The following is a 58,569-nucleotide window of genomic DNA, read 5'->3' as shown; positions in this document are numbered from 1 at the left end:
GTATCCTCTTAGACTTGTCTTTTTTTCCTCTAAAACTAACAGTTATTACATTTCTTCTATTTTGTTTTCCCCTTTGAACTAGTTTCACGTGTGATTTGGAGCTGAAGATCATGATCAAAAGAATGCAGTGCATTTCTGAGCTCCACCAGGTTTTGCTTGTGAGGTTTACATGCCCCTGCCGCCCTTGCTAATTATGAACTGAGATTCATTTTGTGATGCTTTTTGCTCATAGGTTATATACAGTTATTCTTCAGTTCTGTAATTGTAAAATATGTTGTCTGATTTATTGGTACTAAAGCCAGGGTTATTGCACATCCAAGAAGAGGTTTTTAAATTGGATTATGCATTATGTGTGTGCGTATATGTCTCTGTTTTTTTCCATAGCCAAAATTACAAACCTGCCATGACTTGTCTTGTGTAGGACTCTTCCACACGTGAGAAAACGAGAGTTGTCTATATGTTAAATCTGTAGAGTTAGCAAGTGACCTTTTGTCTTTCATCGAAAGCACTTGACCTGCAGCAGTGCGGCCTCACCAGTGAAGGAGCAAAGGCTTTCCTAAAGGCCCTTGAAACCAACAGAACTCTGCTCGTTCTGGATATAAGAAAAAATCTGCTTGTTGGTCTGTGGTCACTTTTTTTAAATTGATAAACACATAGCAAAACAAAAAGAATTTGTTCAGGTATTGACAGTTTTTTAAAACTTAATGTGTTTAACTTTCCTCATCATATACAGTTGGCCCTTGAACAACGTGGGGTTAGGGGTGTCGACCCCTATGCAGTTGAAGATCTGGGTATAAGTTTATAGTCAGTGGTTCCACATCTGTGGATTCAACCAACCTTGGATCATGTAGGACGATAGTACATATGTATTGAAAACTATGCGTGTGTCACTGGACCCGTGAGGTTCAAACCCATGTTGTTCAAGAGGTGAACCTAGATACTAAGCCTGCTTCCACCCAGAGCATTATTTCTTTCCTGTGCAACCTCTGAATTCTTGCCAGGAGTACTTTATTCATTTGTCAGATTCACAAGTAATTTTGTAATCATCTTCTGTGTGCCAGAGACGGGTTTAGGGACTAGGGATAAAGCAGTGAACCAGACAGACAAAAGTCTTGCCCTCATGGAGCTTACATTCTAGTGAAGGAGATCAGATAGAAATGAGTAAACAGATAAGTCATATAATTTTAGAGAGTAGGAAGTGCAAAACTATCTTAATGTAAAGAGAGTGAGGGAGAGCAGGTAGGACTCCATTGGATAGGTTTGTTAGGGGACAGCTTCACTGGAGAAGTGGCATTTGAACGGAGACCTGAATGAAGAGAGGAGCAAGCCATGGAAGATGTGGAGTAAGCACATTCCAGGACAAGGAGGCAATGAGTATATAGGCATGTAGGTGGGTGGAGTATTTAAGGAAAAGCAAGGAGGCCAATCTGGGCAGAGTACCGGGTGAAGAAGAGTGTGGTAGGACATGAGGTCAAGGAGCTAGGCAGGGGTCTGCTCTTGTAAAGTCTTGAAGGCCAGAGTAAAGATGTGGATTATTCTAAATGAGTAGAGGGGTTTGAACTGGAAAAAGGCATGATCCAAATCGTATCTGAATAAGGTGACCTGGTATAGAGAAGGGACTTGGGAGGATAAAGAAGAGGAACAGGGGGCTTCCCTGGTGGCGCAGCGGTTGAGAATCCGCCTGCCGATGCAGGGGACGCGGGATCGTGCCCCGGTCCGGGAAGATCCCACATGCCGCGGAGCGACTGGGCCCGTGAGCCATGGCCGCTGAGCCTGCGCGTCCGGAGCCTGTGCTCCGCAACGGGAGAGGCCACAACAGTGAGAGGCCCGCGTACCGCAAAAAAAAAAAGAGGAACAGGGAGACCAGTTAGGAGACTATCACAGTGCTCCAAATAAGAGATGTTTATGGCCTAGGTTAGGTTGGAAGTTTGCAGCAAGTGAAAAGTGGTTGAATTCAGGTTGTGTTTTGAGGGTGTAGCTATCAAGACCTGCAGATAGATGTGAGGTATGAAGGAAATAGTACCAAGGAGACAAGTCGTTGATGATTATGTGTGCAACTGGGTAGTATCCCTTAGAAGAAGGGGGCTGATGGGAGGAGCAGCTTTTGAGGGAATATCAGGACTTGGTTTGTTATCTTGGATGCCCTGGTTTGATATCTTAGATGCTCTTTAGGTATCTAAGCGTCTGGACGGTGCTCAGACTGTACTTTGTATCCAAAGGTATCCAAAGCCACTTTAGATGCAAAATGTTTCAAGTTGACCTTTGCTGCTGCCCAAATAGTAGCCACTGTGGGCAGTCTGCAAGATGGCATCTTAGGTTTCTGAGGAAGAAATTAGAATACACAAAGGGGGAAATAAGTGTATAATTATATAATGTAGATTTCATATTTAAATGTATGGGAAAAGCAATAATTAGTTGGCTTTTGGTTTTAAATGGAAATAGCCACTCATTGGAAAATAATTACTCTAATTTCAATTCATTTTACTTTAGATCATTCTGTGATGAAAACAGTTACCAAAAAAGTTCTCCAGATGGAAGGAGTGCCAAGTCAGAGGTATATAACATGTTTCAGTTCTTTCGGAAGAATTTCTCTTTAATGGCTTGGTTTTCTTTCTTTCTTAAAAGAAAATTATCAAGGTACTTTCTGCCATCTTAAAACTAAGATTTGAGTCAAATCAAATGGCTTTTCTGTTTTTGAAAATGTTGTGTGATGCTTTAATTTAGGTTCCCAGATATGCAGATTGAAAACCTTTTAACTTTTTATTTTCTGTAACATCTTATCGTTAGTCACAAATAGTCTTTTTTTTTTGGTGATAAGAATGAATAGCAGGAGCAGCATTTGTGAAACCAAATCTAATATGAAACTGACTCTTTCTTGTGAGTAAATTTGAATTTTGAAACAGCAAAACAATAAGGTTTAATAAAAAGCAAAATAAATTTTTTATGTTTATGATCTGCCAATTTCCCAGAACGAGTTTTGTGGTGACTTTAGTTATATACCAGATACATTAAAATCACCAGTGGACAACACATCTTTTATTCAGGTGCCCTCTGAAAGTTTTAAAACTTTGTTGACTTCATATCACTGAACGGTCCACTTTAAAATGGTTAAAATTATAAATTTTCTGTTTTGTGTCATTTACCACAATTTTTAAAAAATGTGTTGTTTGAAGATTTTTGGGTTTTATAACGGTATTGTATTAGCATAAAAATGAAAAATTTAAAAGACCACCTCTAATCCCATTATCCTATCAAGCAATATTTACATTTTTATTTTCTCTTCCTGCTGTCTATAAACATAATTCCACATAGCTTCAATATAATTTGCCATTCTTATGTTTTCATGCTAAATTTAAATTCTGTGATTCATAGTTATACTTTTTACCATTGCATTCACAAGGTTTCATTGAGTAGGTCAATTTTTTTAATTGGTGAAAAATTGGAAATAACCTCAAATAAACTATTGTAAACATCTTCATAAATACAGCTTCTTTTTTTCTACTTAAAGTTGTATGTTTTTGATTCTCTATTCATCAACTTGCTTGGACAATAGTGTATTAAATAAGTTGTTAAGAGTGTTTATGAAGTCAAAAAAAAGCTTATGATCGTCTGCCCATTGTTATTTCAAGAGAGTGATATTTTAATAATCAAATAGTACATTCAAAGAAGTTAAGATTTGTGATATCACACTAATTAGATATTATTATTAAAAATTTATATCCTATGTAAAGCATTCTTAAAATAGCTACATTGACTTTTGCTATGATATTAGAAATGGAAAGATATATAAATAAAACATGTATATGTAAAACATATTAGGAATTCTGTAAAATTAGTACAGAATAATAGGGCATCATGGAATGAGAACAGTTAAACATTTTTTTTTAGTTAGCATGATTAAACAAAGTGGAAATGTAACTGAAGTATACAAGCTCATTGAGCTCTTTTAAGAGTAATTTTATTTCTTGGGCTTTTTTTTGTATTTGCCTCAGTTATTTGGAGACATAGAGGTAAGCCAAATCAGTATCTGGGTATATACCTAGATCCAGGTGAGTATAGGAGTGAAATAATGGTGTGAATTGTGTCACATTTATATTGTACTTATGTATGCCTAATAAAAGATGGGAACTTTTATTAGAAATGTTTTAATCTCCTAACAAGAAAAGTGTAATTTAAAAAAATTTTAATACAAATGTATTTGCATTAGTTTCTGAAAGTAAAGGAAGCGTATACACATACAAACCATATGCATACAAACATTTTTTTTGATGGCAATGAAGTTAAAAAACACAATAAAATAGCACAAAATGAACTGAGCTCCTATATATTTTTAAGAGGCATGTAAATCACACAGGATCGTGTGGTGATTATCAATAAGCTACACTCTATGAAATATTTGTCCTCTATTACCACATACACTCCATTTTACCCTGCATCCTAATGCTGCTAAAATATAGTAGAAAGCAGCAGCATAGCACAGGGAGATCAGCTTGGTGCTTTGCGATGACCTAGAGGGGTGGGATAGGGAGGGTGGGAGGGAGGCTCAAGAGGGTGGGATATGGGGACATGTATATGCATATGGCTGATTCGCTTTGTTGTGTAACAGAAACTAACACAGAATTGTGAAGCAATTATACTCCAATCAAGATCTATTAAAATAAATAAATAAAATAACATAAAATACAGTAGCTGTGAAGGATAAATATAACCATTTTAACCTATGATGTTTGTTTTCAGTAAATTCAAGTTAAATATTTAAATGTGAATTTTAATATATGGCTTGTTCTAAGTAAAATATTAACACGTAGGTCTAGTTTCTGCAACCAAATGTTTCATATAAAGATACTTGCCTCTTTACTACTGAAATATAGGGTAAGTCTCCACATTTCACTCTTTCATCCAGTGGGTTTCATTTGTTTTTTTTTCTGTTTTCTATATGAAATCAAAGGAGCAGTGAAGGTTGACAGGCTTATAGGAGGGTAAAATTGACTCACCTACCCCCCAGCAACTTGCAGCCTTATAACTTGTATTGTTTTTACATAGAAAAATTCGTCTTAAATTTAACTTTTGGTCTACTTCTGAAGATTCTGTTTGGCAGAAGTCATGGGTATATCTGTGTTTCTGTGTCCTTGAGATTCAGAAATGCCAAAGGTGTTCTACGATTCAGGAAACTTGAGTGTTTCTGCATGATACATAAAATGTATCATACTTTGGGATCTTTTTTTAAACTTTATTTTTGCATTTCTGCACATCTCAATACTTTTGTTTTAGTTAAAATAACTTGTTACTGTAGAGAACTTATATTTTTAAAAAATGCTGGCTTATGTAAAACCTTTGTACAAAACCGATCCTCTTTTTAATGGGCTTGGCATCATTGTCAAGTGCCTTTTTGATTCCTTTCGACGTGTGCACGTGTGACAGTTGCTCTGTAGACCTTTGGTGCATCTTGATTCCTTCTTTTCATGCTTTGTCAAACGTAGTCTTGGCCGCAAAGAAGCCTGTAAGTAATGGAAGGAAACACTCTGCTGGTAAAGAATGCTACCCTCCTGAAGCGCTACCACCTGGAGTGTCTGGTTTCCGGCCATTGTGTCCTGCAGAAAGTGCAAAAAGCAACAGGTAAGCTGTTTGCATTCCCTGTCTTTTTCAGTCATTTAGAGTTCTTTATTTTGGAACTTGTATTATGTGGGTGGTCTCTGGTGCTTTGTGTAGAGGAAAAAAAGTAACTCACACATGGCTTGGCTTCTGCCTAATGAGCCCTCTAAGGAAGAAAAATTAAAAGTAATTGGGAGTTTCAAGTTGTTTCTCAAGTGTCACAACAGAGGTAACTCCATGGGAGTCTTGAGGAGACTAAAATGATCTCACATGATTGTGCATGTGAGAAAAGTTTGATTAAAGGCAGGTGTAGTTGAGCGAAGCCCTACAGCACAGAAGTAGGAATTTGGATACATACGAATGGGAAAAAAGACATTTTAGGCATGGGAAATAGTTTAATGCAGAATGGATGAAAAATATGCATTAGAGCTATTCTAAATGAACTGGCTTATTAACTCAGTAAATCAGATTTAGTGAGTCAAACTAGCATTAGCTGATTTCTTATCCAGGGGATAGCTGTTCATAGTAATTTTTGTCACAGAACAGTAAATAAAATGGTTGAATTATAGCTTTAGGCTTGCTAAGTGAAATAGATGGCTCTAGATGATCTTCAGGTGACTTACTTGGTAGTAATCACGAAATTGGGGATTAACAATTGCTTAAGAAAACAAAGAGAATTGATTTTAAATAGTACTTGAAGTAGTTCCTGTGTAAAATATCTGTTCAGTTGCTCATGTTAAATGGATGTTTCTACTCCCCACTGGACAACCGACTACTTTTTTGCAAATGGTAATGTGAATTGCTGTTGCATAAACTATAGTGCTGAATCCCCAGTGTTTGCACTTGAGTTTCACAGCTCTGTGGTTTCCTGTCTTCTTCCTGAGACACTTAATCGCAGGTCCATCCTCGTCACACAGGGTGGTAAATTAGAGAACGATTAATATCACCATTTAAAGAAGAGAGACAAATCTCAACCATCCTGAACATAGGAGCTGAAGGGGCCTCTCAGCAGTTCAGAGAGTTATTAGCAAGCCAGTAGGCTGAATTCTGTTCTGTTTTCTCCGTAGCAGAGCCCTCCAGGTCCTTGTTTTGAGCTTATTTATTTTTATACACAATTCTGTATGGATACTGTTCATACTACTAAATAGTTGTATTAACTGGGTTTAACTGGTCATGTATTTACATGAAGATCTAACTTTGTTTTGTTGCTATCTTTTTAGGGGCTTTCCATTCATCAAAGCTCGTGATGTATGTAATCAGTTGGTGGTGTGTAGCTATCACATTTATGATATATAGGGCTTGAATTGGGAAAGGTGGATGGTCATTCTTCTTGCTTTTTAAACTGACAGAGCCTTACATGAAGCATTTCCCTCTCTGAAATAAATCCATGTAAAACATGTTTGGTCGCTCTCCCAATGCAACTGTGTAGTTGTGTGGATTTGGCACACAACAGGCAGCCTTGTGGTGACGTCTGTAAACAAGGAAGCCTGTTTTCCAGTCCGCAAATCAGCTGTTACCCAGTGAGACGAACTTGACTGCCATTTCTGACCCCTCACATGGAGCTGTCATACTCAAGAATATTCACATGTTTTCAAGAAACGTTGTTTCTGAGCTATATATACAAATTCCTGATCTGAAAGCCAGTATAAAGCAACATCTCCTGAACCTCTGCTCTCTCACCAAGGCCACACACATTCCCTCGCTTATGGCCTCGTGGCAAGCGAATACTGTCAGTATCAGATTCTCCTTCCCAGTGGTCTTGGGAGACTGCATAGTTGCTCTGTGAAAGGCACCACTGCTGAGGTTGAGAGAAGAGCATCTTGGGTGTCAGTCCTGGCCTTGCGTTCCCGGAGAGAGGGGTGTGCACCTCGTTCTCCTGTTAGGGTTTTCCTAGGCTGCAGGGTTGCTGCTTGTTGTCAAAATGATGTCCTAGTGACTTGTCCTCTGCGTGGTTATATAATCCCAGCACAGTTCTTTATGATGTGTAGACTTTTATGGGGTTGTGGCCAGGTCAGTTTTAAATGTTTGGAAATGTCCTCTTGAACAACACTGCAGTGGCAGTGAAGCTTGCTGGGAGAATCGTTGCCCTGGTTTTGGCTTAAGGGTGGTGAGAAGATGAAGTTTTTGATGGGTCAGTTTTAGCTGTGTGTGTGTATGTGATTTATCTTTTAAAATTCTAATGTCTATTATTCACAGCTTAGATATGTTGACTTCCTGATTATTCATCAGTCCCTTTACTGATGTATTTTCCTCTGAAAAACTACATTTTCTTCCAGACTGTTTTTGTCTGATGGTGAAGAATAAATTTTTCATTTGCAGTATAAAGTTGATCTGAGAAGAAATGTTTACCTTGGATCTTCACTTGGCTTCTGTGAAAGAAACTTAATAAAATAATATGGGCAATTCCCATTACTAATCCTAACCACGTACAACAGAGGTCTGTACAGTAACATAGCAAAAATAAGTTCCTGTACTTTTACTTAGTCATTGCCTGTTTTACACTAAAGAGCAGTGAGAGACATTTATAAATAATGATACCTCAGATCACTTTGTTAAATGTCCTCTAATATTTGGATATTTGGTATCTGGCTTGTGTTGTCTTTTATACAATCTTGTCTTCTTTCTTTGCACTTTAGTGTAACAACTCTGTGGTTTCCTATCTTCTTCTTGTGACACTCAGGTCCATCAGAATTTCCTGTGACTGTGACAGTAGAGAGTCCTTCCTCCTCAGAAATCGAAGAGGTCGATGATTCCTCAGAACGTGTTCAGGAGGAGCCAGAGAAAATCCGTTTGAAACAAGAAGCATTGCAGGTACAAAGTTATCACTTTAAAGCTATAGAGAAGATTATTTTTCAAACGGAAGGCTGATCGCAACACAGCACAGCTTGTGTGAGGGTTCTGTTTTCTCCTCCCACCTGCATTGTATCCCCTTGAATGGTTCCTTAAGCTTAGACCAAGGTGAATGGTGGACATTTGAACTCTAAGAAACTAAAATCAAAACATGTCGTTAGTAATATATTTTCCTTTCCTTAGAACCTTAGTATATTAGATTTAGGGTGAACCTTAGTGATCATAGGATAAGGAAATTGAGTTCTGAATGAATACAGTCAGCTGATTCAGTGCTCTTGTTTTACAGATGAGAAAATTGACAGTTCTAGTTGAACTCTCTTTTTATAAGAGGAAAATATGGCCTCATTTTAAATAAAAATAAAGTTGAAAAAAGTTTTGATGTTGATATTCTCCTTTCCTAAAATCAAAAATATCAAGAAGCTACGTTCTATTACCAAATAAACCTGACCTCTCATGTCATTCCATACTTTTGTTTGTATGGACAGAAAAGAAAAATTGATTTTTATAAGAAATTTTTGCACCTCAAAGTTAATATATTTATTTTATTTCAACTTTAATGCAGAGCTGAACATTTCTAGTAAATAAAGGAACACCATTTGGGGGGACCTTGTCTTTGTGCTACAAAGTCCATGTTTAATTTTTTAAAATTATTTAATATGATTTTCTCTTCATATGAAACATGACACTTGACAGGTTTCAGAACTAATTATCCCATTATTGTAGGACTACGGGAATTACTCTTTGATTTTGAAAAGAGTTAGTTTTTTATTTTTTAATTAAAATTAATGATAATATAGAGAAATTTTAAGAAAAGAACTTAGAAAATTATGAAATGTTAGAGTAGGAGAAATCTATAGTTCATGTAGAGTTACTCCCTTTCGTTTTATAAATGAGCACCTACAATTTGTAGAACGTAAGTGGTTTATTAGTAAATGGCAGAGTATGACAAGACCCTAGAGCATCTAACCCGCATTCCTTGTCCTTTTAGTTGTGGTGTATTCATTTCCTTCACGAATAGACCACGAGATTGTATTTGTAAAAGCAGTAATAGACAGTGGGGAAGTCCAAGAAGTTTAAACACTGGGACCACAGAATAGCAGATTCAGAATGCACTGAGAACCCTTTTAGCTCTTCTCTGTTTTGACAAGACACTACAATGATGGTATCAAAGTGTTTAAGTATATATGCCCACAACAATCAAGAGATTTCAACATAGTTTTGAAAGAGAGAAGACAGGTGGAAGAGTGTGAAACTGAAGCAGTAGAACAGAGGAAAAGCATCACCTAGAATATGCACAGGGACCACATGCAACTGAGGAGGATTCTGACCCCACCTGCAGAAGTAGCTCCGTGCTTTGATGCGCATGTAGGAGAGAGTGTGGAGTTAGTTAAAAGTGTGACTGAAATAGGGGAGCTCATTGAAGGGTTGTGTTTGGAGGAGTGGACTCCCAGCCCCGCCCTCACCCTCCTGAAATGAGATGATTTCATTTTGAAAACAGTGAAACTGGCGAGAACTGGGGCAGCTAGTGTGAGTTTTTTCACGCTAGAAAATTGTGTTTGGGGGAGATCCTATTACAGTTACTGCCCGCTTCTTCCTGCATAAGAAGCCAATCAATCGTTGACTTCAGGGAGCTTTCTGCGCTCATTCTTAAATAGAAAATAACTGTCATTTGCCTGTTAGTTGAGTAAAGCTTACAACATGAGAGGGGGAAAAAGAGTGAAAGCATATCCTAGTAGGACCAGGGACAATTTAGGGAACAGAATAATTTAAGAAAAAACCCTAATTAGTATCCTGAGAGAGGTTTAAAAAGAGCTAGCAACTATAAAATAAGACTAGGGTATTAATGAAAAGGAGAATGGTCAGAAAGCAAAAGAGTTCTCCTGGAAATGAAAATATGGTTGCTGAAATAAATTCAGTAGGAATTTAAAAAATTTCTCAGTATATAAAAAAGAAAGACACAATGGAAAATGTGATAGAAATATGTTAGAGAGGCTGCATCTGGGAGATCCCACATGTTACTATTAGAAACTCCAGACCCAGAAAAAAAATGGAGGGAAGCTGTCAAAGGGCAACAAAATTCCCCACAGCTGAAAGTAGACATCAGGCCTCAGATTGAAAATAGTTATGCAAGATGAGCAAGAATAGACTCATACCTAGGCACCCTTCCTTGTGAAACTTTCAAATACTGAAAAAATAAATTAAAATAGAATAAAATACTGAGAGGATACATCCATTCCAGAGAAAAATACTGGTCACCTAAAAAAAAAGGTTAAAATCTGACTTTATCATACTTGTCATGAGCACCATGGATCCTGGAAGGCATTAGAAAGATACCTCCAAAGTTTTTCAGGCACATAATTTTCACCCTAGGGGTTTGTATCCAGCCAAACTATCAGTCATACGTGGAGGCTGAAGAAGATATTTTGTACCCAAAGAAATTTGAAAAATTGACTTCCTGTGCTATACCTTAAGCTATTTATAGAAATAATCCAGCAAAATGAGTCAATAAACCAAGAAGGAAGGTAATAGGGGATTCAGTGCAGATTGCAGCTAGTCTAGAGTGGAGAGGCTTCTATTGATTGTGTGATTGAGAGCTTCGAAACACCTTGAGGCATATCGTACTTACTAGGTGTTAGGCACTGTTGGAAGGGAGGAAGGAGAGGAAGAGGAGAAGGAACTTGAACTCCAGAGGAGAAAAGGCTCTACGGACATAAACCTGAAGCACACTAGACTATGGTTGATTTTTAACCTACTATTGGTGAGGAAGGGAAGAATCCACTTCAGCTTGACACTATAGATGTCCCCTTTTCAGTGACACACAGGGGTAATGACCACCTATCTAATTTGTTGTCCAAACCGGAACTTGTCCAAACTCCTTACACTTCAACAGTGTAAGGAGGCACTCTAATGCTGTAACATCAGGACAACAGGTATAAACTGGAACAGCCCAAGGCGGCTTGGGGTATGTGGTCACCCTGCACAAGGGCAGTGACACTGGCACAGTATGGAACGAGGTGTAGTCTATACACAGAGACACAGTACATCTGCAGTGGGCAGTATTAATTTCATTGTAATAATGGCAATACTGTCTTGGTTTGCAGCTTTTATTGTCAACGTGCATGTAATCACAAATAACTAAAGTGAACAATACTTAGTATGTATGAGTATTAACTTGGTATGTACTGAAATGTATTGTGTAGTAGTATGTACTTAGTATATATTAGGCTCTAAGTGTTTTTGCATATATTAACTCATTTAATCCTCTGAATAGCCTTATGAGGTTGGTGCTAATATCATTCCTACTTTTGAGAACAGGAAGCTAAGACAGGGAAGGAACTTGCCCAGGCTGTACCTAATTTAAGGTTGGATCGAGGCTTTGAGTTTAGGCTCTCTGCCTGTTCTCTTAAACCTTACTCCGTACTGACTCTCAAATAACAGAAGAATTAACTGCACATAGAATAGAATATAAATTTCAACTTTGACAATGTAAGAGCTAGGTTTGGAAGGTAGACAGGAGGTTGAAAAAAGGGAAGATGGTATGAATGTCCTTATTTTACAAAGCGTGACGTTGAGAGAGTTTCTAGTTGATCAACAATGTAGGTTTTTAAGTATATCACTACATGTCAAAGAGATCATGAGCAGTGGAATAACTCATGATGACATAACTTTACTGAGCAGTGTGGACATAGGAAAGAATGTAGAGGAACTAAACCCTTACTTGTTAGTAATTCAGAAAGTGAACAGATAATGCCTCCAATTTAGTGAGAAAATAGTCATGTGAGAGTATTACTTGGAAATGCAGAAGAATTCAAAATGACAATAGTTGGATCTCCCAGGTGGCGCAGTGGTTAAGAAACTGCCTGCCAAGGCAGGGGACATGGGTTCGAGCCCTGGTCTGGGAAGATCCCACATGCCACGGAGCAGCGAAGCCCGTGCACCAGAACTACGGAGCCTGTGCTCTAGAGCCCGTGAGCCACAACTACTGAGCCCATGTGCCACAACTACTGAAGCCTGCGCACCTAGATCCTGTGCTTCATAACAAGAGAAGCCACCGCAATGAAGAGTAGCCCCCACTCGCCGCAACTAGAGAAAACCTGCACGCAGCAACGAAGACCCAATACAGCCAAAAGTAAATAATAATAATAAAATAATAAAAAATAACAATATTTGACGTAAACCTCATAAAAAAGGAAATCCATACAGCCAGTAAACAGAGAAAAGTGTACAACTTCATTAAGTAATAAGTGAAAAGTGAGTCAAAACCAAGGAAACTACATGTCAATCAGATTGACAAATACATAAATAAAAAGTCTGGTAGTATCAGGTATTGTAGGCCTGAAGTACTATGGGAATCATCTACCCTGTTTATACTGGAGTATAAATCGACACAACTACTTTGGAAAGCATTTAGCCCTCTCCATCAACTGAAGGTATATAAATAGCCTGTGAGCCAGCAGCCCTCACCCCCGCCCTGTGTAAATGCACCAGAATAACGGGCACAGCAGGATTCCTGTCCATGATTTGCATTAGCACAAACTGAAAACAAACCAAATGTCCATTAACAGTCAAAAATAAATGATGTGTATTTGTACAGTGGGAAAACTATCCAGCAATAAAATTGAATGAACTAGAGCTACAGGCAGCAATGTGGATGAATTTTTTAAACCAATGTTGAGAGAAAGAAATAAGTTAGAAAAGACTTCATATCCTATGATCCTGTACATAAAGTTAGATGTTGACACAACTAAACTCTTTTGTTAGGGATGCATGCAGGTTAAAGGAAATGACTGTCAAGAAGTGAGGTTGGTGTTTAACCGGGAAGAGGGAAGGAGCTTGTGATGAGAAAAGGATATGGGGGGTTTTTGCGATGCTGACAAGTCTCAATACTTTCAGATTCGAGTAGTGCTTATGTAAGTATTCTCTTTTTATTTGTCACATTCACAGTTTTGTTCTGTGCACTTCTCAGTATACATATCGTATTTTACAATTAAAAACTGCGTAAAGAATCGGTCGCTTCTTGAGTGCTGGATGTGGGAGTGGGATGAGACCGTTTCATTTTAAGCCCTTCACTACTGTTTGCATTCGCATGTTCATTCATTCAGCATTAATTGCACATATTCTATGTACCAAGCACTCTTCTAATTTTATATGTGTTTTAACTCATGTAATTCTCACAAGAGCTCTGTAATATGGGAGCTTATCTCCATTTTATAGATGAGGAAGTTGAGGCCTAGAGTTATAGAACTTGTCCAAGGTTATGTAGCTAATGGGTAGTGCCAGGCCCATTTGCCTCAGAGAATCTGAATATTTACAATATAATCTAAAAGAGAAATTTAATGACTAATTATAAGCAAAAAAATTGCACACTAAAGAAGATGACAAGTTTTCATCTATCCAGTTAGAGAAAAACACACAGTCTGTCTTTCACACTCGTACATCTTATATGTACGTGTGTGGCAGGGATTTTCCTTATTAAGCAATTATTTATTGACCGTCTACGTTGTGCTAGGCACAGGTGCTGGGGATAAACACTTAATAAAATACACCCCCTATCTTCAAATAACTTGCACTCTAAGTGAGGAAGTAAGCCAACAGTTATAGTAGAGGTTATATACCAAGTGATACATCGCTGATGGCAGTGTAAAATCTCAGAAATCTTTTGGAAAGAAGTCTGGAGGTAGGTACCTCAGAGCCTTAAAAATGTTCATTTGCTTTGATCTCAAACTCATTTTTATGGATTTATTGTAAGAATGTTATTCTCAATATGGAAAAAGGCCTTCATGCATAAAAACGGTTATTTTGTCTGATAATACTGAAAAGTTGGAAAGAATTTAAATGTGTAAAATGGTTAACCAGTAAACCCACTCAGTGGAATATTTTGTAGCCCACACAAAAAAATCAAGGTTATGAATCCCCTGATTATATGAGAAATGCTTGATTTCAATGTTAAATGGAGAAAAGTTGAACATAAAATTTGATATCCAATATGATGGGAGCTTTGTCCCAGAAAAATCACCCTAGCCAGTGTACAGAAGGGTGGAATGGAGAGCAGATGGCAGGAAGGAAAATTATTCCAAAGCCTTATCATTAGTCTTACTTAAGTAATAGAATATCAAGCAATTTTACTTTCTAACTTTTTTGGTTCCATATTTCCATGTAAGGGACATGAATTCTGAATACTTTGTAGGAGGAGGGTACACTTTTTCACAAAAATTGAACACTGTGTTCTAATTCCCTCCATTAGAGGGAGAAACTGTTGCATGTAATTGCACTTTGATGTGCTATTTAGAACCAGTCAGGAATTTTAATCTACCTTCCTCTGACCGTGCTGAGGGTTTTTTGTTTTTTTGTTTATTTGTTTAGAATTTCTTTGAAATCAGTTTTAGAAGATTGATTAAACCATTATATTAAAAGTAGAGGAATTTTGCAATTTTTTTCCCTTTTTCCCCATTGAAAACTTAACTGGCTTTAGTAATGAACCATTAAAGAATTTGAAGTTCTTAGACTCTCAATTTTTTAAACATGTTCTGAATATAAAAATATATGTTCATTGAGCAAATGTTTGAAAACAATGAACTTCTTGAAGGAAATAAAAGCCACCTCTGCATGTACACACACCTAATCTGCTCTTTTGTCTTAAAAAAGTATCCGAAATATTTTGCCATGTCACTAACTACTCTTCTACATCAGAGAATTTGATTAAGCTTATGCATCATCTCCCAGGAAAAACGCACAGATATATTTTGAATGTAGCACTCCTGAAGCCCATTCATGAACTCTGGTTGAGACCTCTTGTCATTCTTAGTGGCTTCATAGCGCATTCCTTCAGACGATGAGCTGTTTTTATTTAAACCAGTCCCAATTCGGAGGCTCTTAGCTTTCTTCTAGGGTTTGGTTATAAACAATCTTATGAAATCATGTTGGTAGATAAATCTTTGCCCACATCTTTGATTTCCTTAGGGTAAACTCCTGATGTAGGATTGTTGTTAGGTACTAAAAGCTACTGTCCAGAAAGTGATACCAGCTCCTCTCCCAATGATGGCAGGTAATAGAGTTCCTCATTCTTTAAGTGATTGTTCAAAGCAGTTAACATGTATAAATATACCTTACTGTTTTCATAAGTATAGGTATTATGATTGTTTATCACTGCATAAGAAACCACCCCAAAACAGTGGCCTAAAACAATGACAATCATTTATTTTGCTCACGAACCTGGAGGTTGAGTAGAATATTAATTCTTTTACTACACTCTTACTGACTGAAAACAATACCTATATGACTAGCTCAGAGTTCTGTAGGTCAGAAGTCCAGGCACAGCATGACTGGGCTTCCTGCTCAGATACACACGGGAACATGTGGGTTCCCTCCTGAGAGTGTTAAAGCACGTGAAATTTAAGTGTAAGATATTGAGCCCCAAACGTTGGATGTTCACCATAGTTTGTGTGGGCCACAGAGCTGAAATCAAGATGTCAGTCTGGCTGTGTTAGCGTCCAGAGGCTCTGGGAAAGAATGCCTACAGGCTTCTTCTGGCTTGTTGGCATAATTCAGATTCTGCAGTTGCAGGACAGAGGTCCCCATTTCCTTGCTGGCTGTCAGTCGGGGGAGAGTTTCAGCTCCTAGAGGCCTCTCGCTTGCCTTCCGTGCCGCAGCATTGGACCTCTTCAGAGCCAGCAATGGAGAGTCTCCCTCTTGTCCCTTTTGTACTTCAATTCAGGAAGAGTTCAGGTCCTTTTCATGGGGTGCCTGAGTAGGCCACATCCACCTAAAATAATCTCCCTATCTTAAAAGATCAACTGATGTTGAACCTTAATTCCATGTGCAAAATCCCTTCACTACAGCACCTACATTTAGAGTTTGATTGGATAAGTGGAAGGTTTGTGTACTTCAGTAAGTGGTTATCTTGGGGGCTCTGTCAGAATTCTGCCTATTGCAAGCAGTGTCCCCACTTCAAGGACCGAAGTGTCTTAGTTCCTAAAACTCCTAAGATAGTTTATCAGTGTTCATTTTATTTCAGTGACCTTGGTGAAGGGAGGACTACCACCTCCGTGAGCAGGAATGGCAGCCAGCTTCCTGAGTCCACAGTGTGGCTCTGCTACTTAGTGGTGTGACCTCGGCTGTGCTGCTCTACTTACTCTACTTCTCTGCCTCTGTTTCCCTCATCTGTAAAATAACATGGAGTTAGTGATCATTCTTTCCTCGTAGGGTTTTTTGTTTTATAAATTTATTTTTGGCTGCATTGGGTCTTTGTTGCTGCTCGCCAGCTTTCTCCAGTTACGTCGAGCGGGGGGCTACTCTTCGTTGCGGTGCGGTGGCTTCTCTTATTGCGGAGCACAGGCTCTAGGCGCGCAGGCTTCAGGAGTTGTGGCACGTGGGTTCTAGAGCGTAGGCTCAGTAGTCGTGACGCACAGGCTTAGTTGCTCTGCGGCATGTGGGTTCTTCCTGGACTAGGGCTCGAACCCGTGTCCCCTGCACTGGCAGGCGGATTCTTAACCACTGTGCCAGTAGGGAAGCCCCCTCTTAGGGTTTTGATGATTCGATTATTTAATACCCAGGGAACTCCAGGAACAGTGCTTGACTGTAAATTGCTTTAAAAGTGATCACTTTTTTAAAACATGCTTTTGAATCTGCAATTATGCAATTCAGGTATGCTAAGCAGGTTCGTTAATAGGACTTCCTGCTATAAAGAGACCCACAAATAAAAATAGAATTTTTCTTTCTTGGTCGTAACTTCTTATTTCTGACTTACTATGTTATATGCATATGCCTTTTATGGTGGGCTGCCACAAATTTATGTTGGAAAGAGTGGAATTTAAATAAATCTTTGCAAATTTGATAGATTTTGATCATTCATTTCACTGGCATGGTATGATATGACCAGTAGCAGACTAAAATCTGAGTTCACTTCTGCCTCTGCCCCTAAATCCTGATGAGACCAATAGCTGGAAAGGCTTTTGGATATTATACTATGAATTAGTTATAATATTGACTCTGTTTGCTTAGGAAACCCTGGAGGAGTGCCTAAAGCAGTTAAAGGAGGAAAGAGTAATAAGACTGAAGGCTGATAGACGAGTCAGTGAGGTAAACACGTTTCATCTGCTTTTGAGAGTGTTTTGGTTTTATTTTGATTTGATTTTAAGCCATATACACATATTTTGTAAGCTTTAGAACTGTAATATGTTGCAAATTGGTGGTATCATATGGACTTTTGCATTTACTGGTATTTAGTGATCATATGATCTATATTCCAGAAAGCATGTTTTTAAAGATGTGAAAATCTGGTTTTGTGTATGTGTGTGTGTTTGTGTGTGCTTTTATATGACATTAGCTTATTTCCTGTTCATGATTCTTTGATTCAAGAAGGCACCTTCTGTGCATGTATTGTATATACAGTAACATAAAAGACATGATGAGACTCTCCTGGCAATGAATTAGGAAAGTGAATCATTGAAATAAATTTAAGATATTGGAAAACTTCTAAGAATGCAATGAAAGATAAAAATATATACTATGAGAATTACATTAGGTAATGTGCATGAAAGCAGGGCATAATCTAAAAAGTTCTATCTAAATATAATTTATCACAGGGTGAGTGTAGGGAGGAATTTTTGAAAGTGCATCCATTGGATTGGCAGACACTCATTCAATAAATGTTGAGCACCTGCTCATGTAAGGCAAAAGGGGCATCATGAACATTAACGGCCTTTCTGAGAAATACGAGAGTTGAGCTTACAGGGGGTTTTAAGTGCGTAGATGATGAGCAGAAGGGGAAGAGTGCACGGGGGTGAATATGTTGAAGAAGCCAAAGAAAATATTGGTGATCGTACATTTAATAAATTGGGTTGGGTATGATTTAGGACTTTTAAACGTAAGCATTAGATATTTTACTCACTAAAGTTAATTCTTAACATTCAGCAGAGTTGTAATATGTTTTGTTCAAATCAGATTCTATAATTCACTTTCTAATTTAAGGGAAACTTAAAGCAGGTCATTTTCTAATGTGGAATGAGGCTCCATTATGAATTGAACCAGTTAGAAATGTGATCTTTTGTGAAAGATCATTAATAAAACGGTAGCTTGGGTTTATTTATATACCACCTAAGTGTTATATAGGAAACTTTGTTGGGTGCCTGTGAGTTTTCGTTATTATGTGATAAGGTCTCTGTCTTTACTGGCGGAGGGTTACATTAATTATAAATTAATTACATTTTGAGTGTTTTAGTTTTGTTCCTTGAAACTAGGCAAGACTACTTTTTGTTTGTTTGTTTGTTGTTTTTTGGGGTTTTTTTTTGCGGTATGTGAGCCTCTCACTGTTGTGGCCTCTCCCGTTGCGGAGCACAGACTCCGGACGCACAGGCTCAGCGGCCATGGCTCACGGGCCCAGCCGCTACGCAGCATGTGGGATCTTCCCGGACTGGGGCACGAACCCGTGTCCCCTGCATCGGCAGGCGGACTCGCAACCACTGCGCCACCAGGGAAGCCCAAGGCAAGACTACTTTTGATGACAATGAGAAAAAATCATGTCAGACGTTTTCAGTCTTCTTGTATAGCTGGAACATGAAAATGCCCAGTTAAGAAACACAACTTTCTCTTTGTCTGAAGCCCTTCATGCCCACTCATTGACAAGCATGATCCTGGATGATGAAGGTGTTTTGGGCAGCACTGAGAATTCTCTTCAGAAGTTCCATGCTTTCCTGGTTCTCCTTAAAGATGCTGGGTTAGTTCATTTCTCTTCCTGGCATTCTTCTCTTTGCGACTCTAATGGTAGTTTGCTGAGGAACTGGAGCAATTTTCATCACTTACGTGGCTATATTTAGCCAAATTTAGTGTAATTATAGGTAATATAGTTGACGTTTTAAAATGAGGAATTAAATTTTTTAAGAAATGCAAATAGAGAAGCCTGCTTTGGTAGAGTGGGGAGCCCATTATAAAAGAGTAACCTGTAGACAGAGTAATTAGTAGGTATAGTTGTTTTGTAAAGACTAAATTAAAGGCAGTTTTCATTGAAAATAGTCGGGAATGCATAAGAATTTTCCTATCTTTCACTTCTTTTGCTTGTTTGATAAGTTTGAATTAAAGTTATCTTTGCCTTAGACATAAAAATGATTATTAATCTGCAGGGGAGATATAGGTCAGTGGTTCTCAACCGGGAGCAATTTTGCTGAAAGAGGGAAGTGGAGATTGATAGTTGATGGAGCGGTGTTTTGTCAGTGAATGAATTGGTGTTGGTGTTGGGAAGGAAGGAACAAACACATTCTTGGAAACTGGAGGAAAGGTGGTAAAGAAGTGTGGGAATGGAGGTGTGACAGGCAGTGGACAGGGTGCACGGTACATATTGAAGCTGCTAGTGAGACAGTGGGATGTCTCCTAGAGGATGAATCTGGAAAGGGCTGAGGATTTGGGGGAGAGAGAGGCTTGTAGTCTGGAGTAGGATGTTGGCTTTTAAGATTTTAGAAGTAAGGCTTCCCTGGTGGCGGGGTGGTTGAGAGTCCGCCTGCCGCTGCAGGGGATACGGGTTCGTGCCCCGGTCTGGGAGGATCCCGCATGGCGCGGAGCGCCTGGGCCTGTGAGCCATGGCCGCTGAGCCTGCGCGTCCGGAGCCTGTGCTCCGCAACGGGAGAGGCCACAGGAGTGAGAGGCCCGCGTACCGCAAAAAAAAAAAAAAAAAAGATTTTAGAAGTATTTCATGATTGTAGGTCTGGGGAAATCTAAACTGCTCTTCTGTGATTATAATAACCTTTGTCTTTTCTCCTTTCCTCCTCTCGTCTAGGCTTGGGCAGTTGGCCAAAATGGCTGGTATAGATCAGTCAGATTTTCATTTACTAGGTCGTCCCCAGGTGAATTCTACTGTTAGTAGTCCACCTAAAGAAGAAAAGAAGGCACTTGAAGAAGGAAAATCAGAATCAAAACAGAGTGCCCCATAACAAATGCAAAATAGCCAAGTAAATGGACAGAACAGCACTTAATGATTCTAAGAGTGATTAGCAAAAAGGAAATGACCAAGTCAGAGAGAAAACAATAATGATCAGTCTCTAATAGTTCACATGCTCGGGAGCTAGAAGACTCTGGAGTCCTTTCCAAATCTGAGATTAGTAAATGTGTGCCCATTTCATGATACTGTACTTTTGTAAATAAGGAGACTGGAAGTTCTTGAGAAAATTTATGAGTTAAAGCAAACTATCCTTAATGAAGAAAGAAGACATTAGAGAAAATATTCCAGATTTTAAATTGTATAAATGTCTGTTCTGTTCATATTTTATCTAGGTTTCTATTTGTATGCAGTCAGCTTACAATGAAGGAACACTAATGAAGGTACACATACTGATATAATTTTTAAAATAAGTAATCCAGACATAGCTAATAGGTAACATATTAGAGTGAATCACCTGGTTATGGGAATGGGAGGGGAAAACCTGTCAGCTTTTCCTCTAGCCTTACTTGGAGCCCCCATCAGCCAATCTCAGAGTGGCCTTGGGAACTGACAGCTTGAGAACACAGTCTGGTCACAAACTATATACGGTTTACATGTGCCTGGAGGATAGCAAAGAAATTAATTATCTTACAGAATAGGGTTTTATTTTTAGTGAGGGAAAGGAAATGGGTAATAACTACCCCAATCACCAAAGTCTGAAAACGTAGCGGACATAGCCTTGGATATAGCTAGGTTAAGCTGAGAATCACTTGGCAAGATATAATTACAAAAAAAACTGGCTCTGAAATCTTCTGATTAATCAATTGACTGTGTTAATAATAAGATTACAGAGTAACATTGAAGTTTTGAACTCTACTTTTTAATGGTTGGCTTTGTTCATCACTGAATTTTTGTCTTGTCTTTTGTCTTCCCCTCCACTTTCCGAAAATTACAGGTGATGCTAGGATTCCTTTGCCTCTCGACTCCTTCCGTGTCCCAGCGTCTACTCAGGAGGCCTTAGAAACTTCCAAAGACAACCTGGGGGTGCCAGTCACAGAGCAGCGGCAGGAGTCTTTTGAAGATTTCATTGCTAGAACATGTTCTCCTTCAGCAGACGTCATTTCTGGAACTGGAAGTCAAAGAAAAGAAGAGGAATTATCTAGAAATAGCAGGTCTTCTTCAGAGAAAATGAGCAAAGCAGGTGAATAGACCAAAAACTACTCTGCTAAGAAACAACCTGGGAAGGACCTGCATTCCTGCTCTGACTCACCTGTAAAGCAGAAAAGCAAAGGAATTGGGCAAACTAATTCTTGGTTAATAAACCAATTAAAAGTGAGTCTTCGAAAAAACACATTTCTGTTAAGAAAGAGAGTAGAATAGTGACTGTTTCATCAAAGACAACTAAAAGTAAACTCAGTCTACTAGAACAGTCTGAAAGTGATACTCTTGGATCTGATTGTGAATTTCAAGAAAGCATCCATACTCTATCACGCCTAACATAGGTCTACATCTTTTAAAATTATGTTTTTGCCTTCAAATTTTCATAAATTACTTATGTTTTTATTATAGCATATGGTGTTTTCAGTTACTTGACTGGAAGCCATTAGAGAAAGATTTTTTTATCTATACTTTTTTATTATAATGAAAGTTTTGGTGTACTTTTCCTTGTAACACTTTGCACCACTCATTCAGCTAGTGTTTACTGAGGGCTTCATATGTACAGTACTTTTCTGGGTGCTGTTGCTTTCAGCAGTGAACAAAATAAAGCCTTTACTCTCCTGGAACTAGCACTCTGTGGTGGGAGAAAACATAAACAACAAAGCAGGCTAAGGGTTAAAAAGAGATGGGAATAATAAATGGAATAGTTTTACCATTTGGTTAAACATCAAACTATTATATAAATCACACGGCCAGAAGCCATTGACATATTTTAATTCATAATAACCAGAGAGCCTCAAACATTTACCAAGGCACTTAACCGTGTTTATGGATTACAGCAACGCTCTGAGGTAGGGAACTCTTACCATCCCCATTTTATAGATGAACAGTCTGAGGAGACATTATGTGAGTTGCCCAGAGTTGCACAGCTATAAGTAAGTGGGAAGTTGCAATGTGACCCGAACCCATGTTCTTTTTTGTTTTTTTTAATGTATGGACTTTATTATCTTTCATTTGTCTCTGATTTATGTGAATTTTTTCTTTAAAGATTTTTTCTGATGTCAACCATTTTTAAAGTGTTTATTGCATTTGTTACAGTATTGCTTCTGTTTTATATTTTGGTTTTTTGGCCTCAAGGCATGTGGGATCTTAGCTCCCCGACCAGGGATTGAACCCTCACCCCCTCCATTGGAAGGCGAAGTCTTAACCACTGGACCACCAGGGAAGTTCCCCTTACGTGACTATTTTTCTGGCAATTTTTTTAAATTTTATTTTTTATTGACATACACTTGAATTACAGTGTTGTGATAATTACTGCTGTACAGGAAAGTGACTCAGTTACACATTTATGTACATTCTTTTTCATATTCTTTTCCATTACGGTTTATCACAGGATATAGAATATAGTTCCCTGTGCTCTACAGTAGGACCTTTTTGGGGTTTTCTTAAATACATGCACTTTTTAAAAATAAATGTATGTATGTATGTATGTATTTATTTATTTTTGGCTGTGTTTGGCCTTTGTTGCTTCACGCGGGCTTCCTCTAGTTGAGGTGCACATGCTTCTCATTGTGGTGGCTTCTCTTGTTGCAGAGCCCGGGCTCTAGGTGCCTGGACTTCAGTAGTTGTGACATCCGGCTTAGTTGCTCTCTGGCATGTGGGATCTTCCCGGACCAGGGCTTGAACCCATGTCCCCTGCATTGGCAGGCATATGCTTAACCACTGCGCCACCAGGGAAGTCGCATGTAGGACCTTTTTGTTTCTCCATCCTGTATATACACCAGTTTGCATCTGCTAATCCCAAACTCCCAATCCAACCCTCTCCCACCCCCTCCTCCTTGGCAACCGCCAGTCTATTCTCTATGTCCTCGGTTATGTTTCTGTTCACACACAGGCTGTAACCAGGCTCTTAATTACTTTGTTATCCTGTTTCCTTGTTAAGAGAAGAAGGGTTTAAGGAAGGCACTGAGAGAAGCCAGTGACCAGTAGAAGTGCAAAAACAGTGGGGCTGTCAGAAGGCACACCTGTCTCCTTCCCCCATCGTGAGCAGAATTTTTAAACGGCAGAGTATGTAAGAGTATGTGATGACACATCTCTGGATTAAATGATGTCTCCCTGGTAAAACGTGTACAGATAAGTCTTTAGTTCAATCAGAGTGAAAGGTGAGATCAGAGAAAAGCTGGAGTGTCAGATTTCTGGTAGAAGGTCCTGCCTGATTGTTACTAAGAGGGCTACTACAGTACTAGTTAGTTCCTTAGTCATGGGTTGAGTGTTAGAGGAGTGAAACAACGAGCAAGATGTAGTGTTGGCCCTTTAGCAGTGGAGTGAGAGGGGAAGACGCACAGCAGATGTCTCATCCTGCACGTGACCTGCTGTGACGGGCACATTCAGGGCGTTTAGTCAGTGTTTGTGGAAGAAGAGGGGGAGCCGTGAGGCAAAGAAAAGTCATCAAAAGAGGCAGTCCCTAAGCTAAGTCTTAAAGGACTCGTGAGAAACTGGTGAGTCAGCCGGTGAAAGGCAAGGATACTCAAGGCAGAGTGGACAGCGGAAGTCCAGAGCCGTGAGTGTGCGCGGGGTGTGTCACAGAGCCACAGGCACAGGCTCTGGAGGATCAGTGCAGTGTCCCCAGGCAGCGGCAAGTGCCCCTAAAGGAGGCAGCGAGGAGGAGGAGAGCAGGTCTTAACCATCCATGTGCGGGGAGCTGGTTTCCTCAGAAAATAGCTAAGAATGGAAAGGACAAGTTCAGGTGGCATTTTAGACCACTGACGTCAGTATGGATGAGGAATCTGAAGAAGCCTGGAGATAATTATGCCCCACTCTTCTGAGGAGCAGTGCTTTATATTTTCAAGTGGGATTTTCACGCTGCCACCTCCTCTCCTGTCCCTACTGAAAGGTTTATAGGCCGGCAGAAGGGAAAACCTGGCTTAAGTAAAGTTAATCAGGTTTCTTTACTGTACAGCTTTTCGGGGCTGCTGTAGGCTAATGTTCATTCTGGATCGTCACAGCAGGCGTATGGTACACAGCCATCCTCAAAGCTATTTGACTCTAGAGTCCTTTTTTAATAGAATGTCTAACAACTGGTTCCACCAAACAGCAATTTCGTAACTTCTAGACCAGGTAATAGCAAGAAGAAAGGGGTCTGAAATAAGGTATAGATGAAGGGAGGAAGTAAGTTCTAATTGTATTTAGGAAATTACCAGCAAGACTTGACCTTGGGAAGTAAGGAAGAAGTAGGAGGCGGAGGCTGAACCCCCATCTGTGTGACTAAGGTTGGGTGGTGGTATCATTGAGTTTGGAAATAGGGGATAAAGAACTGAAGTGGGGAAAAGACTTTAGTTCTGGACATGTAGAATTTTAAAGCACCTGTAGAATTCCGAAGACAAACTGGTAGATAACTGGACATGCACGTGAAGACATGGAAAGATAAAAATTTGAATGTCCTCAGCACATATCAGCAGTCATTAAAATCATGAAAATGGATGAGATTTCAGAGAATTGTGAGTACTGACAACGTTTAAGTAATAAGCAGAGAAAGAATTCTGGGAAGGAGAGAGGTGATAGAGTTTCAAGAAGGAGGAAGTAGATGACAGTGTCATCCTTCAGAGAATGTGAGTGTCCATTGGATTTGGGCAGTTAGGTCCCCAGTGACCTTAGAGCAGTGCAGTGAAGTGGTGGACAAAAAGCCAGATGGCAATAAACTGAGGGTGTAGGGCTGCCTGTCGGGGCCAGGCGGGGCTAGTGAGGACAGTGGGAATAGGCTACTCTCAAGGAGTTTGGATGAAAAGAGAAAGTAATTAGCAAAAAAGAATTTTTTAGAATGAGAAGGACTTATATTTTATATGTTGAAATGAAGGAACCAATAAAGGAGATCCTGAAGATGTAGATAATAATTTAGAGAATTGGGGAAACATGGACATATGAATAAGAAAAAAACACCTTGCACAGTATATAAAAATCACTTGTATCCTTCGAGCTGGATGGATACTGGTAAGTTTGGGAGGAAATAAAGGTAAGAAGAGATAGAAGTTAAAGAAGTTTATACTGATAGCCTCAGTTTTCTTTGACACAGATTTTTCAGAGACACATATATACACATACATAATTACCATTTGAAAATTCTTTCATAGTTACATGTTTTATTAATCACGTCTGAGAAAAGTCACTGATTTTCATTTTGTACAGCATTATCTTGTAAGGACAAGATACAGTGACAACTTCCATGCTTTTTGCATATCAGAGCTGACATTGAAAGTATCTGCATAATTGAATTTTCACTTCTTATTTGTAATAAGTTTATCCTTAGGAGGATACTTTCATAGTGTTTGATCACAGATGAGTTTGGGCATTGCTATCACTCAATAATGTTAAGCATCTGTCAGGTTCTCTCCTATACTATATATTAATTTTTTGTCCGTTAAGCAAATATTTATTGGCGGCCTGTGGGAATAAGATACACCTAGGTCCTCTTTCCTTGGTATATTCACAAAAGCCTCTGAAACTAAATTTCCAAGTCAGGCCATACTAAGGCCTGGCATAATAAGTTTTCATTGTTAACAGTTTTTTTGTGTTTGTGGGGTTTTTTTGTTTTTATTTTTTTGAAGCAAGGATGAGACACTGTCTTAACTCAGTAGTTGTCCATTCATTAATAAGTCAAAGAAGACATTGATGAAACATGGTATTTTGTATATCCGTTCCACAGAATAGGTAATGGGCCATCCTGAAACTCTGGTGAGATGCTTATCATTTTCAGATTTTGGAGTGGCTGAGAAAACCCTATTACACCTTGAATTATCACTAGAAACATGAATTCAGCCAAATAAAAACAGTGCCTCTGCCTACTGGGGTGGTCAATTTCCATCTCAACAAAAGTGACCATTTCTCCTTTAGATTAAAATCAAGAAAATCCCCTCTGTCCAGGATGCAATAATGGGGTGCACGAAAGAGGAAAACTGAAGCTATTCCCTCTTTACACCTGAACAGTGAATTCATTCTGATATCAAATATTTGTTATGATTCTGTTATGACCAGGTGCTTTATTGTTTAGAGATCAAGTTACTGTTCATTCTTGGTAAGTAAGAAAAATCCACGTTTTAGAACTCTGAATAGTAACTTTATATATATATTATATATATATATATTAAAAATAAATATGTATATTATATGTAATATATATTCCACCTATTCAACAAAATTGTAACTTTCATCATCTCTTACGAATGATGAACTGTATTCACTCTTTGGAAAGGGCTTATAGGGAATTAAAGTCTCCATATACTTTTTATATAAGACCATGGAAACCAAATTCTCAACTGGGAGCAAACTTAGGTTTTGCTCTGAAGGTTTATGCTTGCCTGGCCTTAGAGTGGTAGGCCAGGAACTCAAGTTTTTTTCCTCTAAGTTACTTTCATTGATGCCACCCTGAAAAAATTTGGAGGGAGTATTTTTGAAATAGCTTTATCTCAGTAACCCTTTCAGGGTATGGGGAACATAACTGTCAAAATGTTCAAGCAACTCTTGTTGATTTAAGTGTAATTGATCAGGAGCAATACAGGAAGGAGCTGGGTACAAAAGACAAAAGGCGTGAGGCTATTTCATGTATTGTTTTTGGCTTATTGTCCAAAACAGAGAAAGTCTCATACACTCGCGCAGCCAAGGTCCCCTACTGTTCTCTCCTTTTAGTAGAAATAAAAGAGAGCTCGTTTCTCAATAGCAGCATTCTATCCTTAAGTGGGTACACAGTGCTATTCTGATGGTCTCTGGAGCAGAGAATAATTCCGTGGCAGCTCTGACCTCCAGTCACCGGGTTCTCTGTAACTTAGTATTTCATGGCCAAGGACTATAATCATTATTTCGATTTATATTTAGCATCTCAAAATGGAAAGGATTCCATGGACAACAAAACAGGAAGTGATTTCATGAAGTGTTTTAGTATGGATAAAACAATAAAGTATAAAAATACAAATCATCAGTAAAGCTTTTTCTTTCCGGAGAACTATATTCAGAAATTAATGTAAGCCTCTAAGGTGCGCATGTGTGTTTTTTCACCCATGATCATGTTTGTATGTGTGTGCATTCCACTGCTACAGGAGACATGCAAAATGATATCAGATTTGTACTGGTTTCTCCCAAGAACTGTGTGCTCGCAGGGTTCGTTCAGGAAGGTGAGTGCCCTACCACCACATCACAGTCATATCTCATCACCTTCGGCGGGAATAGTTGACACTTTAACCTCACATGCAGGCTTATTAAATTAGTATTACTCATCAGAACTTGCTTACTAATAAAACAAGCTGAATTAGCCACTGCAGAATCATATTTGGAAATTCAATGAAAATTTTACCTTTTTAATAAAGGCCCAGAAATATTATTTCAGAGCAGGTGGTACAGAAAACTGTGGTCAAATTTGACATTCATTCATCACTGAAGTGTGGAACGTGACAGGTGAAAATTGATATTGATTTCTTTCCTCTAATACTTGGAAGAGTTCTAACAGGTAAATCAAATGAGATAACAAGACATATCAAGTCTCACTCATTTCTATGATCACATCCTCCCCACATATCACTCCTTCGCCTGCCATGTTTTGAATAATTCAATGCCCATAGTCTTTCCAGTCCAGTGTATTATAAGACACACTCAAGCTGGGTTTCAATCATATTAGACTGAAAGCTGAACATTTTAGGAAGGATTATTTAAAACCAAATGCATCTTGGGCCTCCCTGGTGGCGCAGTGGTTGAGAGTCCGCCTGCCGATGCAGGGGATACGGGTTCGTGCCCCGGTCTGGGAGGATCCCATATGCCGCGGAGCGGCTGGGCCCGTGAGCCATGGCCGCTGGGCCTGCGCGTCCGGAGCCTGTGCTCCGCGGCGGGAGAGGCCACAATAGTGAGAGGCCCGCATACCGCAAAAAGAAAAAAAAAAAAAAAAAAAAAAAAAAAAACCAAATGCATCTTGAGCCCAACAGCCTTTGAAACCAAACAATCCTGGGAGTTCAGTTGGATTCAGAAAAATTCAGTAATCCTATTTGATGTATGTTAACCGTATCAATATTAACAACCTTCTGCTGGATTTCAGCACTGATTTGAGAGCTGAGTTACTACTGGTCTTGTATTTTACCTAGTTGTGAAAGCACTGAGAGAGTTGTTCTTGGGTTGAACTTGACTCGCCTCTGGGAATGCTCTCTGTTCTATCCATCTTGAAAAGCTTTATTCAAGTGCATTTCTCTGCCTGCCTTCTCTTCCCTTGCACCCCTTGGGAAAACGAAAGATGCTCAAATATAGATGTGAACACGGCAGGTGCTCTGCTTGGCAATGGTGTCTTTCAGCTTCCCAATAAAAAATTATATTGCTGACCACCCATTTGACTGAAAAGTGACGCATTTTACTGACAGATATCTGGATTGAGATGCCAAAAGAAATAGGTCATTTCAAATTTCCTTTTTAAGTCATAGCTTTGTGTTGCCACACTACTTGTTCAAAACTTAGATCATGAAGGTTCCTTCCTATGACCTGCAAATAATTAAAATGTTCTTCAACAGGCTCTATGAAAAGCAAGCAGAGGGGCTTCCCTGGTGGCACAGTGGTTGGGAGTCCGCCTGCCGATGCAGGGGACACGGGTTCGTGCCCCGGTCCGGGAGGATCCCACATGCCGCGGAGCGGCTGGGCCCGTGGGCCATGGCCGCTGGGCCCGCGCGTCCGGAGCCTGTGCTCCGCAACGGGAGAGGCCGCAACAGTGAGAGGCCCGCGTACCGCAACAACAAAAAAAATAAATAAAATAAAGCAAGCAGAATATTCCTAATTATCTTTGTCTTGAGTCATATAGTTCTTGTAATTTCAAGGAAGAGAAACTCAAATGTAAAGTGTTACAATAGCCAAGCATACCAGCACTATTATCTAACCATTCAGCAATTTTCTCTGCCAAGTCACTCTGAACCTTAGACTACTGAGGATGTCTTCTTAATTAATTTTTTTTTTTTTTTTTTTTTTTTTTTTTTGCGGTACGCGGGCCTCCCACTGTTGTGGCCTCTCCTGTTGCAGAGCACAGGCTCCTGACGCGCAGGCTCAGTGGCCATGGCTCACGGGCCTAGCCGCTCCGCGGCATGTGGGCTCTTCCCAGACCGGGGCACGAACCCGTGTCCCCTGCATCGGCAGGCGGACTCTCAACCACTGCGCCACCAGGGAAGCCCTTAATTAATTTTTAAAATTCTCCTCTTTTGAGTTAAAAATGGTCACAATTTTATAAGTAAAATTAAAGAAAAATACCAAATAGAACATCTGAGATGTTTCCATTAGGCATTATATATATATACATAAATTTAATAGATATACATATATAAATGCACTGGGATAAATCTCCATCTTCTGTGTCAGTCGGACATAGGTCCGTTTTCTTAGGAATAGGGAACTCCTTTCACAATGGACGTGAGGAAATTGGCAAATGTACACCATATAAGTAGTTTTGGATGGTAGTGACCAAGTTCTCAAGACACACACACACACACACACACACTGAAGAATATCAGAACACTTAACGTTTCAAAGACACAGGAAGAGAAATGCAAGTTTCCCCTAGAAAGCCTTTTGTTTTTTTGAAGTCAGAATTCTGAAAAGATGTTTTTATCAAGCCAGCTTTTTCTAACTTAACTGCATATGCAATAAAAGAGTCCTATCTTAGTCATTTTTAGGGCAAGATTTTCTTTAAGTCCCAAGAAAATAAGCACTTGTAAATGTAAATTTTGTATGTACATAAACCTGGCCAGGATATCCGTTGGAGGCTGGAAATCTGTTGTTGTTCCTTTTCCTTTTGTATTGAAAGCTAAGTTCCCCATTCTGAGTTCAATTTGTGAAGATCACTTTTATTTTGACAAACTCTATTAAAGTAGCCAATTCAAGGAAGACAGGTTAGTCTTCCACCTAATTACCCAGTCCAACTTTTACTCAGTGTCTTTCACCTGAGCAAAGTCTCCCCAGTCTTTCAACTGAGGATAAACCACGCAGTGTCTAAACTGAGCAAGATCTTCCCAGTGTCTTTTAAGTGAGGCTAACCCACTTGAGCAAAAGTCTTCCCAGTGTTTTTCTACCGAGGTTAAACTCTCAGTGTTTAAACTGAGTAAAAATCTTCCCAGTGTCTTTCACTGAGGATGACCCAGGTACTTCTTCTTGAAACCAAGTTTCAAGGATAACCTACTACTCAAGAGAAGAGTTTAACACCACTGAATAAAACTTAGGATCATCAACCAAAACTGGAGATCCAAGAACCAGGAGATACTCACCCAAATTCGTCTGGACTCTCGGAGAAAGCGGACAGGCCCAAGAAGCCTCTGCTGGTGCCAGGACTCTGGATCCTCATAGAGTTCAGGCAAAGAAGAAAAGTCTGCTCTGGGCCCCTTCATTGGTTGCCAAGACTGCTGACTGAAAAATATGCACAACCCAAAAGGAGAATTATGTTTTATTTGGCAGATTTTCTGAGGACTTAAGCCCAGAACACAGCCTGTCAGATCACTCTGAGGAACTGCTCAGAAGACCTAAGGGAGGAGTCAACAAAAACCAGGTAGTCAGAACATCAAAAGATTACTATTAATTAAAGAAAACTAGACCTCTCAAGTTAAGGACTTTAGCACTTTTCTATGTATGAGAAGATGAAAGAATCTGGGCTCCGTGAAATCATTCCTTTGATATGCACCTTAACTCTAGAACCAGTACCCTGTTTTTCTCCATCCCGAATCCCCTCAAGGTGCACAGTTGAGGGTTCCTGCTTTGACGTCTGACTTGATGACTGCAACATCCTTTGTCTACTGATATGGCAGGGAACATTTTTCATCCACGGGTAAGAAATTGAGAAAATTAACATAATTCAAGATATAAAACCATTACAATACTAAAAATTCCCAAATGTCAAACAAACATAAGTACCCTTGACCTGTAAAATGGAAGATGCCAAAGAAGGGAAAAAAAGAAACAATAAAGAAAATGTAGAAAATAAAGCATAAAATAAGATGGCAGAAATCAATAACAGTAGAACAATAATTAAATAAATCAAGGTAAATGTTATCATAAGATTTTTAAATTTCAAAAAAAACCCCCATCAAACAAAACATATTGAAAATAAAGTAATAGAGAAAATTTAGAGAGCAAATATGAATGCAAGGAAGACCTGTTAGGTAGTTAGTCAGACATTAGCAGCAAGGAGGTGACAGTGGTGAGAAAGACAAGAAGAAGAAATTGAGTCACACCCAGCCATCTGGGGACTCTCCCTTGACTCCACCCAGAACGGGAGAAACTATGGTCGGGTGGTGGGCAGCTTATCCTGATAAAGAGAGGCACAGTAACACAAGGGGACTTCTCCAGGCTGTGCATGCCCAGACCAGACAGGCGTATAACCTATAGTAAATCCAAACTCATTATACCATAATTACAATAAATTACATGTGGTTTTGCCCCTCCCCCCACCCAGTAGGCATTTCTTGGGGATTCAAGGATGAGAGCATGCGCAGCAGAAAACTTGTTCCATAGCTCAGGACTGTCAATCAAATAATGATCCTTGTCACTCACCCCCACCTCTCTGCAAAATGCTCCTTAAAAGCGCTCGTAAGCCTTTATAGGAATGCTGCTTTCAATTTGCAGAAACAGTACACCCATCCCCCCCCACCCCGAGAGTGTACCTTTGCTTCGATATACTTTGCTTTGGGCTTGCTTCACTTCGCTGAAATAGCCTATTCTCAGAAACAGCCTGCTCTTTCTCTCTCCTTCTCTCTCTCCCTCTCTGAGAGTGTACCTATGCTTAACTAAACTTTGCTTTCTGCTTAAGCTTAACATGGGAGTTTGCGATCCTTTGCTTACTATCATGGAACCAAGATAGCTGGTCCAGGCCTTCCACTGACCTCCTCGGTTGAAGCTATTTTGTTACAAAGCATGTCCACATGGTGACAGACCTAAGTCTAAATTTTGATAAAAGGTTGAATTAAGGTGAGAATATCACATGGGAGGAAAAGACTGTAGGAACAATAGTAGATGTAGGAGATATGTTTGTGAAAGTGCACATTCATGGCAATATAGCCAAATAAACTCACATGCCCACGTTCCCACTAAAACTGTATAAAATTATGACCAACAAGCAGAGAATACACATTATTTTAAAGCCCTCATGGGGCATTAAGACATATTTACCATGTGAATCCTTCAGTGAATCTTGTGTTACTGCTAAGGGATAGGAAGTGGTGTCATAAGGGAATTTTGTGTAAGACTCAAAGCTCCCTTTCTATATGGTTCAGGCTGGACTTGAAGCTTCAGGGGCCTGGGAGGATGGGGCAGGAAAGGCAAGGCACACTCAGAAAAGAGAATACATACATAACACACTAGGGATATCTGAAGAGGCTGCTCAAGACCTGGCTCAGCCCCAAGGGTTTGACCCCTAGTCCTACTCTTCACCCTACAGCCCTTTAGGGTTAGGACCTTGGCTCACCCTAACCCATTCCTAGCTTCCGGGTATAGAATGCGTGCACATGTCTGAATGTTAATGTTCTCTCAAAATTTACATGTTGAAATCCTACCTCTTAAAGATAGGAGGCCGGGCCATGCAAAAGTGCTTATGAGCTTTCATGAATGGGATTAGTGCCTTATAAAAGAGACTCCAGAGATATCTCTAGCCTCCTCCCATCATATGAGGATACAGAGAGAAGGCTCCAGCTGTGAACCAAGAAGAGAGCTCTCACTACGAGGTGGCCATACTGGTGACTTGATCTTGGGCTTCCCAGCCTCCAGAACTGTGATAATAAATGTCTGTTGTCTTTAATCTACCCAGTCTATGGTATATTGTTATAGCAGCCCTAATGGATTCAAAATTTATCTGGAGAGTGGGGACTGTCTTATCGTTGCAAACTAAGAAGTTGGGTTGAGACAACATATGAACGATTTTTTTTTAAGTAGAAAATTATGGATTATTGGATTTGAAAGTACTAGATTGGTTAAGGAAAATGAGTACGTGTGTGTGTGCGTGTTTGCAGTGTGTCCCAAAAGTTTTTGTGCAGTTTAAAGGTTTACTAACTCCAGAATTATAAACACTACAAACTTACAAAAATATCATTTGAAGGTTTAACTGTTTCCAGATGCAAGTCTGTGTGCCTGATGCACAGTGAGGCTAAATACTGAAACATCAGAGTTTGGAGCAGAGAAAGGTTTACACAGTGCCATGCAAGAAGACACGTGGCTCATGCCCAGGAAAAACCCCAAACTCCCTGAAGGCTTTCAGCAAAGCCTTTTTAAAGGCAAGGTGAGGGAGGGGCATGGCTAATTGTTGCAAATATCTTGGTGTTGGATCCTTTGTTCTAGCAGCTGGCCAGATGGGTCAGATCCTGGTCAGGTCACGTGTTCCTGTAAACCGCCAACAAAACAATTATTCTTCTCTGTTCTGCAACTTTTTATCTCCATGAATGGGCTCTTAAAAGTCAGAGCCTTAGAAATAGGCTTTCCTGTATATTTCAGGCTCTAGGCAACATTGTTTTACAAAAAGTGCAGAGCCAGCCTGGGTCACAGGGATGGACAGAGTTAGCTCAGGCAACAAAGCATAAAGATTAAAGTAAAAAAGATCTGATGTGGAGTCAGATTTGTTCTTCCCTATTACATAACTATTTATAATTCTTTCATACTTATGAATTTTGAAAAATAAATTATTTTAATTTTTGTGTGTAGTTCCCTCTGATAGAAAATGAGGCAAAACATACACTATTCAAAATTCACAAAACTAAATAAGTGTAAAAGAAATTCAAGTTCTATCCCTGGGTTTACACAAGACACAAACATGACGTGGGAAAGTTGGAGCTGAGGACAAAGGAAATCCTGAGTAAAAATGTCTGTGAAACAGCCAGTCTTCCAGGGTCAGCTTAAGATGTTCAAGAGTTATCAAGTTGGTGGGCCTCAAGTAAAGGTCTCTAATGGATGAAGGAACCAGGTTCCAGATGGAATGAACAGAAAATTGACTAAGGTCTCTCTGACAGGATGAGAGTAGTTGGAAGGAGGGATCTGGAAGCCCCAGGAGGGTGCAGGTGTCTGTGGGTCTGGATGGGAAGGAAGGGCAGTGATTCAGCCTCTTTCTCTTATTGCCCCTCCCCCACACTCAGGAGCCCTTTGTGACAAGGCCACAGCTCTGTGATGCAGGCCTGGGGTTCTGCCATCAAGTGAACTCCCAGTGCTCTGTTGCCTGAGGGCAGCAATGCAGTTCAGAAGATGGAGAATCTCTTTTCTTTGAAAAACACGGTTGCTATCTGGCTGAGATCCAGCCCAACTTCCTGGGTGATTGATATCATCCTTGGGTTCCTGTGTGGACTGGGGCTCTTCCTAATGTTACTCCCCTGCTTCCAGAGTAATCCATTCTTAGCACCACCTAGGAAACATAGAAACATCAGGAAGGTAAGAAACCTTTGGCTTAATCCCAGCAGAGATTATCTCTTTTTTTCTTATTCTTATTTCCACTTTTCTTAACCACCTAGAGAGACTCCTGAGATGGGAACTCTCAGAAAAGTAGAGAACATCATCCTTCTAGGGAAAAGCCAGGCCAGAGAGGGGTTAGAGTGGGCATGAGGATTTCTAGTCTAAGATCGTAGACCAGGAGTTCAGGTATGGTAGAGGGCTCCAGGGCAAGTCCCCAATGCAGTGACTAATGGTTAAGGACTGGATTACTAAGAGTTCAATCTCTGCAGGAAGGCTGACCCCTGAGCCCTGGTTCACCAGCCACCTTCCCACAGCGGGTGTCTCAAGTGAGACCTTCCTCTGTGTTGGGGCTGATCTAAGGGCAATGCTGAGCCCCTGAGAGCCTGAGAGAAGAGGCTGGAGTGGAGGTCTGGCCTTGGGAAGCAGAATCCTATCTGACAAAGCTCACGTGGGCATTTAGGTCTGAGAATGTGTGTGTTTCTTGATCAGAGGAACAGTGACAGAAGAAATCTATGGTGATTAAAACTTAAAAAATCCGGGCCTCCCTGGTGGCGCAGTGGTTGAGAGTCCGCCTGCCGATGCAGGGGATACGGGTTCGTGCCCCGGTCTGGGAGGATCCCATATGCCGCGGAGCGGCTGGGCCCGTGAGCCATGGCCGCTGGGCCTGCGCATCCGGAGCCTGTGCTCCGCAACGGGAGAGGCCACAACAGTGAGAGGCCCACATACCGCAAAAAGAAAAAAAAAAAAAAAAAAAAAAACTTAAAAAATCCTTCTTGGGCTACCCTGGTGGTGCAGTGGTTGAGAGTCCGCCTGCCAATGCAGGGGACGTGGGTTCGTGCCCCGGTCCGGGAGGATCCCACATGCCGCGGCGCGGCTGGGCCCATGAGCCATGGCCGCTGGGCCTGTGCGTCCGGAGCCTGTGCTCCGCAACGGGAGAGGCCACAACAGTGAGAGGCCCGCGTACCGCAAAAAAAAAAAAAAAAAAAAAAATCCTTCTTTGCACTCTTCAAAGAAGAAAAACTGAAAATATTTTTATCCACTTTAAAAATAAGTAAAAGGGGAAAAAACCCCACAGAGTTTTAGTTAAATGTAGAAAGTCATGTTGTTCATGAACACAGCTTGCCTAGATAGATGACAGTGAGAGTTGGGTGTTAGCCCCTCATTTCTTCTTCTCTCTCAGCATCAAGTAGAGCTGAAGGGGAGGAGCAGGAGTAGGAAGAAAAGTGGATCTTTGAAAGGTAAGCCTTTGCCATTCAGTCCTGCGTGCCCCCGAGAGTTAGCTTCCATCTCTCCTAATCCTGAGGGCCCAGCTTCACGGTCTCTGAGGATGCCAGTGGCAGAGCTTATTCTTCAGGAAACAGAGCCTTGGGAAGGCTCGTTGGAAGGAGATCAGAGCCCAGATACTTCCCAGAAATTTGTGCTTAGAATGAAGCCATGAGGACCTAGAAATGGGGTGTGTGGACTGTGGTGGACCATTGGTGCCTGGGTTGGGAAGTGGGACCTCCAAGTCCAACTGTGGACAAGTTGTTTAACTTTGCTCAGATTCCTCTGTGTGATGACCACTGACCTTTCTCCCCTACACGGCAGTTGTAAGGGCTACAGGGGTTAATTAACGTGAAGGCACTTTGCAAAGGACAAACCCTTTTCAAGTGAGACTTACCATCACTGTCAGGGACATGTGGCCTTGGACACTGATACTTGGGCTCCAGAGTCTAATCCTCCAAAGATTTCCCTAAAGGGCCATTGCACTCAGCCTCCTGAAAGACTCTTAGGCCTCTGCCTTCACCACCATGACCCAGTCTCCTGATTTCCAGCTTGCAGAGATTGCCTGGAAGAACTGGAGGGGACTCACAACCTGGTTTCACTTCTGCAAAGGTAAAGAATCTTTCCCCTTCTCTCCTGGGTCGTCCTTCCTCCCAGAGCCTATAATGTGACCCCAGCCCTGGGAGGGGGAGCCATGGGAGGGCGTGGCTAAAGCCCTAGGGTGAGGGAGAGCAGGAGCATTATGAAGTCAGTGTGGGGGCAGAGGAGGGTTCTTGGGCTGCAGGTGCCCACCCCTGCCTGTCCTGTCCAGCCATCCTGGCCCCATCTGCTCTCCTATAGCTGCCTGGGGAGGCTTCCTGGCAAGGGCAACTTTCATCAGCTCTCATGTCAAGACCCTCCTAGTGAGACGTGCAAAGCAGTGCCTGCTGGAGCCTGTGGAAGATACTGCTTGAAGGGTTGGGAACCCTGCATGAACACCTCCTGTAGGGTTTCCTTCCTTGATCCAGACACTCGAGAGGTGCTGGAAGCACACATTAGAAGGTTTTGGGTAAAGCACAGGTGGACCCTCCCCCTCAAGGTCCTCAAGCCCATAAATCTCTTGAAGCGGAAAAAGCTCCAACCCTCCACCGTTCTGCAGTTTGCCTCTTCCCCTTCAGCCACCTGTGTGTCTGGGTCCCACTCAACAGTCAAGTGTGCTGAGTTCCTGGAGAAACCTCCTCAGGCTCATTCAGGAGAGAAGGTGATAACAGAAGAGTCAGTTCCTACCCTGAAGAGGCCTCTCCTTGTCCCCTCAACTGTGTGTAAGGAAATCCAGAGTGCCCTGGGAGCGATTCCATCTGCTGACTACCATGGGCCCTCAAAGGCTTCTCTGACTGGACAGGAGGGCAGGCCACCTTCTCAGTCCCTCACACTCAGCCTTGTGGGCAGAACCTGGAAGAGTGAGACTGTGGAATGGGTCAAGAGGGACAGCCTAGAGCCAGGTCCAAGTTCAGCAATGGTCAGGAATGAGCCAACAGAGGAGAGTGGTGGTCAGGCCTCAGGAGACCCCTGCCATAGGGTAACAGTGATGGAGGTGAACTTAGGATCCCAATCTTTGAGAGGTGAAGAGGCCAGGGAGGCTGTGGAGGCCAAGGAGTCTCCTGCTCTTCAACCACAGTCTAGTGTTATCTTGGAAACCAAAGTGTTGACAAAATCCGAAACCACAAATGTACATATGAGGAGTTTAGAGGTGCCAGGGGCCAGTAAACGTTTCCTACTACCTAGAATGTCTGTTTTCCAACATCCAGGTGAGCCATGCCTTAACATGGGGGTTGCCAGTGAGTTTAACTCCAAAGTAAAGGTACAGTCAGACAACCAGCTTCAGGACTTTCCCAAACACATGTTCCTTGCTGCAGACAACTTGGCTTCTCAGGTGCCTCAGTGCCATCCCCAGAGAGTCCCCACCAGAGACAGGTTAGCTTCCCAGGAGCCAAGTGGCCTTATGGAAGCCCAAAGGAGCAACCTAGGGCAGCAGGAGCCCAAAACTTCAAAACTCCAAGACTCATGGAAGAGCCAGAGCAAGATGATTGCCCCTACTTACAAAAGAGAGGACTGTAGGAGGCATAAACCAGGCGAGCATGAAGAAAGGTTTAAAGAATTAGGGACCTCTCAAGCTGGAAGTATGAGCCACCCTGCCCAGGTCAGGGGAATAACAGACTCTATTGGGAGCAGATGTCTCCAGCTCATGCCAGAGAAGAAACATAGCCCTCCAGAAAGCCTCTTCAGAAAAAGGATGAGGCTATTTTTAAAGTGGATTTTCCCCAATAAAAAAGTCAATGGTCGAGATGCTCTGCAAAAATTCAAGCCCATATCAGCCACTGCCCAGAGTCACGGATCAGTCAAAAGCAGATCAATCTTGAAGAGTGAGACTGCTGAGGGTCAGGCACTCATGACAGCTGTTGGACAGATCCCAGAAGAAAAAAGAGCAATTCACCATGGACTTCATGCCACAAAGTTAAATGAACACAAACTGGAATTCCAAGTCCCAGTATGTGGGTGTTTCTGCTGCCATAGGCTTACCTCCTACCCAGAGCAACGGAGAATGATGGGTTATACAGCCTGCAGTCATAAAGCCACCTCCAAGGGCCAGAGTTGTTCTATCAGGGAAAGGGAAGTCAGACACCAACATAGTTTGAAAAGTGTAAGGTTCGACGATGAGCAGCTGGGCCTAAGGTGCCTCCCATCCTTGCCCCCCAAGAAGAGTTTGTTTCCAGTTAGTACCTGCCAGTATGGGCCAAGGATTCCAGGTGCCCCAGCCCGCCATCAACACTGTCCAAGGCATTGTCATCTTTGGGGAGGTGTCTTGCCTGGTCGACAGTAAAATCCTTCTTTAGTCTTCCCTTTAGTAGGAAGACATGTCTCCAAGTAAACATTCAGTCCATGTAGAGAAAATGATTTTCTCCTTAGCACGTCCAAGGTATTTAATGTTCCCCAATACATGTATATATATATATATATATTTTTTTTTTTTTTCCTAATAAAAGCATAGTGTAATGGCTGCTGTCTGTGCCGTGCACTTTGTCTTCTAGAAGGGAGGGGCATGGAGGGAGGTGGACAGTAGCATCACAAGCTTGCTCCTTGTCTCGTGTCCCTTCATTGCACCTTATGATACTGTCATTACACAGACCAAAATTACTCTAGCAATGAGATGGGAAAAACCTATGAAACCCACACCCAAGGATCTGGTTCAACCAGTCTTTCTCCTCCTTCTATGCTACTTTGAACTTTATGCAACTGTAGTGGATAGGTTTACACGATAGGGCCGGACATTCCAATTCAGGCTCCAGGAAGTGTCAGAGCCAAGTGGATGGAAGTTTGGGGGGAATAGAGTATGGGCTCTGAGTTCAGAAACAGGAGAAATCTTGCCCCTGGATCTCTTGGTAGGGAATATACAACATCTGCTCTTAAGAGTTCCTTCTCTCTCTGATGAAGGTTGGGATTGAGGTATGCCCTATGAACCCCTTTTAGCTTAGCCATAATAAAATGTACAGCATCACCCTCCCCCACCTCTGTTTTTCCTACACTTTAGAGCAGCAGCAAGGATGGCATTTCCAGTTCTGTGTGTGTAGGTGGGGGGAGTATCAGGGAGGCTGCTGAGGGCTGTGTTGAGTCCAGTCCCATATAAATGAACGGCTGCGTTCATGGGTCACCTACCTTCCACTCTATGTTAACCCCAGAGAAGGAGTTTTGGATGAATGGAATAGGGGTGTGACTGTGGATAGTAACTATCTGATGGTCAAACACTGTGAATTTAGGGTGGGATGTAGGTGTAGAAAAATCATTGGATCCAAGGAAGGAGGCAAAGTGGTACCAGATTCCCATAAATTGCAGTTCTGAAAGAACAGCCCCCTGACATACAACCACCATCTAAAGGCCTAAAGGGGAGGAAAAGTTAAGGGTCCAGTAGCTCACCATGGCCCCACGCCAGGGTCTCTACCCTATTCCAACTCTAAGATCACAGACCTAGAGAAACCACCTTTAGGTCAAAACAGAAGGTCAAACTTATAGAAGTAAAGCAAATCAGGGAAGGTGAATCTCTTAATACTATATTTAATAAGCTTACACATCATCACCTCTTGACTTTTAGAAAGGATAACCTAACAATAGGTGTAAAAGCCAGGACTAGGGAACTTGGGATGTGACTCCTAGTCTGGTGACCTTCACATAAACACATGGCCCAAGGACTGCTCCAGGGGAGAGGTGGGGACTGGCTTGTGATTGTGTAGTAAGCCTTGCCTGTCTCCCAGTCCTTGATCACCCCAGAGCCTGGCAGGTGAAGAAGCAATCAGACAGGATTCGTGGTGGTGTGGAGGTGACCTGTGCAAAGTGGATGGGGCAGGGTGCAATCCAGGAGTGTTCCACTGATCTGCTTCTGGCACAGCTTTTCTTGTCTCCTGACCCCCATCCATATGGAAAAGCAGGGAGATGAGGAAGAATTTCTCTAGAGTGATTTGGTGCTTTCTGCCATGTGCAGGGCGCATGGTGGACACAGCTCCAGGTGGTGTCTTTCTCATTGTGGAGATTTCTGTTCCAGCTGATGCCCCTGATCCAGATGACAACAGAAATGGACCCCATCCCCCATCCCTGTCAGGCCCCTCAATACGTGGAAATGCTGTGACCTGGGGTGGAGGGGGCAGAGTGAGCACAGGACTGCTCACGCCCCTGGTTTCTCCCTGGAGCCAGGCCCTACCTCTGGGCCCCGATTCCCAAGGCAGCCTCCAGAATGGGCAGAACAGTGAGAGTGGAGCCAGGACTTGTGGGAGGGGTCAGTACCCAGAGGAAAGAGTTGACAGGGCTGGGACCTGAGCCTGGCTGCTGCTGGGTCCTCTCAGGGGCACCCAGAAGTGAGTTCTGGGAATATGGGGAAGCTGGACTTGGACCCCCCTGGCTCCTGCTGGGAGAGTGCCACAGACAGGTGATGCTGTTGGAACAGCAAGAAAACAGAAAGAAGCAAGTCCCTTTGCCCTTCTCTTGCTGCTCCGTCTTCCATAAGGTACAGTAAGACAAGAAATTGAGAGACCAAAAGAAAAAAAGAAATGGAGAGACCCAGAGACAATACACAAAGACTTCACGGACACACCTCTCAAGAGAGACTTCTCACACAAATGCCTTTCTCAGAGATCACATACTGAGGCCTCACACAGGGACCTCATGTTGCTTCACAGACCCTTAGACAGAAACCTAGCACAGATTTAACAGATTTCCCAGAGATACCTTCCAAAGGGACCTCATACAGAGACTTCACACAGAGATCTCACCCAGAGACAACACACAGAGACCTCACATCTATTCTTCAGTATCCATTGACAAGTCTTTGTTAGTGAATATGAAACCACTTAGCAAACTGGCAGCATGATAAATATATTATCAGTTGTGCCCCTCTGAGATCCACCAGACACTCACTGTCAGCATTACTCTAAATGGGGAAATGTTGGAGAAGTTTTGTTCTTTTGGAATGTCACTGCCTCTGAACAAAAGAATTATACATTCCAAATGTAGATTTTCAAATTTCATTCTTAGGTGTTCATTAGCTTGAAGATCACATATTACATTATTTTATTTTTATTTATTTTAGAGGAATGAAGAAAATAATGTTTATTTCTTAGAAATGCATGTAGTACTCTATTTTTTTATTTTAAAAGATTTTTATTGGAGTATAGTTGAGTTACAAATTTGTGTTAGTTTCAGGTGTACAGCAAAGGGAGCCAGTTATACATATACATATGTCCACTTTTTTTAAAGATTCTTTTCCCACAGAGGCCATTACAGAGTATTGAGTAGAGTTCCCCGTGCTATACAGTAGGTTATTATTACCTATTTTGTATATAGTAGTGTGTATATGTCAATCCCAATCTCCCAATTTATCCTTCCCCCCTTATCATCTCCTGGTAACCATAAGTTTTCATTTGTACCCTTTTTTTAGGAGAATCACAAATTTTAAGCACAGCTAAAACACTGTCAGTCTCCAGTGAGAGAAAATATTTGTCCAGTTTAGTTATCATCCAGTCAAATGGTATCTGGCACATTTTTTACTTTATTGAGGACAGAACTTAAACTTGAGATGGCTTACTTGTTTCCTTTGGAAACATAAGAAAAACCTGCAACAAAGGTACTCTAGGAATGAAATAAACCAAGAAAGAAGCATCCGGACTCACATTCACTTCCCAGAGGGCTGTGTAACTAGCACGTTATTTTGCACATAATAGCTTGCATCAGGTTTGTGGGGTTTGCTTTAGTTTTTAACAGGCCAATAATCATGTGAGGATTTTTCACAAGTCAAATTTCTGGTTTTAAATTTTACATTCTGGCAAAATTATGCTTCTGAATATTATTTTATTTCTTAAAATGTGGTAATGCCCTAAAATGATATTACACAATCATAACGTTCAGCTAACATACTTAAAAAGATGGGCTATTGGGCTTCCCTGGTGGCGCAGTGGTTGGGAGTCCGCCTGCCGATGCAGGGGACACGGGTTTGTGCCCCGGTCCGGGAAGATCCCACATGCCGTGGAGCGGCTAGGCCCGTGAGCCATGACCGCTGAGCCTGTGCCTCCGGAGCCTGTGCTCTGCAACGGGAGAGTCCACAACAGTGGGAGGCCTGTGTACCGCAAAAAAAAAAAAAAAAAAAAAAAAAAAAAAAAGATGGGCTATTAAGGATTCATTCTTCAATAATTCTATGAAATGCACATTTTCTAAGACATGCAGTTAGGATCCATTTTATACTCATTATAGGGTTAACACATTGCTTTAAAAAGTTTTGAAAGATTATAAAATATATGACTTAGCCTATGCTTAACATTATACATGTTACCTCATAAAATTACTGAGGGAAGGATATCTTAATATCTGAATTGAAGGTAGTGTACATTTAATCTACATTTGGCTTATAACAATGAATAATGAAAGGCTTTCATTTATTATATATCTCACATTTTCCAAAGGGTACACTTCTAAAAGACTACTGATTTCTCATTGCTAATAAGCAACCTATTGTCCTTGCCTTGGTAAAATCTATTTTAATGACAGCTGGTTCTCTCCCAGATTATCCATTGGTATTACAGCGCCACGGTCTTTTAAGAGGAGCAGGGCTGACACGAGGACTCTTTGGGCTTATTTCTACAAGAAATTTAGTTTTTCTATTCTCCTAATTAAAAAATGGATAATTATTAATTTTTCACTTTCTTATGTCGTTGAATCAGAAAACAATGGACTATGGTCATATATGTCATCTAATACTCTATCAGATCACTTTTTTTAAAATAGTGCAGCTTACTCAGGTAAGTTTACTGATCAGAACAAAATGGAATCAATTAGGAAAAAGTTCATACAGGAAAATATCCTTTTCAAAGTTGACTATTTTAACACAGTTAAATAAGCGATTATTTTTTAATCCTTTGAGTTAAAATTGTTCAGGGTGGCCAAGAAAGTCTGGAAACATGAAAAATGTCCATAAAAGCACTTTATTACTATAATACATTGAATGTGTTGCTCCTCATTATTAATTCACAGTTCATTAAGCTGGGCAAAATTACAACGAACAATGTGCATTAAAGCAAAATTCCCATCAATCATTTTCCATCTGTCATACATTCTGTCAGATGATTTGTGTGTCTAATTTTCATGGAAAAACTTGTACCTTTACTCCAGAATAAGAAATCAAGGGGGATCAATCTATTAAAAAGATATTAATATTCCCAGACTCTGTGGCCTTCAGTATTTTTTTTTAAGAAGATTCACCTAGTGCAAATCTTATAAATATTTTTACCATTTAATATGCCCAGACAAAATGGATACAAAAATTAGATAAAAGAGAAAACAACAAAAACAGATCCCCTTTGTTTTCAAAACATTTGATGTTTACATCAAAATATTTTGTTGAAAATGAAGTGATTTTTAATCTATAGTTAAAAGACACTATAATGATATTTAGAACATATTACAGATCCGGATTTTTACAAATAGATTTTTACTTAAAACAGGTCTCACACTGATATCAATAAACCAGGCACTCTAGAACAAAATGTGGAGAGATGGCAATTATGCGATGACTTCTTAATACTCCAAGGGAAAAAGATTTTTTCCAAAGTAGTCCATCTACAATATTAACCCTTAAGATCTACTCCCCTTGATAGGTTTCAATATTATTTTCTCTTTTATACACATTTACTTTATAATTAACTCCTACAGGAGGACATTTCTGGAAATGTTCCCAGATATCTACAGCCACACTTTCGGTCATGATCACACCATGGAAAAAGTAGGGAACATCCAGATCCTGATGATCCAGGGGTTTCATAATTACCCCTTTGAGGTCAGTCAGAATCATAATCATTCCCAGAACAGGGTCGGTCTTTACATTTGTGCCCCGAGACATGCAGATTGTAACACTACCCACCCAAAGGCAAGTTGTCTTCCTTACTCAGGTTTGCAGGGGCACCACTCACTGTGGTAGCTAGAAGAGTCCGTTGCCCCCAGCCCGGACCTGCATTCTGTACTCTCCACACACACATCATACCACAGATATACCAGTGGTGCTGATGAAACTTCCAGAAAGCTATAAAATAATGCATGCCAGGCACGGTACATGAGGATTCAGAAAATGCTAACATCTTCTCTAGGAAATAAAGGTGACATACCTATGTGGCTTTAAGCATCTTTGTGCATTAGCTGGCCCCCTGGATCTGGGAAAAAGCATCTGATTTTAAAGTTTCTCAGCCTCATTCTCTGCAATGAAATCTGAAGCTCTTCCTTCCTTCTCTGAGTCCAGAAGCTGGAACTGATACAGTCTGCTCTCTGTGATTTGTCTCTACCATTTGTTTCCAGTGACCACTTCAACTCAGATATCTCTCAATTCAGGGATCACTCCTAAACTTCAGGACGAAGGTCACTGCCCTTTTCATTCCCACCACAATTTTATGCTAGTAACCCTTTACCGTGTCAATAAACTTATTTTGTAGAATGTGCCCCCTGGACTCCACCTGCTAAATCTGTTTTGTGGGCAAATCATTTGTTACTTAGCTAAACAAATTTTATAAAATCATATTTCATAAAATTGTATTTTATAAAATGTTACTTTCTTATTTTATAAAATTGGTAAATCCAGGGATTTAGGCTTAATTATTATTTTTAAAAATGTTGGTACTCATTTTGCCAATTTTTCTCTTTTTACATATATCAGAAAATATGTTAAGAACTCAACTGTGAAGATACCACTATTTTTATTTTTTCTCACTTTTTGTACACAGGAAACAAGAAAGTTTGTTCCTTGGAAAACATCAGTCCTAAGAACGTACTAAGTTAAAGCTTAGCATGTTAGATCTGCGAGTAGCCTTGTCTTTTTTTTTTTTTTTTTTTTTTCGGTACGCAGACCTCTCACTGTTGTGGCCTCTCCCGTTGCAGAGCACAGGCTCCGGACACGCAGGCTCAGCGGTCATGGCTCACGGCTCCAGCCGCTCCGCGGCATGTGGGATCTTCCCGGACCAGGGCACGAACCCGTGTCCCCTGCATCGGCAGGCGGACTCTCAACCACTGCGTCACCAGGGACGCCCAACCTTGTCTTTTTTTTAATGATGCTTTTTTCTGAATTGGTTAAAAAAAAAAAAAAAAGGCTTAGGAACAGAAGCAAATTGAGAATTAAAATCCAAATCATTCAAATGAAGTTTGTCAGAACAGTTTGTGTGTGGAGAGGACAGCTTCTAGGCACTTCAGAGAAACCAGCAGGACAGAATTGAGAATAGCCAGCACCTTACAGGGCTTCTCACAGAAATGCTTTAATGCAAAGAGGTGACTGGATTTCACAGGGAGACCAGGGAGAGGATGCAGAGATAATTAAATCACATTCAAGCACCTCTTTACCTGGGAGGTAAGTTCCTTCATATTGTGGTCAGATGCTGTTTAGGGGGACACTGGTGCAGGGGAGGTGTTGGGAGGATGAACTCTTTTCTGAGTGATTTTGCAAGTGTGAAAATTCATCCAACAGAGATGCTAGAAAAATTTGCTCCTAGTAGCGAGCGTCCAACATGATATTTTGGGACAAAAATGTGTATTTGGAAGAATTTTTCACAAAAGAGCAGTGATGGGAGGAAAAGATTCATATGGGCCTGGCTAGTAATATTCTTCCTTCACAATTTTCTTGTGGGTTCCTGAGGCCTGTTGTGACTGCTTGGAGACCTGGTCCCCAAGCAATGGCCCTCTTTGTCATACTCAGGGTAACCCAGGAAGTTGCTTGTCTGAAGCAGAAAAGGTTCTCCCTTCCACTCATGTCCTCTTGCTGATCAGATGAACACATGGCATCATCTACAGCTGAGAGGTGTTTGTTAACTACCTTTGTTTCATAGGACACAACTCATATATACTCTACAGTAATGTTTATCACTGTCTTTTATAATCTCAAGGTAAGAAGTAATCAGTGTTAAAATCATTCTACTGGAATAACAAAGCACATGATTTTTTTTCCCTAATAGTGATTGTATTTGTTTGCTAGGGCTGCCATAACAAAAGACCACACTGGCTACTCGGTGGCTTAAACAACAAAAATATATTTTCTCATAGATCTAGAGGCTAGAAGTCCAAGATCAAAGTATCAAGTTTAGTTTCTTTGAGGTCTCTCTCCTTTGATGGCTACCTTCTCGCTGTGTCCTCACATGGTTGCCCCTCAGTCTGTGCATGTCTGTGTTCTAATATTCCCCCCTTATAAAGATACAAGTCATATTGGATTAGAGTCCATCCATATGATCATTTTACCTTAATTTTCTCTTCTAAAGCAGTATTTCCAAGTAGAAGTTAAGCTTACTGGACAAGCAATCAGGTATTTAATAAGAGGCATTGCTATGGAGACAAAAAAAAAAAGGTTAATAATTGAGGCAAATTTCATATCAGTTTTTGAGTTCTGAGGGTAGACAGTTGAGAAGATCTCTAAATGTCAGGGTTAAAGCATCTTTTGTAGTTTGAATGTCCATCAGATGTTCAGGTAAACTTTCTGAGTGGTCCATATAGCAACAGGAACGAAGAAGACTGTCTAAACATGAGCTGCTGTGGAGATTTCTCTGAAGTTTATATTAAGATATCTACCTTCAGTATGCAGGACTTCAGAAAAAAAGGCAGTTTTAGTTTCAATTATTCCAAGTCAAAAGGGTGGGAGAAAATTTGGAAACATTAGTTTGGAGAGTTGTAGTCAGGTAGTGGAGGAAACTAGAAAAATTCAGGATACAGCCCAGTTTTCAGGTAATTAACAAAACTTCAAGGAAAATTAATAGCACTAGAATCTAATATCCACAATATGTATTTTGGTTTCTATCGAAAGATAATTTTTCTCTCTAAAATCACCCTCATTTCTATCAAAGATAGCCAAATTAAGACAAATTTGTTTGCAAAATAAGTCTAGATTCAATAAACTTGGTCTTATTTATATAAGTATAGCAAGGATTGTGACTGACCATATAGGCTTATTTTTTATTTTTATTTTTTGCTTTTATTAAGAGAATTTATTGCCTCTCTCTCCTCCCAATAGCTCAAACATGAAGAAGCAACATCAGAGGAAGACAGATAAATGACTCTTTGAGTTTGTCCTGCTTGGCATTGGTGAAGGAAGAGGCAGCTTTCTCAAAGTTTTTATCTGCTTAATTGGATGTAGTAGAGAAAGGGAACAAGGAAAGTCAGAGGATAAGTGAACAGGCTCTGCACCTACCAAGGATGTGTTATCCTCCTAATCATCCCAGTAGGAATATTCCATTCATGTTCTTTGATCTGATCCTTGCATTGGAAGACACTTCTTTTTTAATCTCTTTTTTTTAAAATTTAAATTTAAATTTTATATTGAAGTATAGTTGATTTACAATGTTGAATTAGTTTCAGGTGTACAGCAAAATGATTCAGTTATATATATACACATATCCATTCTTTTTCAGATTCTTTTGCCATATAGGTTATTACAGAATATTGAGTAGAGTTCCCTTTGCTATACAGTAGGGTCTTGTTGATTATCTATTTTATATATAGTAGTGTGTATATGTGAATCCAAACTCCTAATTTATCCCTCCCCATACCTTTTCCCTTTAGTAACCATAAGTTTGTTTTTTAAGTCTGTGAGTCTGTTTCTCTTTTGTAATTAAGTTCATTTGTATCATTTTTTCAGATTCCACAGATAAGTGATATCATATGATATTTGTCTTTCTCTGAATGACTTCACTTAGTATGATAATCTCTATGTCAATTCATGTTACTGCAAATGGCATTATTTCATTCATTTTTATGGCTGAGTAATATTCCATTGTATATATGTACCACATCTTCTTTATCCATTCATCTGTCAATGGACATTTAAATTGCTTTCATATCCTGGTTATTGTGAATAGTGCTGCACTGAACACTGGGGTGCATGTATCTTTTGGAAGTATAATTTTCTCCAGATACATGCCTAAGAGTAGGACTGCTGGATCATATGGTAGTTCGATTTTTAGTTTTTTAAGGAATCCCATAATATTCTCCGTAGTGGTTGAACCAATTTACATTCCCACCAACAGTGTAGGAGGACTCCTTTTCTCCACACCCTCTCCAACATTTTTGTAGTCTACAGTTTGTAGACGTTTTGATGATGGTTACTCTGACTGGTGTGAGGTGATACCTCATTGTAGTTTTGATTTGCATTTCTCTAATAATTAGCGATGTTGAGCAGATTTTCATGTGCTTTTTGCCCATCAGTATGTCTTCTTTGGAGAAATGTCTGTTTAGATCTTCTGTCCATTTTTTGATTGGGTTGTTTGCTTTTTTGATATTGAGCTGCATGAGCTATTTGTATACTTTGGAGATTATTCCATTGTCAGTCTCATCATTTGCAAATATTTTCTCCCATTCTGTAGGTTGTCTTTTTGTTTTGTTTATGGTTTCCTTTGCTGTGCAAAAGCTTTTAAGTTTTATTAGGTCCCATTTGTTTATTTTAGTTTTTGTTTTCTTTCCTCTAGGAGGTGGATCCAAAAAGATATTGCTGCTGTGAAAAAGTGTTCTGCCTGGATTTTCCTCTAAGAGTTTTATAATATCCAGTCTTACATTTAGGTCTTTAATGCATTTTGAGTTTATTTTTGTCTGTGGTGTTAGAAAATTGTTCTAATTTCATTTTTTTACATGTAGCTGTCCTGTTTTCCCAGTACCACTTATTGAAGAGACTGTCTTTTCTCCATTGTATAGTCCTGCCTCCTTTGTCATAGATTAATTGACCATAGTTGTGTGGGTTTATTTCTGGGCTTTCTATTCTGTTCCATTGATCTATATTTCTGTTTTTGTGCAAGTACCATACTGATTACTGTAGCTTTGTAATATAGTCTGAAGAGAGTGAGCCTGATTCCTCCAACTCCATTTTTGCTTTCATAGTATGCTTTGGCTATTTGGGGGTTTGTGTTTCTGTACAAATTTTAAAATTTTCTGTTCCAGTTCTGTGAAAAATGCCATTGGTGGGGGCTTCCCTGGCGGTCCGGTGGTTGGGACTTCACCTTCCAACGAGGAGGATGCAGGTTCGATCCCTGGTCAGGGAGTTGGGATCCCACATGCAATGCAACCAAAAAAAAAACAAAAAAACAAAAACATAAAACAGAAGCAATATTGTAACAAATTCAATAAAGACTTTAAAAATGGTCCACATGAAAAAAATCTTAAAATAAAAATTCCACTGGTAATTTAATAGGGATTGCATTGAATCTGTAGATTGCCTTAAGTAGTATAGTCATTTTGACAGTATTGATTCTTCCAATCCAAGCACATGGTATATCTCTCCATCTGTTTGTGTCACTTTCGATTTCTTTCATCAGCATCTTAGAGTTTTCAGAGTACAGGTCTTTTGTCTCCTTAGATAGATTTATTCATAGGTATTTTTTCTTTTTGATGTGATGGTAAATGGGATTCCTTCCATAATTTCTCTTTCTGATCTTTTGTTTTTAGTGTATAGGAACGAAAGAGATTTCTGTGTATTAATTTTGTATTCTGTGACTTTACTGAATTCATTGATGTGGTGTATCACACTGATTGATATGAGCCTGTGAGCCATGGCCGCTGCGCCTGCGCGTCCGGAGCCTGTGCTCTGCAACGGGAGAGGCCACAACAGTGAGAGGCCCGCGTACCATGAAAAAAAATCATAAAATGGGGCTTTCCTGGTGGCACAGTGTTTAAGAATCTGCCTGCCAGTGCAGGGGACATGGGTTCAAGCCCTGGTCCAGGAAGATCCCACATGCCGCAGAGCAACTAAGCCCACACGCCACAACTACTGAGCCTGCGTTCTAGAGCCATTGAGCCACAACTACTAAAGCCCACGAGCCACAACTACTGAAGCCCATGCACCTAGAGCCCATGCTCTACAACAAGAGAAGCCACTGCAATGAGAAGCCCATGCACCACAACAAAGAGTAGCTGCCATTCGCTGCAACTAGAGAAAGCCCCCACACAGCAACAAAGACCCAATGCAGCCAAAAATAAATAAAATAAATAAATTTATTTTTAAAATCATAAAATATTATAACCATCTTCTTCAGTTTACTTAGTCCTATGTAATTAATTCTTGTTTTGTTTGATCTTTTGTTAGAAGTTTTATGAAACCATCAATTTCTCCATTAGGGTTTTGTAAATTCTTACTCAGTTCAGTGTAATGATTTGAAATTCATCAGAAACTTGTGTTCTAGAATACTTGTTAGATCCTTTTCCATGAATTTCTCTGAACATGAAACACATTTTCAGGAAGCTTTTGTAAAAGCATCTGAGTAAAACCATTGTCTAAGTAATAAAAGACAAATATCCATTACTAAAAATTTGATTCATTCTAATGGAATTGACAAGAAAACTTATCTCTGTGACACAAAACATTTAAGATAATAACTAGAATTATGACTGATAACATTATACTAGGACATATCCAATTTTAGGAATTTCATATACTTTCAAGAACATTTATATTAATAACATTCACCCTTATGATATAACCTAGGGTTTATGATCATTTATTTAGCAATGCTTCCCATGTAAGTAACATACCAAATAAGCCTAATGAGTTTCATAGCTCTCTTTTCTAATAAGATAAAACAAATCTTCTAAGGTGTTCCAAGGGGCCTCTGGAAAACCTGAACGTTATTTCCAGGTCAATAAGACTTCATTTAGAATTTGACTTGGGGGAAAATCTACTTTTTCAAAAATAAAAATGTTTTAAAACACTTTGTCAAATATGATCATATGTCACTGTGAATTAATATTTAGTTATCAATTTAATCAAAGTGACAAAGATTCACATGTAAATACAGATAGTTAAATAGTGTAAAAAGACTTAGCTCTTTTAATATTGAAAGCACTCAGTTTTTCTTCAAAATTATCAAAGACTCATAAAGACAAAATGTACAATATTTGTTTTGCCAGACAGATTACATTAAATGTAAAAAAAAGTCTTTGTTTACAATTTCTCATTAAGAGCAGACCAATAATTAAGAAAATTTTGCAAAAAGAGAGAAAAAACAAATTTTAATTTTCTACCAGCTTACTTTGGATATTAAAACTCAATCACTTTATTAAATTCATTCCAATCTTAGACCTGACTACACATAAAATTCCTTTCTAAAGATTCCTCTTTAACAAACCTCTTACAACTTTCTCTGTCCATTTTGATTTGTCCCTTGTTCTCTTTCCCATTTAGAAGTTACCAGCTTTAGGACAAAACTCACTTAACAAAGTTTTTACATTAACAAAAACATCTCCATACCGTACACTTTTTCTTACCCCAAAATATATTCTAATTTCCTTATAATTCCTAGTAGCTTTAACCACATCTATTATTTACAATTCTTAATCCTTTGAAGCTTTAATTTTTTTGTAAAGATAAAGTTAAAAATTATGAACTGTGTAAGTATTTTGTGGCTTGGCAAACTTATAAATACATTTCATAATTTCTAGAAACATATTCTACTTCATAGTACAAGCTTTTAATGAAGCACAAGACATGTTTACTAATAGAACCAAACATATTTAGTGTGTAATAAGAGGTCAAAAGTAGGTAAACTTAGACTCGTTCAGCAATTAATATTTCAGTATTTTGTCTTAGTTGGAAATGATCTAGACATTCAATTCATTTAATTTAACTTAGCAAAACTCTAAGGGTACAATTTATCAAAGACATTTAGAAAACTATTTAAGTTGACATAGCAAAAACAATTATTGCTAAAAAAAGTTTACCTAAAAGAATTCTTATCTTATGTCTATTTAATTAATTTGTTCTTAACAATCACTCAGATTACTCATGACAATTTCATAAGTTGTTAAAGTAGTGTTAGCCATCATCTTAAATTATTATTATTACTTTTTTTCTGAGAAATTTTGTAAAAGAGATAACATGGGCTTATTTGACTTTTAGTAAAACTACATAGCATAAAGCTATTATACTTAATGCTGATAACTCTTAAGATATGTCTGTATTAATTAAACCATTAAACCTGAACTAGATTTTACTTACCAAAAATTATCCTAGATCATGTGAATTTGAAAAATATTTGTATTCGTTTTTGTTATATTTTTGAGAATTTTTATATTGCTTGTTGGAATAAATTAAGTTTACTCACTCAGATAGCTACAGTCTTTTATTATTTACGGAGAAGACTTTTAAGTCTTCTTGCCCTTTAAGTGTACTTGCCCTTGATAAACAATTTTAAGGAGACTGTGATTTAGAGTTTGAGCAAGAGAGGGTTTTTCTGGTGGTTTTTGTTTAAAAAAAAAACCTCTTTCCTTTTTTTTCTTTAAATTTTAGTTTCAGGTTCTAACAATTGAGATAATCTGGGCTCAGTCTCAGGCAATGTGGCTGTGTTTACATTTCAAAGACATGGTAAGATTTATAAGTTTAAGGGACAGAGAAAAAAGTGTAAATTTTCTTCTGTGAGTTTTGGAGTGTATTTTTCTATTATCATAAGTTTCAGGGTAATTATTATTTTAAAACCTTTTTCTTCTTAAGTACAGGACAATTTTGCTCCAATTATCCTCAACTTTTATAATATCTACAAGAATTTGAGAGGAATAGGTTTCAGGGTTGGTGAAGATAAATGGGCCTTGACTTGTTCCTAAGTTGCATTTCTGGTTTTGTAGAGATTTGGAAGACAAAGATAATTGTTTCTATTAGCTCTTGAATATTGGCTTCCAACTGATCTTTTCCTAATTATTTGTAGGAGGGCCTAAGGAATTGCTGAGGAGATGGGGCAATTTTTAAAATTTTTCTTAAAAAGGGGAATTCATGTTGGATCTTTAATTTCTGTTATTTCATCTTAATAACGATTCCCTAAGGCTAGCTGTTATACATGATTTTTCCTTTCAATTTGATCCTTCCATAAATACCAATATGACAGCTGTTTATGATGAGAGCTCTCAAAAAGGGAATCTTTTAAATACAGCAAATTTAAAGGATCCATCATCTGGCCATTGAGGAGTAAGACCTTTCATTAATTTCAAATAGTGACTCAAATCAGTAAGCCTTTTTATGGAACGACCCAGAGGTAACTTTTCAGGCTTAGAATAAATCCTTACCATGGATGAAATAAGCATACTTTCAGATGGAGAGGGCACGGATGATATAGCCCCTATAATGTGAAAATTCATTTCCAAGGATAACCTAAGAAAGCAAAGGCCTTCATTGCACAGGCAGTAAGGGTGGTATAATGCAAACTGTGTCCCTGGTCTCTCCTGGGAATTTGAGGCACCTCTGATCCCAAACCTACTAATCTGTGACATCAGGCATATGCTGCTGGAATGGGACTTTTCCAACACTAACAAGGCAATGAAGGTTGAAACAACAAAGGCCCCTTATGGACTGGGTCCCCTTAGGACAAACTCCTCTGACAGCTGGCACAACAAGACTAGAGTGTGCTGTTTATGACTTTGTGTCTCAGAACCCCAGTCAATTCAACTGGTTACCAGATGCACCCCAGTAAATACACCATCCAGATGGTGGAGACCAGAGAGAATATTCTCACTGGACAAAAAGCCAAACTCTCAGGACACAGAAAAATACAGAAGGAAAAATCTCATCCAGTTTTTATATAGAGGACTGACAGCAAAGTTTGTCTTAATAGGCACTGGACTAGAGAGAACTGGTAACTCACCAGTCTGTGAGGCTGTCTCAAACAGCAGGCTTATAGGGCCTATGCCTGTATTCTGCCCTATGGTTCTTTCTTCTTATGAAACATGACTCAGGAGACAGAGACAAAGAAAAACAGTGACTGTCTCTGGGAGGAAAGGATTAAGAAAAACTGAGATGAGATTACTCATTTCCAAAAACCAGATTTTCTATGTCACAAGGATCTTGCTCCATAAGTATTTTCTTCTGCTAATCTAAATTTAGAGATAGAGAAAAGGAGACTCTTAAGCACTTTCCCTCCCACCAGACCTTACAGGCCTGGGAAGTTGAGGAGAGAAGAAACTTTACCTTCTGCTGGCCTTTGTCATGTGTCCTAGGATCTCTCAGCTGCAGCAGTCTTGTGGTGGGAAGCAGGGTTTAGCCAGCCTCCTGGTTGTCTTGTCAGCTGTTGAGGAGGAAGAAATGTCCCTGCCAACCTTCTTGAGTTAAAGAAGTAACAAGGTTTATACAGCCTTCTTGACCCTGCATTCCCTATCTCTGGTGCTAATGATGTCTTTCTACCTCCTGGTACAGGAAGGGCACCATTCACATGAGATATTAACTTCCTGCTTTCATGGAGACAGATAGGAAGGTCAGTGTGTCTCTCTTGCATCAGTCATTTCTTCAGTAACTTTAATTCAAAGTAATATTCCACTGAGGCATATTTTGGAGCATCCTGCCCTGGGCACCAACAAAGTCAAATGGTTTAGAGAGAAAGCAAGTCCCTTTGTCAGCACTGACCTGTGCTCATGGTGATTGTTATTCCATCTCCACAATACCATTGGGCTGGGTGCTCAAGAAACAGAGCTGTGAAAACATGGCTCCTGTCTCTTATAATTTATAGTACCAATGTTTCAAAGAAAAAATTTTATTTAGTGCCTCCTTTGTGTTAGACAATAATGCTGGTATATTTTCAAGATATACAAATAATAGAAAGAGACATGTATGGTACTTGAATTGTAGTGAGACATTAAAAATTCCCCCCCCCAAAAAATCTTTTTCTTTATACTTATAAGGAAAAAAAATGTAGATTCATTTTGGATAAGATAAAGAAAATTTATGAAGTGATAAATCTAACCTGAGAAAGTAGAAAAGAACACAGTACACAGGCTCTGAGCATTCTACTCACAGAAAATATTGTCCTGTTCTTTTGCAATATGGACTTGTTCCCCTGTCCCTATGTCTGTCTCTTCCCCTCTCTGTTTCTGCCCCTCTTCTCTCTCTCCCTCACACATACACACATTCACTCCCCTACAAAAAAACCCATTGACTAAATGCTAATTGGCAGACACTGTGCTCAAACTGAGGCTACAGTGGTGAGTTAAAAACAGAGATAATTTTTCCATCCTCATCAAACGTATATTCCAAGATGGAGAAAGTGAATACTAACCAAAGAGTCACACAACCATAATATTGCAACCACAACGAACAACCATAACCACTGAGTTAAGCTAAGCAAGCCACTATTGTCAGCTTTCTCCCAACCCTCAGTAGAGTGTGTTCCACTTAAAGGCCTTGAGTAAGTCACTATTCTGTTGAGAAAATCCAGGACATTTCTCAGTCTTCCACATCTGAAATTATGCAGTTTGGAATGTCAGGAACAAGAGTGAGGGGAAAGGTCATTCAGAACTGCAACTAACCAGTTTCTCTCTTTCTGACTGCTGCAATAACCTCCTGGTCTATCCTGTGTTTACTCCCATTTCTCAGGCCCGTTCACAGAGCTGCCAAAGTGGTCCCTTAAAATTTAAGCCTGATTGTGCCACTCTATACTCAAAATCATCCAGTGAATTCAATTTAATTACAATAAATCCAAAGTTCTCACCAAGGCCTCAGAGTCCTTTTTGATCTGTTCTCCCCTTCTCCCATGTCTCTCTTGGCCTCATTCCTACCACTCTCCCCCTTGTTTTCTGTAATCCAGCCAAACTTGCTTCTTCTCCAGCTTTTACTAAAACACTACTTAGTAGACAAACAATTTAATTTAAATTGGGCAAAAAATTTAATAAGACACTTAACCAAAGAAGATACAGGAATGGTAAATAAGCAACATTTAAAAATGTTCAGCATTATCAGTCATCAAAGAAAAATTAAAACCACAATGCAAATAACTTCACATCTACTAGAATGACTAAAATTAAAAAGATTGATAGCATCAAATGTTAGTAAGGATGGAGAACAACCAGAAGTCTCATACATTCCTGAAGAAAATGTGAAATGATGTACTACTTTGGAAAACAGTTCGGCATTAATACAACCCCCTAATTTCACCCCCTAGGAATTTAAATTAGAAAAATATGTCCACACAAAATTTGTACATGAACGTTCATAGAAACAACTTTATTCATGATTGTGAAACTGAGTAGGATCCTGTGGGGCCTTCCCAGTGACAGACTCCCAGTGTTCCCTGCTTCTTGTTTGTAGAACAAAGCTTTAGTCTCCTAGGCCTCCCTTGATTTCCAGAGAGCAGTTAATGATTACAGAACTGACAAAATTCAGAAACAAAGGAAAAGCAGTCAAGCAAGAAAAGTAACAATAGATTGAAAAACAGTGTTGTCTATATCCCTTTCTCCTCAAGGGATATAGATAACAGTCTGACACATATCCTTGATGTGGTGCTCCAAGGACAATGGTGCTTCAAGGACAAAGGACAACCCTCTCTGAAAAAGTGTCAGCGTTACACCCCTTATCAGACCCTTAATTGCCCTCCCCACCATGTTGTGATGCTTATGAAATTCCTGAGCCCAGCTGGGCCATGAGACCTGTCCCAAATAAGAAAAGGCATCTTCCCTGTCCCACTGCCACCCTATAGAAGGAAAGTATATGTGCCTCGACCAATTAGTAAACGAAATTTTCACCTTGGAGCATTCCTTTGTTTTCTGGCTATAAAAACTGATCAATAGCACATGTTTGGGGTCCACTCCCCCAGACTACTAGGAAGTCAGCGTGCTGTTCTGGCAGAGACACTTTCCTCTAATAAAGTCTATCTTCTTTACATTCTGCCTTGTGTCTGGAAATTCTTTTCCAACCCACGTATGGACCACGACACTTGAGAGTTTTTTGTAGACACTAAGGCTCTCCACCTGATGGAGGATTTGACTACATGCTGATCACAAGCATGTAGGTCCCAGACTGGTTGGAACAAGAAGGCTGATGATTAAGGTTCCCAAAATATCACCCTGTCACCTCTCCACCAACTAATCAAAAGAATGTCCATGAACTGATAATTCACCCTGAGACCCTCACTCCTAATGTTGTCTTTAGAAACACTTGCCCAAAAGTCTTCAGGGAGTTTGGGTCTTTTGAGCATTAGCTGCTTGTTATCCTTGCTTCACATCCTGCAAATAAACACTGTACTTTCCTTCACCACAACTGGTATCAGTAGATTGGCTTTGCTCTGCATTGGGTGAGTGAATCTGTGTTTGGTTTGGCAATAATTTGGGCAACCATGAAGGGGCCACCATCCCTAGTGGGCATCTCAACCATAGCACACTGGCCCCTGACCAGTGGCAGCTCATGGATACTACTCAGCAGCTGCTTGAGCACCTTTGTCTCAGAGATGGCCCTGAACACTTGCCACTGACCAGGCATCATTGGCCCATGGCACTTTTGATTTCTCTGGTAAAGGGAAAAAGACACATGCTTTGCTGGTTGAGATTTCTCTAGTAAGTAGTGGAACTTGTGTGTGATAATACCAGGGTATTCATTCTCTTAGCCATTTGGGTCTGTCAGTGGCTAACCATTTGTTGGGATTTTCCCTTTTGGGCTGAGGAGTTTGAAACCCTGAGAGACTACATTTGTTTGTTTGTTTGAGATTTTAAGATTACCAGCCATAAACAACTGAGAATGGGTAATCAGAGCTCTGTTTCATCTTATATTCCCTACGGTGTATTTTGCAGAATCGGGAAATTCTTAGCTCTTAGTTTCATGGGCTCGTACCCATGAAAAGAAGGTGATATTTTTCTAAAATCATGTGGTCACAGTATTCTTTAGGCTCTGGAGAATAATGACCCAGATGGGGCACTTTTTGACATTCTAAAACTTGTTTTTGCGAATGAAAAAGCTGGCTTGTTAAAAGTATCTCTTCACTATTCTGACCAGAAGGAAACAAATCTTACTAGGAGGAACTTACATTTTTCCCCCTGTGCCTTTGAAATATAAATGTTCTACCCTGGGCTCTAATGTACTCTCACTCACTCTTGTCTATACCATCGCCAATTCC

At 39.9% G+C, this 58,569-nt stretch overlaps 2 protein-coding genes across 2 annotated transcripts; both read left to right on the top strand.

Moving 5' to 3' along the window:
- Window positions 1–561: 561 nt before the first annotated feature.
- LOC309797805 (uncharacterized protein) lies at window positions 562–21,392 on the top strand. Its single transcript, XM_082646213.1, has 7 exons — window positions 562–620; window positions 2,491–2,554; window positions 5,481–5,616; window positions 8,273–8,403; window positions 17,443–17,520; window positions 20,704–20,751; window positions 21,306–21,392. The coding sequence occupies exons 3-7, from the start codon at window positions 5,508–5,510 to the stop codon at window positions 21,369–21,371; spliced, it is 432 nt and encodes a 143-aa protein (XP_082502339.1). The 5' UTR covers window positions 562–620; window positions 2,491–2,554; window positions 5,481–5,507; the 3' UTR covers window positions 21,372–21,392.
- Window positions 21,393–36,099: 14,707 nt separating this feature from the next.
- Window positions 36,100–39,727, top strand: LOC309797801 (spermatogenesis-associated protein 31A6-like). Its single transcript, XM_082646211.1, has 3 exons — window positions 36,100–36,168; window positions 36,745–37,940; window positions 38,043–39,727. The coding sequence occupies exons 2-3, from the start codon at window positions 36,936–36,938 to the stop codon at window positions 39,051–39,053; spliced, it is 2,016 nt and encodes a 671-aa protein (XP_082502337.1). The 5' UTR covers window positions 36,100–36,168; window positions 36,745–36,935; the 3' UTR covers window positions 39,054–39,727.
- The last annotated feature ends 18,842 nt before the right edge of the window (window positions 39,728–58,569 follow it).

Source organism: Mesoplodon mirus, assembly GCF_964341445.2.
Source record: "Mesoplodon mirus genome assembly, contig: HAP1_SCAFFOLD_1002, whole genome shotgun sequence".
Taxonomy (NCBI): Eukaryota; Metazoa; Chordata; class Mammalia; order Artiodactyla; family Ziphiidae; genus Mesoplodon; species Mesoplodon mirus.
The sequence above is the reverse complement of the archived record's forward strand: the minus strand, read 5'-3'. Positions and strand labels throughout refer to the sequence as shown.

Bases quoted from the DNA above. Each gene is read 5' to 3' on its own strand.
- LOC309797805 (XM_082646213.1), top strand. From the start codon at position 5,508: ATGGAAGGAAACACTCTGCTGGTAAAGAATGCTACCCTCCTGAAGCGC. The intron at 8,404-17,442 runs GTACAAAGTTAT...CTGTTTGCTTAG, and splicing joins TGAAACAAGAAGCATTGCAG to GAAACCCTGGAGGAGTGCCT. The intron at 20,752-21,305 runs GTACACATACTG...CGAAAATTACAG, and splicing joins ATGAAGGAACACTAATGAAG to GTGATGCTAGGATTCCTTTG.
- LOC309797801 (XM_082646211.1), top strand. From the start codon at position 36,936: ATGAAGTCAGTGTGGGGGCAGAGGAGGGTTCTTGGGCTGCAGGTGCCC. The intron at 37,941-38,042 runs CGTTTCCTACTA...AAGGTACAGTCA, and splicing joins AGGTGCCAGGGGCCAGTAAA to GACAACCAGCTTCAGGACTT.